At 41.8% G+C, this 72,089-nt stretch overlaps 2 long non-coding RNA genes across 2 annotated transcripts; both read right to left on the reverse strand.

The window, feature by feature from the left end:
- Positions 1-11,812: 11,812 nt before the first annotated feature.
- Positions 11,813-41,454, reverse strand: LOC126259685 (uncharacterized). Its single transcript, XR_007546550.1, has 2 exons — positions 41,320-41,454; positions 11,813-12,388 (listed from the first exon to the last, which is right to left on the reverse strand). It is a non-coding gene; the product is annotated as an uncharacterized LOC126259685 (long non-coding RNA).
- Positions 41,455-61,937: 20,483 nt separating this feature from the next.
- On the reverse strand, positions 61,938-69,885 carry LOC126259690 (uncharacterized). Its single transcript, XR_007546551.1, has 2 exons — positions 69,772-69,885; positions 61,938-62,943 (listed from the first exon to the last, which is right to left on the reverse strand). It is a non-coding gene; the product is annotated as an uncharacterized LOC126259690 (long non-coding RNA).
- Between the last annotated feature and the right edge of the window lie 2,204 nt (positions 69,886-72,089).

The raw sequence follows: 72,089 nt of genomic DNA on the forward strand, positions 1-72,089 counted from the left end.
GAATGGCTGCAATGGGAGAGCGTCGGGCTGCAGCTGCAGCAAAGAAAAAACGTAAACGATCGTTTTCGTGTTGGATAAGAGAGCGGAACAGTCGGTAGGAAGTTTCTGAGCACTCGAGAATCTTATTGTAGAGCATGCGAAGGAAAATCCAAAACAATACGAAAATTTTACGCGAATTTAGATAATATTCTGCCTAAATTCATTAATGTTGAAGACAGACTGCTGGTGACACCGGTATTACTGACACCAGTTACATTTATTCTCTTTAATATTTTACAAACATCAAAAAAAGATTTCCATTACCCTGGGTCCCAGAACTGCTGAAGATAGACGTTGACCGTAGATATTGTATCACAGACACAGTCACTTTGACTGTTCAGAGATGTCACTAAATCTGCCCAAAGATGTAAACAACCATGCATGAGCAGCGCCTATTAGACGGAGGACGTCCGACAGCCTTTCAGTTCCAGTTATTCCACCAGGAAGAAGGTACACGGCTCGTGTTGTCTGTAGTTCAGCCATGCCTAGACGGTCAATACTGCGATTAGATCTCGTCCACATTGTTACTTTGTGCCAGGAAGGGCTCTCAACAAGGGAAGTGTCCAGGTGTTTCGGAGTGAACCAAAGTGATGATGTTCGGGCATGGAGGAGATACAGAGAGACAGGACATGTCGATTACATGCCTGGCTCAGGCCGCCCACAGGCTACTGCTGCAGTGGATGACTGCTACCTACGAATTATGGCTCGGGAGAACCCTGACAGCAACGCCACCATGTTGAATAATGCTTTTCCTGCAGCCACTGGACGTCGTGTTACGACTCAAACAGTGTGCATTAGGCTGCATGATGCGCAACTTCGCTCCCGACGTCCGTGCCAAGGTCCATCTTTGCAAACACGATACCATGGTACAGATGGACCCAACAACATGCCGAATGGACCGCTCAGGATTGGTATCATGTTATCTTCACCGATGAATGTCACATATGCCTTCAACCTGTAGCTGTAACTGGCAAATATAGATGTTGGCATACAGTGGAGATGGATACTGGCAGAATGCGCCGTATTAAAACTTGGCCGTGATATTCAAGTGTTTTATTATTCCCAGCTCCAGTGCCACGATCCTCTCTGTCTGCATCACAGGGTCCCACAATGCCGATGACGCCACTTCGCTGACTGCAGAACAGCTTGGCATGGAAGGGCTACCTCAGCAACCCGTGCAATGTAGTGCAGCGTGCCGGCCCTTTACAGCTGCGGTGTCTTGACGACATCAGGATGTGCCGCAGCCGACTCAGCGGCATTCGTCCCCGTTGCCTCAGCACCACTCGCTGGGAGCAGCAGGGCAGACCGTTGCGTGCTTCTTCGCCGTCATGGTTAAGACCGTGGGCGACAACAAGCGCCTGCAGTCTGACAGCCAAATCTGTGGCCCTCGCCTTGGGATGCATCTGGCGTGTGCTGGGAACCAACAAGGCTGCCCACAGTAGCGAGCTGTCGAGTGGCCTGCTGCTGGCTGGCTACGGACCCAGTGTTTGCCTCAGAGGGTCGAACCAGCGACCTGCCGTGGACTGGAACGCTGGTGCCCCATCTGATGCTGCATGTAGCCGGTGGTGTGACACGCCCCGCCGTCCAGGAGAGCTGCCACAATTGAACCCCCTCGTTAGAAAACCGGCACCTATTTATACCCAGCTGTGCGCCTCTGCTTTGCTAATGTGCCGCTCTGAATCACGTACTCATAACACCTAGTTTGGGCCAGTGGCCCCCTTCTGCCTGTAACTTGCGCCATGCAGACTGCTGTGTTTACTCTTTTCAGTAGTTCTACGGCCCTGTGGCCTCCATTCTACGCTGATACGCGTAACTCACTGTCAACAGGCCTGTTCTTGGCTATAACGTGTGCGCTCAGAAATATAGCACCAAATCTAACTTTTTCATATCTTAAACGGTGGTGCCGCTACATTATTCCCCTCTTCAGAAAGACCCGGTCCCTGGGTCGACCTCTAACAACTCTTAAACTTGTTTGGGTCATCACATACATATGACATATTTACTACTACTATTAGAAAACTTAGATGTGATCTAGTCCTCTTAAAACACATGACATGAGAGAAAACGTAAAAATTCCTTACTGGATGACCACTCCACTTAATGCTCGATCAGCCCCTTACCTACCCATCTTATGCCCCCGGTATCCAATCCACTGGGATTTGGAGTACCGCCAGTTCCCTCTTGGAATCGGCTTCCGCCTGATCAGAACGAAAACAATACAGATCAAAGTTAAGGTTGCAATGACACTTGGCACAGAGGTGCTCAAACCGATCGTTACTTGTCATTGACTATCCCTATAGGGAGAAACATGCTGCAGAAGCTGTTCAGCCGATATGTGCCCCTCTTGCTCTGAAATGAACTGCTTTACGGATATCAACAGACCTGACTTCAGAGTTTAACAAGGTCAGATTCTGCCTTGGCAAAAACTCTAAAGTTGGTTCTGGCCAGTACAGCTGTGGCTGCGTAACATTCAGTTGAATGACTCCTGAAATTGATGATGGCAGATGGAATTTTGGTCCTATTTTGTTACACACAGTTCCATTGATAAAAATTCCCGTTTTCAGTGACCTGAGGACAGGGATCACCATCGCCCTTCCCTCCTTTTCAAAAAGACTGCTGTCCCCAGCAGTCTCACAATACTCGAAAACACATACAACATAAGAAAATACAGTCCCTAATTAATCTAAGCAAACCCAATGATACGTAACAAGAAAAAAAAGAACTACAAATACTATACTACTTTCTGGATCGAAAAGCACATGGTACATCATGCTGTACTCTATCTTCCTGGTTTTCCCTGCACACCTCTCTCCACTGTCTCTTTCTTCCTCTTCCATACCTGTGGCATGCCTGGAACCACATACGGACAACCCTTAAATGGCCGCAACCGCCCAATGTGTACTATTGTTGTTCTAGTTGGCATCTGAAGCTTAAAATTAATGGGGGATGTAGTTCAAACTAGTTGGTATGGCCATTGATACCTCGTGAGGAACTTATTTGTTTTTCCTTTTGCCGTGTAGGGGCTGGATAGCATTACCCATTCCCCTACTCTATACTGCGGTAAACTTCCTTTCCGCTTCGCTGCGTCTTCCTGCCTTTCCAAAGCTTTCGTATTCGCCTTTTGTACCCGTTTCCAAACATTCCAAATTGTCCTCGCGAAATGACATTCAGATTCACCGGTAATTCCTTTCTTTAGCTTCACTAAATCAAACGGTGACGGCATTTTTCACCCATACACTACCTCAAGCGGAAACAAACCGGTATTGGTATGAATTTTTACACTGTTTGTGCATTCAATATGCTTCAAATACTCGTGCCACTGATGGTGATGAGAATCCACATAAAAACTCAGCATCTTCCGTTCGGTCCTTCCATTTGCCTGTGAATGCTACACGCTCGTCCTCAACTTCTTTACATTCAACAATTTACATAGTTCCTTCATTAAATTCGACATGAAGTTGGTCTCTTTGGTCTCTTCGTCAGTAATTATTGTCTCCGGTACACCAGACTTCAAAATCCAGTGTTTACAAACACATGCTTGACCATTGCTGCCTGTTGATTTAGCATAGCCACCATCTCCATATACCTCAAAAAATGGTCTGTTATTGTCAGAACGAATCTGTTCCCCGAAGGTGTTTGACTAAAAGGTCCCAAGACATTAATTCCTAACACGGAAATTAGACATGTCGCTTCCAGCAATCGTTGTAACTGTGTCCGTTTTGTGGGGCGGCTGGTGGAATTTATGTTGCTATATAAATGTAGAATGTAATATAGAAAACATGCATTTCCCGGCCGATTAACCATATGTGGGGCGGCGGGTGGAATTATTATTATTTAAATGTTCCTATTATTTATTTAATGTTGTTTGCCGTTGTCAACACTGGCTCTCTAACTACAATATTGGCAAACAGAAAGTGATTAGCAAAACGTGAAGCCTGTATTCCTAGTGCCCACTTCATCTGAGAAACACACTTATAGCTACAGCTTATAGCTCTGAGGAATTAGGAGATTGTCTGGGATTCATAATCAAAAACGATTTTCTAAAAATTGTTCAGTATATTCTGAAAGTCACAGACCAAAAGAATCCACACAATCCAACTAACAGAGCAGTTCAGAGTGTAATGCGCTGATGCAACTATAACTGTCCAAATTAAGTGTTTAAGGGAATGCTCGCCATAATTTGATGATAATGTTCATCAAACGCCACGATAAATAATGGTAGAATGTCTGTCTCGCGGCGGCACGTGAAAATACGACATACGCAAACTGAAGTAGATCATTAAAGTCATCCCAGAATTAACACTTGACTCGAAAATGATTTCATGGTTACGCGTATCCCGAGTAACTTAATACGGCATCCGAGGCTGTTTATAGCAATGATACCGACGCGACGCGACTCCCGGCACAGGTGGCGTGCTATTCAGCGTCTGGAGAGAACTGGGGCCTTCTTCCTCGCGCAGCGTTCTTACATATAAAGCCGCGGTGCGGACGGCTAAGGGAACGCCTGATCAAATCGGCTCTCCCGACTAGCCGCTGGGCTAGTAATGCACCACTTCAAGTTATTGAATAAATCATTGCTTCCTTTGCTGATGGCCGATGAAGCTCTCAATTTAAATGTGCATTCAGCACACAGGTAAGTAATCATAATAAAAATCTGACGTGGCTAAGTCAATTATTTTGGGCGAGAGAATTAATTTAATTACACTACACGCAGTAGACGAGCTCTGAACTTGCCCTTTGGAGATACGTTATCGCTATAGTTTTACAGTTATTCAATTGAAACTTCTCACATCTTTATGATTAAAGCGGATCTACCTTCTACTTAAATTTTAACATCCTAGCCTTATTTATTTGCCTACTTAATCGATCTTGCTTCCTTAATTTTTAAGACAAAAACCAGAAAATCATGAATTTCAACAAAAATTTTAATTTGTGAGATCCAAAATACTGTTTCTACTAAATTATTATGAAAAAGGAATCTATATATAAATTTTTAAGTTTCTAGCTCTTTTCTGTTGCGTCAATGATTTTTACAGAAAAAACGTCCAAATTTCGAAAATGATGAAAGTTATTGAACTGATATTCAACACATATTAATTTAGTATTACTCCTGACATGCTAGAAACGTTTCAGGTTATTTACTTGATTATTAAAGTATAGTGCAACATTTATGATGTCAGAGCTAGTTACAGCGGACTAGGCTGGCACACAATTGAAAGACTGATGTGAATTTATTACGGCGTGAGTAGGCTGCTTCCCTACAGTTTCCGACTCAAATCTGCTCTCCGCGCACATGGTATACAATTCTTGACTTTCTGATCCGCATCTACTTTCCTACCTCTCCACCAATACCTCTCCGCCGCTCTCCTATTCGTCGCTCTACCCCCACCATGACCAGATAACACGTGATCATGTGCTTCTTTTAAAACCTCATCTCTCAGCTTCGCTGGTACTACTACCCTTGGCCTTAACTTCGTTTCCCTGCACAGAAGACCACTGTACGTATTTAATTGTGGCAGTGTCCGATACAATTTACAGTCGTTGTCAGCGTCCTGTAATTCTTGCCATATTGCTAGGTCATAACCTATGACTTCTACCTTTGCCATCTTCCTACTCAGTGCATCCGCATTACTGTGCTTCTTCCCAGGCTTGTGCACCATATCCTAGGCGAATTCACTGAGCCTCATAGCCCACCTAGCGAGTCTAGTGGACAGATCCTTCAACCCCAACAACCACTTCAATGCAGCATGATCTGTCACTACCCAAAGTCTTCTCACATATAAATAATATTTAAAATATGTGATTCCATACATTACGCTAAGAATCTCCCTCTCTTTTATTGAGTAATTCCTCTCTGCCACATTCAATTGCCTAGACACATAGGCTACAGGATGTTATTTCCCATCAGTTTACTGACTAAGAACACACCCCAATGCTTGCTTTGATGGATCACATTCCAGAATAAATTCCTTTTCAAAATCTGGAAAATCAAGAACTGGACTTGATGTTAACACTTCTTTCACTTTGTCAAACGCTTTCTGACACTCTTATGTCCCATCAAATTTCACACCCTACCGTAACAATCGTGTCAATGGCTGTGCTAAATCTGCAAAACCCTTCACGAATTTTCGATAGAAACTCCAAATTCCGACGAATGGTTACACTTCCTTAACTGTTTGTGGCCCCTGAAAATCTCTTACAGCCTGTACCAACCTCAGATCTGTTCGCACTCCGTCCTTATTGATGATATGACCTAAATATTTCACTTCCTCCAAAGCAAAATTATACTTCTCCAGGCTCAACGTCAAACGAGCTGCTCTTAACCTCGTAAAGACTTCCTTTAACCGCTTTCTATGCTGCTCCATACTACGTGAAAACACTATGACGTCATCGAAATAGACAAGACACTGCCGTGGTTTCAAACCTCTCAACACACTGTCTAGCAACCTCTGAAGCGTTGCCGGAGCGTTTTTCAAACCGAATGGCATTCTGATGTACTGGTAATAACCTCCAGGAGTAGAGAAAGCAGTTTTTGGACGATGCTCTGGAGCCACCTCTAACTGATGAAAATCATCTGTCAAATCCGTCGTAGAAAAGTACTGGCATTGTCCGAAGTGATCCAAAATCTCCGATATGTTTGTAATGGGGTATGTATCCGTTACTGTCTTATTATTGAGGTATCGATAGTCACAAAAGAACCTGCATTTCTTGACTCCATCCTTAGTTTTTTTAGGCACAACGACCCCCAGCAAATATTACTATGCTCTATAATACCGTCTGCAAGCTGCTGATTAATGAAATCCTCCACAATCGCCTGCAAATGCCTCGGTATTCTGTGCGGTTTACTGTAAACAGGTGCTTCGTTCCCTGTTGGCATCGTATGTTGAACTAATGGAGTTGCTGCTAACGGCCCTTGCGGAAAAAACAAAGCCTTAAATGCCCACAACAATTCTTCCATATGCTCTTTCTCTCCTCCTTTCAAATGCTTAACTTTGCCGCGTCTGCGGCAACCGTCAAAATCGGCAGTAGCAGAGCACTGTATTTCATTGGGACATTCAATGGAATACAATGGAACAAAAATCTTAGCTCCGGTTTCCGGATTTTGAGATTCCGTAGTCAAAGAATCAGTGGAAATACGTCTTGCCTATAATCTTATAAATCGTGACAACGGCTTTCAGCTGGATAAAAATTGGAATCCTGTTATTAAAATTATACAATCACAGCGGAATCGACAGCGTCATTCGATACTCAATGACTAGATGATCTTTTATTTTCACCACCGACGGCAGCACGTACAACTCCGTTACGACGCGCATGTCAACACCTGACGCATGCACTTTAGTGTGCCAATACATTTCGCATGCGCGAGATTCGGCATAAATACCACGACTGCACCTGGGTTCTTCAGTGGTTGTGAACTCACCTGATGATGGTCGGACGTCTCTGGGCCGAAATATCGTGGCAGAATGTCGACGGGAACCAGCTGTATACCCGGAAATTATTAGAAGAAGAAATATGCCGGGAAAATTTCAGAAGTCACAGACGCAGTCATAATTACATAATAGGAGCAAAGATTTATACGGCATAACGTACCATTATCGAATTTTTGTAAAATACTTGAAAATGACCTGAAACACCAAACACTGTACAACACCAAATAAAAAACTGCGCTTACAGGTGTACCGGTGGGCACATTTTTGCCTATCGATGTTTGCAAAACGAGAATAATGGAATGTGGTCGAATTAAATCACGTGAGGCTGAGGGAATTAGATTGGGAAATGAGACGACTAAAGCAGTAGATGAATTTCGCTATTTGGGCAGCAAAATAACTGGATGTAAAGAGGATTTAAAATGTAGACAGGCGATGGCAAGGAAAGCGGTTCTGAAGAAGGGAAATACACTCCTGGAAATTGAAATAAGAACACCGTGAATTCATTGTCCCAGGAAGGGGAAACTTTATTGACACATTCCTGGGGTCAGATACATCACATGATCACACTGACAGAACCACAGGAACATAGACACAGGCAACAGAGCATGCACAATGTCGGCACTAGTACAGTGTATATCCACCTTTCGCAGCAATGCAGGCTGCTATTCTCCCATGGAGACGATCGTAGAGATGCTGGATGTAGTCCTGTGGAACGGCTTGCCATGCCATTTCCACCTGGCGCCTCAGTTGGACCAGCGTTCGTGCTGGACGTGCAGACCGCGTGAGACGACGCTTCATCCAGTCCCAAACATGCTCAATGGGGGACAGATCCGGAGATCTTGCTGGCCAGGGTAGTTGACTTACACCTTCTAGAGCACGTTGGGTGGCACGGGATACATGCGGACGTGCATTGTCCTGTTGGAACAGCAAGTTCCCTTGCCGGTCTAGGAATGGTAGAACGATGGATTCGATGACGGTTTGGATGTACCGTGCACTATTCAGTGTCCCCTCGACGATCACCAGTGGTGTACGGCCAGTGTAGGAGATCGCTCCCCACACCATGATGCCGGGTGTTGGCCCTGTGTGCCTCGGTCGTATGCAGTCCTGATTGTGGCGCTCACCTGCACAGCGCCAAACACGCATACGACCATCATTGGCACCAAGGCAGAAGCGACTCTCATCGCTGAAGACGACACGTCTCCATTCGTCCCTCCATTCACGCCTGTCGCGACACCACTGGAGGCGGGCTGCACGATGTTGGGGCGTGAGCGGAAGACGGCCTAACGGTGTGCGGGACCGTAGCCCAGCTTCATGGAGACGGTTGCGAATGGTCCTCGCCGATACCCCAGGAGCAACAGTGTCCCTAATTTGCTGGGAAGTGGCGGTGCGGTCCCCTACGGCACTGCGTAGGATCCTACGGTCTTGGCGTGCATCCGTGCGTCGCTGCGGTCCGGTCCCAGGTCGACGGGCACGTGCACCTTCCGCCGACCACTGGCGACAACATCGATGTACTGTGGAGACCTCACGCCCCACGTGTTGAGCAATTCGGCGGTACGTCCACCCGGCCTCCCGCATGCCCACTATACGCCCTCGCTCAAAGTCCGTCAACTGCACATACGGTTCACGTCCACGCTGTCGCGGCATGCTACCAGTGTTAAAGACTGCGATGGAGCTCCGTATGCCACGGCAAACTGGCTGACACTGACGGCGGCGGTGCACAAATGCTGCGCAGCTAGCGCCATTCGACGGCCAACACCGCGGGTCCTGGTGTGTCCGCTGTGCCGTGCGTGTGATCATTGCTTGTACAGCCCTCTCGCTGTGTCCGGAGCAAGTATGGTGGGTCTGACACACCGGTGTCAATGTGTTCTTTTTTCCATTTCCAGGAGTGTATGTTAACATCGAGTGTAGATTTAAGTATCAGAAAGTCTTTTCTGAAAGTATTCGTATGGATTATAGCCATGTATGGACGTGAAACATCGACGACGAACGCTTTAGGCAAGCAGAGAATAGGATGTGATGATACAGAAGAATGCTGAAAATTAGATGGGTATATCACATAATTAATGAGGAGATAGCGAATAGGACTGGGGCACAACTTGACTAGAAGAAGGGATCGGTTGGTAATACGCGTTGTGTGGCATCAAGTGCTGTGACTGACAATTCGCAATTTTTCACAACACAACTTTTATTGATGTAAAGTCACAAGGTTGATGACTGAACATACAAACGAAAGGTAACAATAACGAAAAAAGTCTCCTAATTTAGGCAAACAAATCTTCACTTCTTATTATCCACAAACGTTCGCGGTAACACACTCATACACTAGTAACAGTCCAATTCCGAGACGAAGGCGTAATCTCCGACGGTGGCAGTACACGAGGTCGGCATCCAGCGCGAAATGAACTTCGGGCCTGGTTCTAGGTGTTTCCAGCCAATCAGATTTCAGCGTAGTGATACTTCCTGCAGGCCGTGGCTCAAGCTCTCCCTGCAGTAAGTAGTGCTCGGAATGTCGTTTCCATTGTTTTTTGTGTAAGTAACCGGTGTTTACCATGGTGCTTTTGGGTACGCCTTTGGGCATAGACAACCTCGTCCTCTGTGGTGTTATATGGGTTGCCGGCACTGAGGGGCTGCCTTGGTTCCGATATAACATCAAGGGACTACTAATTTAACACAGGAGGGAAGTGTGGACTGTATAAATCGTAGCGGCAGACCAAGAGATGAATACACTAAGCAGCTTCAGAGGGATGTAGATGACAGTAGTTACTTGCAGATAAAGGGGCTGGCACAGGATAGAGTAGTCTTCGGAAAATAACAAGAGGTTTGTGGCGGTGGGTGGATTGCGTGTCGCGTTTCGCTGGGAGGGGTAACGATTGTTACATGCGTAGCGCGGAGCGACAAAAAGGAGGTGCGGGCTGTATTCGGGCCAGAACATAATGGGACGTGTGTGAGACAAGTAGAGCTACGGTACACGGTGTTTTATGACTGACGCTGAAACTTGCAGTGATTACTGGGGCAAAGTCTTTGGAGACTTTGAGTCACTGCCTTGAAATAGGAAGGAGGTCCTTATAGCGCGGACATAACGGTATGTTTCGTTTCGTGAAACGTGGCAGATGGGAGCAGCTCCTTATTCTGTAGTCAATGTACTGTTATATGGTAGACCCTTTGAGTAATTCCGTGTGGGAGGGATGGTTCAAACGGCTCTAAGCACAATGGAACTTAACATCTGAGGTCATCAGTCCCCTAGACTTAGAACTACTTAAACCTAACTAACCTAAGGACATCACACATATTCACGCCCGAGGCAGGAGTCGAACCTGCTACCGTAGCAGCAGCGCGGTTCCCGACTGAAGCGCCTAGAAGCGCTCGGCCACAGCGGCAGCTATGAGAGGGAATTTGCTGCTCTGAACTCACATAATTCATTGCTTGTTGTGACCGTGTTTTGCCGTAAACTCATGGGCGGTATAGTTGGTCTTCGCCTTGCGGTATTTCAGGGAATATAGAACTCAGGTAACAGAAAAGACGTTATGGTGGTTGTTTGCCTATCGAAGTTGTGCGTATGCTGTAGTGCGCTGTTTGCAAGTTACATAACTGTTTGCTTTGTATCTAAATGGACATTATGTCCTATATTAATGTACTTTTAAATTTATTAATGAATGAATTAGATTACAGTTTTGGATTTCAGTAATACTATTGTTGCTTTCAGAATTTAGTAATGCTGTTACTCATATTAAGTGAAAGCTTTCAAATAAGAGTTCAGGGAGCCCTCTGTAGGAAATTATAGTATAGAGATGTGAAGATGTAGAACGTTTGGAAGTATGTGATAAGTTCACACTAAAATCTATATTTGAATAATTCTGAGCTGTGCCCGTTTTGCAGCTATGTATGTTCTGTTAGTGTTATGGAGTTGTTATCGCTGTGAAATTTGAGATGACACACATATCTGGAAAAATGGTTCAGATGGCTCTGAGCACTATGGGACTTAACATCTATGGTCATCAGTCCCCTAGAACTTAGAACTACTTAAACCTAACTAACCTAAGGACAGCACACAACACCCAGCCATCACGAGGCAGAGGAAATCCCTGACCCCGCCGGGAATCGAACCCGGGAACCCGAGCACATATCTGGAAATAAAGTATATATATATATGATACGGCTTTCGAATTTAAGTAGAGTTGAAGCATCATGTACTTTGTCTTTCGGTATCGGCTTATTGCTTGTAAGCTGTTCTTTCTCCGTAGCTTAATGGTATTACCTACTCTATGAACATTTTGTTCCTATGAGACTGGTAAGATACAACATAAATGTAATTTTTGTATTTTAATAAATGTCACTCTGAATTGATTTTTCCACTTTAATTGGAGTAGTTGAAGTTCCACAGCACACAGGTAAATCCAGTTCTGCGTTTTTCAGGTACTTGGGGCTCTGTCACATGTGGTTTTAGCAACTCACACGGAGAACGCTGTAACAGTGTCAATAACAAACTGAGTGAGTGATGTTAACACGCCAGTTTTGCTGTGACAGTCCACGTGTTGTTGAAATGTTATCTATTGTCTTGGTTGGTGCTGATGACTATGCTTCTTCTGGCCACTGCGGCAGGGTCCATATCCTCCCAGCCCCATGTAGTAAAAAGGATCTTGCAAGTCCATAGGAGGCGGATAGTAAATGGACCCATCATACAGCACCACGGGGTATACAGACAAGTAAGGTGGCACATCCTGGTACGCCGTCATGTCAGGATATTCCTCGTACCATGGAGCGAGCGCCACACGCTGGTGGGGCTGTTGACCCTGATGCCGACGCTGTAGTGACCCTTGTTGTTGCCTTCTTGTTGGCACCGTGTCACAAACTTTGTCGAACGACAGTATGACAGTTGCCACCACAAGTAACTCCGTTGTCTTCATTACACAGTCATTCTGAAAAGAAAAAGAAAAGAGTGTATATTTTATATAAACAATGAGTGTTTTATATATCTACTCATGTGACAGTCTCTTACCTAAGACGTTAAGTAAGCTTCGGTAATACTCAGTTGTCAGATTGGTCTTGTAAAAATACGAGGGCAGTTCAATAAGTAATGCAACACATTTTTTTTCTGAAACAGGGGTTGTTTTATTCAGCATTGAAACACACCAGGTTATTCCCCAATCTTTTAGCTACGCAACACTATTTTTCAACGTAATCTCCATTCAGTGCTACGGCCTTACGCCACCTTGAAATGAGGGCCTGTATGCCTGCACGGTACCATTCCACTGGTCGATGTCGGAGCCAACGTCGTACTGCATCAATAACTTCTTCATCATCCGCGTAGTGCGTCCCACGGATTGCGTCCTTCATTGGGCCAAACATATGGAAATCCGACGGTGCGAGATCGGGGCTGTAGGGTGCATGAGGAATAACAGTCCACTGAAGTTTTGTGAGCTCCTCTCGGGTGCGAAGACTTGTGTGAGGTCTTGCGTTGTCATGAAGAAGGAGAAGTTCGTTCTGATTTTTGTGCCTACGAACACGCTGAAGTCGTTTCTTCAATTTCTGAAGAGTAGCACAATACACTTCAGAGTTGATCGTTTGACCACGGGGAAGGACATCGAACAGAATAACCCCTTCAGCGTCCCAGAAGACTGTAACCATGACTTTACCGGCTGAGGGTATGGCTTTAAACTTTTTCTTGGTAGGGGAGTGGGTGTGGCGCCACTCCATTGATTGCCGTTTGTTTCAGGTTCGAAGTGATGAACCCATGTTTCATCGCCTGTAACAATCTTTGACAAGAAATTGTCACCCTCAGCCACATGACGAGCAAGCAATTCCGCACAGATTGTTCTCCTTTGCTCTTTATGGTGTTCGGTTAGACAACAAGGGATCCAGTGGGAACAAACCTTTGAATATCCCAACTGATGAACAATTGTGACAGCACTACCAACAGAGATGTCAAGTTGAGCACTGCTGATCCGTCGATCATCTCGAACGAGTGTGTTCGCACGCTCCGCCATTGCAGGAGTCACAGCTGTGCACGGCCGGCCCGCACGCGGGAGATCAGACAGTCTTGCTTGACCTTGCGGCGATGATGACACACGCTTTGCCCAACGACTCACCGTGCTTTTGTCCACTGCCAGATCACCGTAGACATTCTGCAAGCGCCTATGAATATCTGAGATGCCCTGGTTTTCCGCCAAAAGAAACTCGATCACTGCCCATTGGTTGCAACGCACATCCGTTACAGACGCCATTTTAACAGCTCCGTACAGCGCTGCCACCTGTCGGAAGTCAATGAAACTATACGAGACGAAGTGGGAATGTTTGAAAATATTCCACAAGAAATTTCCGGTTTTTTCAACCAACATTGGCCGAGAAAAAAAATGTGTTGCATTACTTATTGAACTGCCGTCATAGTAAGAAATATTAAAGCACCAAGATTCCGGCCGCGCAGGATTAGCCGAGCGGTCTAAGGCGCTGCCGTCATGGACTGTGCGGCTGGTCTCGGCGGAGGTTCGAGTCCTCCCACGGCCATGGGTGTGTGTGTGTGTGTGTGTGTGTGTGTGTGTGTGTGTGTGTGTGTGTGTGTGTGTGTCCTTAGGATAATCTAGGTTAAGTAGTGTGTAAGCTTAGGGACTGATGACCTTAGCAGTTAAGTCCGATAAGATTTAATACACATTAACATTAAGAACCAAGATTCGGAAAATGTTTAGTACACTAATGGGCAGTTATGGTTATTATCTCATTTGCGAGAGGGTTTGAGTTCCTTCTCAGTTAGTGAGATATTATTCTAGGTGGACTGTCGATGGTTCCAAACTGTTTTGGTATGTGTGTGGCCACATTCATCCATACGGCACTGGGACAGATTTGGCTCACGCCACTGTGGGATGTAACAACTCGCGCAAAAGATCTGCCTAGTGTGCTCACTGCAGTTTTTGATGTTGGAGTACTCTAAGGTGATTACACCGAGAATGTCGACACGTCGCATTTGACAAGTGTTAATTTCCTCTTAGTTCTATTTCATTGAAACACAATGCTTGAACTCTGATTTCGAGTAAGCGAACAACGTTCGATAACACAGCAAATTAGACTTCGGGAAATGTGATTGGGAGTACTACATGTGGTAAGATATACAGGGTGAGTCAAAAAGGACTATTACAACTTTGGAATTACATAGAAAGTTGCTGATATAGTATACAAAATTCGTAGACGTGTCGTATTGTTGCAAAAAACTTCAAGTTTCACATAAAAGTATCGAGTGTTACCTGGATCGTTGCGACTGCCATTTCCGATGCTGCAAACATCCCACCGGCAGTGAGTTTCTTCCCACAGTTGTTGCAGCAAATCGGATGTAACTTAGGTAACGACAGCGTATATTCGATTTTTCAGGTCGTTAGAAAAGTTTGGTAGGGGAGGAACATACACGAGGTCTTCAATGAAACCTGAGAGACGGAAATCAAGTGGTGTCAAGTACGGGGAGCGATGTGGCCATGCGATTGTCTCTTCAGACCAATGCGGGAAGCGATTATCGAGGAAACCTTGAACTTCCTTGAGGAAGTGAGGTGGTGCACCGTCTTGCTGGTAGCACATCATCCCATCTTGGTCATATTAATCTATCTGTGGAATCAAAAATTTTCGTGCGACGAAAACACCAGTGTAACCCTAGTGTAAAAATAGGGAACACAAACATTAAACAAGCGATCACTACAGGCTATCTTGAGGTACACTTCGACGAAAAGGAAAATTTCCAAAAACACATGCGCATTGTCAAAAAAGGGAGAAAAAGTACTACACAAATTGGCAATACTGAATTCAGTACAATTTAAACTCCCCTTGTCAGTTACACGGACATACCATTGTGCTCTCTTCTAGTCGAGACTTAACTTCGATGTCAGCACATGGGCTCATAGTTTGAGCCTATCAATAAACTGGATCCTCAACGCATGAAGACAAAGGAGAGGCCTACATAGACTATCGGGAGTTTTCAGCACCACCTCAGTGGAATCACTCTGTGTGGTGCTCCGAATCTATCCGATAAACATTACTATAAGATATATAGCTGCTATAAGCTGTCTTAAGGTGGGCAGGAACTACCGGGTTCGAAAGATCACTGGAACACCAACTGACACAAAATGAATACTATAAAATTGGAGGATGGATACCTGGCAACGTGAGTGAAACACAAGTGATAAGGGCCGCGGGCTACACCAGTTCTTTCCCGATGTAAGGGAGAGACTAAAACTCAAACATACCAATCCCAGCCGTGGTATGCTCACTTCTTAACAGGACACGGCCCTGATCTCTCACACCGCGTGAGCCTCAGGCGGACACCAATATGCACATGTGGGGAAGATGGCTCTTCAGAACACATCGCTTTTTTCTGCGGACGATATACCAACATCAGACACACAATACACTTGAACCACAATAATATTCAAGACACCATACACGCAGTGCTCAGAGACGAAGACCAATGGACCATGTTAAACACACTCACTGACGATGTATCCAAAGCGATCTATAGAGCGTATGTCCGAGCTAGACAACGAGCCTATAAGCATACACAGGAAGAAATCCACAGATTGGAAAACAGCACTGATTCCGACATAGAATCAAGTGATGACATTGATCCAGACATGACCGTAAATGAAAATGAAGGAATACCTTAAATAAGCAACACAACAGCCTAAAAAAAGTAATTAAATAAATTGAGGTTCAGGTTTAGTTATTAGGAAATCAAGAATAGATGTTAGATTTAGATGAAAAGCTGTGATTGGCGGTCGGTGGCTTGATGGACAAGACACTCACCGTCAGGCACACTTGGTGAAGGGACATTCTTCCACTATCATCTTACCTATTATCTGTTTTCATTCTTCCAAAAAGTATCGTTGTGGTTTATAATTAGATTTTCCAAAATTTTGTTAATTTCATGATTGTTTAGTACCTTTTATCTATCCATGTTAAACGTAGGAAAGTTGTTTAGCTTAGAAAAAAATTTTCCGAATTCATAATATGTGTGAAAGTTATAAAATGTCATAACCTCTTCTCTGTCTTCGTAAATTCACATCTTCCATTCATAAATCGCTAATTTTAAAGCTTTCGTTTCTTCATTACTTTTAAGTTTGTAAATATTTAAAGCTGGCATACTATTAATCCTTTTTGAAAGTAAGAAATAACAAATAAGTATCATATTCTGTACTTGTAAAATTTCGTATTGTGAAAGTACAACCTGTCTTAGTAACAAGGTGGCGGGTCACTTGTAAATGGCAGCAAATAAATAAGTAAATATTGACGCCTGTAGTTTTGTTGCGATTTCTTAGCTCATCTATTTTACCACCAGTTGGTTCCTTGGATTGTAGCTGTTGTTTACTTTTCCTCAGCCTGTGCGAGCCGACTCCTGAGCTGGTGCGATAATGTGTTTCTTCTATGCTGTGGACGGACCCCCCCCCCCCCCTCCCTGTCCACCGCCGTTCGTTATGCAGTACCCCCCTGTCAAATGTCTTCGATCACCAGATAGGTACCTTTCTCTTGTTATACGGCCGGGTGCCAGTTTAGACATACCTTTAGGCACTGCAGACGTCATCGTTCTGTTAATTATATTGGCTTACGAGGTGCATGGGTCTCAAACTTTGCAATTGCTGAGGCTACGAATTGGGTTTGGCAGCTTAGTTTTCCTTCGGACGTTTCGCCGTCGTTGTCGAGGCGGCGTCTTGCTGTGACACGGCTATACATTTGGCTAGTTATTGTTGCTTTCCTAATTAAACTTGCTGTATTAATACATCTTCTGCTTGTCTGTACCCAAATAAAAGGGCGTTGGAAGGCCGGTCCTCTCGTTGTAAGCTTTCTTGGTCTTCCTATTTGGCGTAGTCTTGTGCTCCTTGCATGTAAGCCTTCTGGAGAACCCCTTTGTAAAGAGGCAATTCAAACTCTTTGTTACTTAACTGAAGCAGCTACTCAGGAAGGTTTGCTTGTTTTCTATTTGGTATATTCAACTGAAGCTGTTATAAAGAAGGCCTGTTTGTTTTCCATTTGGTAATTTCACTTAACTGAAGCTGTTATTATTTAAGGCCTGCCTGCTTTCTATTTGGTAACTTTACTTAACTGAAACTGTTATTTCTGAAGGCCTGCCTGTTCCCTTTTAATCGATTTAAGAGATATTTCATTATCTGGGTTAGATGAAACTGTTATTAATTACAGCCTGCCTGTTTTAATGCCCTATTAATGAGATCCGATGTCTTAATCTGTGTTACAGTTAACTGAAATTGTGATTGTCAGAGGTCTACCTACTTCATTGGTATTTATGTCAGTAAGGTAGTAACAGGAAATGACACATGATAATACATGAGCCCTAACCTTTTGCCTTATATCCCTTTATCCATAATCGTAGGTTCAAACTGGTGTTCACAGAGCGTGGTTGCTTTCTGATTGCAGGTTTTTTTAAATATTTGTCTACCCTTTCTCTGGGCATTTGTCATTTCCCGTGATCGTTTGCTGGGTGTGTAGAGATCTCTTTCTGTCTGGCTAACACTGGATTAATGCATTCCTTTGTTCACAGGGATATAGCTTTCTATGAATTCATGGGGCTGTCATGGAATCGGGCATTTAAAGAAGGAGTACTTCCAGTACTAAATTAGAATTCGGGAGCTTAAAATCGAGTGTAGTGCTCCAGAGATGGCAGCAACGTTGCATGCGGAGCTGGGCTACCCACTTTTCGTTTCGGCGAGCGCCATTGGGGATGTAGGTGTTTCTCTCGATAATATTTCCGGTGCGTTGGATGACGTGCAGAGGAACTGGTCCTTTCTGCATGACAGTCAACTTACTGTTAGGCAAATTCGTCGAATTCAGACCCACGTAGCACATCTGGGGAATCGTGAGAGGGAAATTACCTCCTTGCAACTTAGCCCCCTGAAGTTACCAGGGTGGGGCAGCTGAATGATAGAGCGAGGGATTTGCAGGTCCAAGCAGCTTCCTTAAGCCTGGAAAGTCAGAAGCAGGAGGAAGTCTATCAGCTTCCCTCTACAAATCAGTTCTTTGATCTGGTTCAAATGGTTCAAATGGCTCTGAGCACTATGGGACTCAACTGCCGAGGTCATTAGTCCCCTAGAACTTAGAACTAGTTAAACTTAACTAACCTAAGGACATCACAAACATCCATGCCCGAGGCAGGATTCGAACCTGCGACCGTAGCGGTCTTGCGGTTCCAGACTGCAGCGCCTTTAACCGGCCACTACGGCCGGCCTTTGATCTGGTGTCTGGGCCAAAGGTTTAGGTAGCCCTCTTGCCAACCATGTTCCTAGACTACTCAACGCAATTATGTGCCTGCTCAACAATATTTCAGAGCTTTCGCTCGATACCTTGGGTAGTGTCCAGCAGTTTTTGTGGCTGCTGGTGCGATGTGAATTTCGTGCAGATGCCTTGGGGATTCCCACCACGTGATATTAGCATTACTTTACCCCTTGGTGAAAGCTACTCATGATGATTTTATATCTGAAGTCCCGAAGCGGGTGGGGTCAATAGGACAACTATAGGGACTGAATGTCGATAGAAAGCTCTCGCCGTGGATGCGAAACGAGCTTGAACGCAAATATGACTGGCAGGTGTGGGTATCATTTGAACTACTGAGCCAGTATGTCGAGCGAGTGCGCCTAGTATGTCGCTTTCGGAACTCAATACTGTATCAACCATTTTGGAGGGCATGTGTCCCGAGGATAGGTCACACTTGGCCTTTTCTTCCAGCCCCACTAACTTACGGGAAATGTAAACATTGGTTGATTCCATTGAATCCTTGTCATTTGCCGATGAGGAGTGGAGGCATGGAGAGCACTTGCAAACTCATCCGTCCGCCTCGAAAGTTATGCGGCTCCTCAAGCACACATTTGCTGGAAAGGTTGTTTTTGGTGCAGCGCACGCGATTACTTGGTGTGCGAGTGTTCCATAACATGAACTCTTTGACTCGGCAAATGACGTCAGGTGATGAAGGGAGCGGGGGATTTTTTCCATCTTAGGCGCGTGCCACGTTGCGCGCGTATTCGAGCTCCCTCCCTTTTATCTGTGGCCGTCTAGGACAAGTACCATTCTGTACGCTGTTGTATTCTGGTAGCTCTGTGTCCTTGTTGAGCTGTAATTGGTATTTGGAGCTTGGGCATTTGTAAATTATCTTCTGTGCGCCCCCGTCCTCAGAGATGTCATGTGGCCAATGGGCAAGAGTTGCCTCTGTTCGGCGAGGTACGCAATAGTTTGTCCATTTTTAATTTCTCATGGTAGATTTTCCTCTTGCTTGTTAATGACCTAGTGCTCAGTTTGTTATTCGGGTGTGATTTTATTTAGAAAAATGGATTAGGTCTCGACTTTGTGAACTGCACCTTTTCTTTCAGGTCTTTGTCCAGTGACAACGTAGCCTTTTTTGCTCTTGCCATTGCGCAAGTGTGGGGGATTTGATAAACTGTAACCCTGGTGAATTTGATATGGCCCATATTGAGCTGGGCCAGGCAGGGCAGTTGTTGAATTTATTAGGGGATTTTCGCGAGGTTTTCTCTACTAAGTTGGGGGTCACTAACGTCATACTGTACTGTACTATATATACCTGACTGACGATATTCCGGTGTTACAGTCTCCTTACCGCATCTCGCCAGCCAAAATGAAAATCTAGAGACAGAAATTGGTGAGTATGTTGAATGAGGGGGTCATTAGGCGTCTACATCTCCCTACGTGTCATCAATTTTTCTCGTTCCTAAAGCTCAGGGTCAGGGCTACAGACTGGCGGTTGCTTATAGACTCATTTAAAACCGTTATCTTAGAATCTCTCTCCCTGTCGGATCTTCACAATTGCTTTACCTGGTTTTTGGGGGCTAAGTGGTTCACGGTGCATGATTCAGCCACGTTTATTATCAGATTCCTCTTACCGAGTGGTCTCAACATGTCACCGTGTTCTGCACTGCACTTTATGAGTTCAACGAGGTGCCGTTCAGCTGGTCCAGTGGGGCGACGGTTTGTGTCGTCTTTTAGATCATATTCCGGGGAACTTGAAGTTTTCTTGTGTCTTTAATTACCTTGATGATGTCATTTATAGTCAGTCGTTCGAGGATTGTTTTTCCCATCTTCGGGAAATCATCTCCACGTTTCGTTATGTGGGGTTTACCGTTAAGTCGTCCAAGATTACACTTGCTAGGAAATAGATGTTCTTTCTGGGCCATTTAATTTCCGGGGACAGCATTATGACTGATCAGGAACGAACTAAGGTGTTGAAGAAATTTCCTCAGCTTCGAAATATGTAGGAGGTAGCCAGAGTTATTGAGATGGCGAATTATTTTCTTCTGTTTGTCCCTGATTTTGCCCAGACGGCCGCTTCCAGGCTCAAATGGTTCAAATGGCTCTGAGCACTATGGGACTTAACAGCTGTGGTCACCAGTCCCCTAGAACTTAGAACTACTCAAACCTAACTAACCTAAGGACATCACACACATCCATGCCCGAGGCAGGATTCGAACCTGCGACCGTAGCAGTCGCGCGGTTCCGGACTGAGCGCCTAGAACCGCTAGACCACCGCGGCCGGCGCCGCTTCCTGTATAAACTACTTAGGAAGGGGAAGAATTTTGTCTAGGGTGAGAGGCAACAAGCGTCTTTTGAAGCTATCAAGACCGTTATCACCAATCCGAGTCTTAGCCGTGCCGGATTTCGGCGAATGATTTATCGTTCAAACTGATGCCTACAGTGCCGGTATTGCTTCAGTGTTGTTGCAGGAGGATCTAGGTATAAGACGCTCATTAGCTTTCGCATCTAGGAGGCTGTCTGGTCCCGAGATGAATTACTCCGTTTACGAGTGCGAGGCGCTATTTGCGCTTTTCGCCTTACAGAAGTTTCAGTTCTATCTTGAGCATAGGGAGTTTGATCTCGAGACGGACAATCAGGCCCTATCTTGGGTGTTCGCTCAACACAGGAAAACTGGCAAGATGGCGAAGTGGGCGGTCTGCATCTCGGAATTTCACTTCAAGGTGTGACACATAAAGGAATCTTGACAACCAAGTCGCCGACGCCCTCTGTCGCATGTTTCAGGGGGATGGGCGTCAGTGAGTCTCACCCAGCTGTGTGTATCGGTTTAGCTGAAGTTACCCAGTTATTTTTTGACCTTAAAACCAAACAATCAAGATCTGTTGTGGGATCTATTGAGAGAGCTACTCATCAGGTGTTGACGTTAGCGACTACTCCATCAGGAATGGCATACTACGTAAACAAGCTAACGAAGCCATGGCTGATGCTTCCCGTTTTACATTATTTTCATAATTCTCTAGTGGGAGGATATCTGGGCCTCCACAAAACCATGGAAAAGGTTAAGTCTCACCTCACTTGGCCCAAATTGTATAAGGATACAGGCGATTACTGGATGAGTGTGAAGCCTGTAAGAAGCTTAAACCCAGTAACAGTTCTCCGAGGGGGTTGTTACAATCGGAGCGCGAGGAGAACCCTATGGACAAACGCTTTGTTTATTGCTTAGGGCCTCTTTCTCGTACCAAGAAGGGGAACAGATATTTTCTAGTGGTTGTTGACGCGTTTTCCAGATTTGTATGCTTAATCCCTAGTCGTGAGTCACGGTGGCCAATATCGTTGCATATCTGACCAACATATTCATCTGGTTTGGACCCTCTAATGTTGTTGTTAGCGATTATCCTCCAGCGTTTGTTTCCGAACAGTTTAAGCAGTTTTGCATTTGTAACTCTGTTAAGCACCTAACTAACGCCGGCCGGGATGGCCGAGCGGTTCTAGGTGCTATAGTCTGGAACCGTGCGACCGCTACGGTCGCAGGTTCGAATCCTGCCTCGGGCACGGATGTGTGTGATGTCCTTAGGTTAGTTAGGTTTAAGTAGTTCTAAGTTCTAGTCCCATAGTGCTCAGAGCCATTCGATTCATTTTGAACCTAACCATCACGCCATATTATTCCTAGGCATCAGGCATCATTTGCCAACGGAGTGAATCGCAACCTTAAGTCAGCTTTGATCATTTATCATCATAACTCTTCGAGTACGTGGGACACCTCCTTGCCTTGGCTCAGTTTCTCATTTACTACTGCGCAGCGCGAAGCATCCAAGACAGTTTCTGTCGCTCTCTTGTTTGAGTATCCCATCAATTCTCCTCCATCCAACTTGTGGTATATCAGTGACCTCATGCCTTCGTCTGTTACACCGGAAGACCTCAGGGAAAATTGGAAATGGGCCAGGAATAACATTATTTTAGCCCATTGCTGCCGGGCGATATAACAGGAACAGACACCCCTTTCAGGGCAAGGTAGAACATGAGCTTTTCTGAAGAACTGTGCTGGTAAGGTGAGGGGTGGTGCCAAGCTCAGGAAGTCCATTCCATGTAACCTAACCCCACGCTCTATCGCGAAAATTCTGGGTCTGGTTATCAGGCATCTGGCCATTGGTATTGTCCTTAGGGTGCACCTTAATCAACCTGTTAATTAACCTTCCCCTTTTTCTACTATAGACTGGACAATGGTCCTTTGGTTTAAGAGGGTAGGTTGAGCCGTGACAGCGTTGCAGGTGTCAACTTTCAAATTCTTGGCGTCACTAACTCGATCTGTCGTGTGAGGTCCCTCTGATTTGAGGCCATTGAGGTTTTCATTCGAGATTGTTGATGAAGGCTTGGCGTGTTGCGGTATGGTGTGTTGGGGAATGGTAAAGCGGTGTGGAGGATGGTGTGAGAAGTCCGCCTGGTGAGTAAGGCGAGCACTTGCGCAATCGTTTTGGGCACAGAGTCCGGCAAGTGGTTGCTGGGCATATTTGTGGGCCAATTTTAACCTGTGGCTGACTTCGAAAGCTTTCTTTGTGTGTAACCTGGCCAGGCAACTCTGGACGTGGCATAGAGATCAGAGAGTTGAAACCAGTTTCCCTGTGCTGAATTCTGGGCCCACTTTGGAACCGGGAAGCTTCAGTTTCGATTCATGAACTACAGTTAAGTTTTGGATTTTAAGGTCTTAACTGTCGTTTTCTTATTGATATCTATAGGTCTGTTGTGATTTCTTAGCTGATCTGTTTCACCACCATCGATTGGTTCCTTGAACTGTGGCTGTTGTTTGCTTTTCCTGAGTCCATACAAGCCTCGAATGTTTGTTAACAGAATATTTAAAATGTGTGAGTCGATGGTGTTTCCTGAGCTGGAGCGATAATGTGTTTCTTCTATGCTGTGGCAAGACCCCCACCCCTCTCCCACCTTTCATTACGCAGTATGTAGATGGTTCGGTTTTAGCCGACCTCCCTGCTAAATGTCTTCGAATACCGGATAGGTACCTTTCTCTTGTTATACGGCCGGGTGCCAGTTTCGTCATACCTTCGAGCGTTGCAGACGTCATCGTTCTGTTAATTATATTGGCTTACGAGTCGCCTGGGTCTCAAACTTTGCAACTGCTGCGGTTACATAATTGGGTTTGGCAGCCTAGTTTTCTTTCTGACATTTCGTTGTCGTTGTAGAGGCGGCACATTGCAGTGACACTGGTATACGATTTGGCTAGTTATTCTTGCTTTCACGTAACTAGGCTCGCTGTGATAATACATCTTTTGCAGTCTGTACCCAACGAAAAGGGCCTTGGAAGGCCAGTCATCGCATTGTAACGTTTCTTGGCCTTCCTATTTGGTGAATCTTGCCGCGGGGATTAGCAGAGCGGTCTGAGGCCCTGCAGTCATGGACTGTGCGGCTGGTCCCGGCGGAGGTTCGAGTCCTCCCTCGGGCATGGGTGTGTGTGTTTTTCCTTAGGATAATTTAGGTTAAGTAGTGAGTAAGCTTAGGGCCTGATGACCTTAGTAGTTAAGTCCCATAAGATTTCACACACATTTGAACATTGTTTTGGTGAATCTTGTGCTCCTTGCGTATAAGCCTTCTCGTGCACCCCCTGTCAAGACGCAATTCAAACTCTTGGTTACTTAACTGAAGCAGTTACTTAGGAAGGCCTGCTTGTTTTCTATTTGGTTGCCTTACTTAACTGAAACTCGTATTACATAAAGCCTGCTTGTTTTCTGTTTGGTAATTTCACTTAACTGAAGCTGTTGTTATTTAAGGCCTGCCTGTTTTCTATTTAGTAATTTTACTTAACTGGAGCTGTTGCTATTGACGGCCTGGCTTATCCCTTTTAATTAAATTAAGTGTTGTTTTATAATTTGGGTTATCTGAAACTCTTATTAATCAAGGCCTACCTGTTTATATTGCTGTATTATTGAGGCCCGAAGTCGTACTCATTCTCTGTTGTAATTAACTGAAATTGTGATTGCCAATGGCCTATCCATTTCAGAGGTGTTTATGTCAATAAGGTAGTAAAAGGAAATGACACGTGATTGTACATGAGCCCTAAGCTTTCTCCTTGCATCCATTTAACCATAATTGTAGATTTCAGACGTGTTTCTCCATTTGAAAGATGACTTCTATTCAAATTTTAACTAGTCTTATAAGCATGGCGCTTGTAGCACCACTGTCAGGACCATATCAGACTTCTTTAAATACACGCTATAACGGTCGTGGGCTTGACTTTCCTTTGAGACTGGATGTGATGAATTGCTGTTAGTCAAGAATGTCTTTAACGCGACAAAGACGTCATTGTCATCACTTCCCTGAGTTTGAATGAGGTCGAGTAATAGGGCTACGAGAAACTGGGTGTTCTTCCAGCGATGTTGCAGAACGACTTGGCAGGAATGGAGCCACTGTGCGTAACTGCTGGGAGCTGTGGCCATGAACCACCGGGCTCTGGACGGCCACGTGACTCTACCAAATGGAAGGCCATCGTGTTCGCTGCATGCGTTGTACTGCATCTGCAGCAGCAGTTTGAGCAGTAGTTGGCACCACAGTGAGTCAACGAACTGCAACAAATCGGTTACTTCAAGAACTGTTCCGAGCCAGGCGCCCTGTAGCCACTGACCCTAAATCGCTACCGTTTGTGACTTCTGTGGTGTCAAGTGAGAGATCATTGGAGGGCAGAGTGGAAGGCTGTTGTGTGTTCTGATGAAAGCTAGAACTGCCTCGGGGCCTGTGATGGTTGTGTATTGTTTAGAAGGAGGCCAGGTGAGGGCCCGCAACCGACCTGTCTGCATGCTAGACACTCTCGACCATCACTTGGATTTGCGATCTGAGGTGAGATTTTCTTCTTCTTCTTCTTCTTGCGTTACGGCCTCTGTAGGACCACGAGTAGCCCCTTCGTGGACTGCATTTTCCTGTTCTTCTCCCCGAACCTCTTCGCTCTTTCTCTTCTTCTCTCCCGCTCTTCTTCCGAGATCTTCAGTTTCCGTTTCTCCTAGCGGCTCCACTGGTGACATTCTAATCTTTTCCTGTATTCTTCTTTGTCATTGATCTCCGGCATATTTGTCGGTGTATATTTGTTCCTCCAATTTTCCTTTCCTTCGACCTTGATCCCCAGTTCCAACCAATCCTTCCAAAGTTCAACAATCCACTTGGTTCCTACCTTTCCCCTTGTCCTTCCTGTTGTTTCCCACACTCTATTCGTCATTCTGTCCGTACTCATCCTAACTACATGCCCAGCAAACCTTGCCCTTTTGAGTCTGATTTCCCCGGATGTTGTTCTCATGTTCCGGTACAATTCTTCCCTAGGTCTTCGCATCCACCTCTCTCCACCTCTTTCTGGACCTAGTATTTTTCTCAATATTTTTCTCTCTCCTTTCTCTAGTTGTTCTGCCCCATTTCTTCCTAGTGTCAGCGTCTCAGCAGCATATAATACTGCATTCCTCATTGTTGCCTTGTAGTGGCTTATATTTGCCTCTGTGGATATATTCTTTTTATTGTATATGTCTCTCGTCATGCAGAAAACTGACCTCATCTTCTTTATCCTCTCTGTTATTCCCTCCTTGCTCCTGTTCCTTCCTGTTATAAATTCTCCCAGGTATTTAAATTTGTCCACCATTTGCACAGTGCCAGTGTGCTGTGGTGTTTAATGTCTTTGTCTTGTCAGAGGCTATCCTCAGTCCCACCTTCCTGGCTACCTTACTTAAGTTGTCGAGTTGTGTCTTTGCGTCTTCTTCCGTCTCACTATTGCTATGTCATCTGCAAAGGCTAGGCAGTCCACTTGAACCCTGTTGTCCTTTTTGTCCCCCACATGGGTCTTTGGTGTTCCCATTTCCTCGCTTATTGCTCTCCACTGCCTGATCGTCCAGTGCTATATTGAACAACAATGGTGACAATCCATCTCCCTGTTTAACAACAGTCTTGATCTCAAATTTTATATGACAACAGAGCTCTCTCGTGGTTATCGCAAGTGCCCTGACTGCAAATTTGTACGTCAGTCGGGTGATTCGATCTGTTGAGCTACCTTTCACGAACAGAATTCCAGGACGTGTTTTCCAATAGGATAACACTCGGCCACACACCGCTGTTGTAAGGCAGCATGCTCTACAGAGTGTCGACATATTGTCTTGGCCTTCTCGTTCACCAGATCTGTCTCCAGTCGAGCACATATGGGACATCATCGGACGACAACTACAGCGTCATCTACAAACAGCATTAATCGTCCCTGTATTGATCGACCCAGTGCAAAATGGTTCAAATGGCTCTGAGCACTATGGGACTCAACTGCTGTGGTCATAAGTCCCCTAGAACTTAGAACTACTTAAACCTAACTAACCTAAGGACATCACACACATCCATGCCCGAGGCAGGATTCGAACCTGCAACCGCAACAGTCGCACGGTTCCGGACTGCGCGCCTAGAACCGCGAGACCACCACGGCCGGCCGACCCAGTGCAAAAAGTATGGAACTCCGTCTCACAAACTGACATCCGGTACCTGTACAACACAGTGCATGCATGTTCACATGTTTGCATTCAGCATTCTGACAGTTACCCTGGTTATTAACGTAACAGCATTTCACATCTGCAATTTCTTATGTTGCGTTTATTAACATGTGGTCTTGCAGTGTTTATCACTTGAATATGTTACCTAGACAAATGTAGTCCCGAAATTCCATTAACCAACATTAATAATTTTTTGGTGTTCCGATTCTTTTCCGTCGGTATATGTAATAGCTACTACGATACTGTAGCGCCTAGACTGTATTATTAGTAATTATGATTATTATTGCTGTTAGTTGGAGGGTCAGACTAAGTGTTGGCAGACTGAGGGCCTCCAATTTCTCTCAGTTCAGAAGTAAGGAGTAGAGTAATCACGTGACATACAAACAATAAGTGCAATGCACGCATTTCAACTTTCTTACTTTCAAATGGCTGTGTGGGGTGTGGATGAAGAAAATGCCACTCATCACTCAGTATGGAAAGATTGTTAGCACCCAGCAGTACACAGCATCTAACTGACTCATTAGTTCGTGGTTTGGTAAAACACATTGACTAATTTGTTCGTGGTTTGTTAAAACACTTACAAAAGCTAAATAATAATTAATCTGTTGTCATTTTGAAATTAGAAGTGCTCAAAGGAAATTATTTTTCATTTTAACGTTTGCTAAGGCGCTGAAGTTGTGGTGGTGGGGTGGGAATGGGGTAGGAGGGTGGGTAGTAACCAGTCTCATTATATGGCCTCAGAAAACCTTGTTCCATGAACTCAGTAAGTTTATCGAGAACAGTAGGAAGTATACGTATTTCTTGTAACTGATAGTCACTTACGCTCTACTTAAAAAACGAATTAAAAACATTTAACTCAAATGTGAACAAACTTTCGTCACAGATAAAACACTTGTCGTCACGTTGTACATAAATGCATACGAACTAAGGCAATTAAGGATGGTAAATTGCTTTAATTGTACCGTCCGGAAATTCTTATAACCAAATTGTTTGTAGTACATTCGCTTAAAGAGAGAAAAGGGGAAACGATTAGAGAAAATTTGTTGGCATCCGTCAGATCTTGGCGAAAGATTCTCCAGTACAGATTAAAATCTTCCATTTAATCATAAATGAATCTGGTGCTGAGAATAACGACATGTACAACTCCACAAGTGACCGTGCCGTGAGTGGCAGATGATACATTACACACGAGTACCATTTTCCGCTCCTATCTGTTCTGTCTGCAGATTATTCGCGGAAACATAGACTCTCTGTTTCTTCAAGTATGAACCAGAATTTCCGTAACTGTTGAGTGGTCAGTACATTAGAGATACGTCGGAAGAAATAATATTTACCGTGGCTCGTTATGGAACATAGGATTTCAGAATTTCGTGAGTAATTCTCGTAGCGTTTCGCACCATTGCTGGTTGAACATCTCTGTGACACTCTCAACAGACATTTGAAGCTTCCAACCCTTCTTTGAATCCATTTCCTTTCTTAATCCAGCTTACGGTCCTAGACGGTCGAACAGTAGTCAAGAAATGGCCGAACGAGGATTTCGTAACCGTCTACTTACTTGCTTAGTATTCTTCCAATAACGCTGACCTGCCATGGGTGTTCACCACGCCTAAATTTATGTGGTCGTATATCTTAAATTATCCTGGATATATACCTTTAGAGGCCTGGAATTTACAACTGCAGTAACTGATCTCCGACATCCCAGTCAAACTACGTTTGATCATTTCGTCTATTCACGAGCATTATATTCATTTAATAATGCTTCGTATCTTTGCACCTGGCGATGATCATGTACAAGTGTTTGGCTGTAGCAATAACTCACAAAGGGGTGTAATTGAAATAAGCACTCACACTATCGAAAGACGACTGCGACTTTGTAATACGTTTGTAAGGATGTCACTTCCATGTACACTCATGCTCAAAAGTATTCGAACGACCTGAATTGCATTTCACCTGGTTCACATGCAACCCACATAACGCAGCTCTGTAGCAGGTCCTCTACTCGCCCCTTGGTACAGTCGTTTGACTATTGAAAATGGTTACAAGTCACCATTAGAAAACACTGCTCTGTATCGCAATAACTCAAGATGTAAAGTTATACCACGATACTAGAAATACCAGGGAACACCTTATCACAGATAAGACTGTCCTTAAGGCTTGTAAGCTCACATTTATTGCAATAAATGACATACCTGAAATGTTACCACTCTCATTATTACGTCAGATAGGCAATGCACGTAGTAAGTTCGTCGTATTCACGATTTCCTCTTCAAAGTAACATATCGTACTTGTTATTTAACACAAAATGACATTAAAAATTTAAGTTATTCATGAGCAGCTAGCTGAGAATATGTATGAGCTTCAAATGACACGACGAACCGTCTCGTTCTGCATGTGGATTCAAACCCAGGTCATGCAGACTAAGATTTCGCGACTGACGGAAACTAACAATCATTCCTATCTACGCATACAGAGATTGATATACCTCGATTTTAGACAGTATCAGTTAGCAAATATCAACTTTAAATTACATAACGTAAAAATTTTTAATGGACGCGAATTCCTATTCAGCATCTATTGTTCCTGTTAACGAACTACGAGAGATGTCAAATATTGCTTATTCACAAGTAACTTATTTGAAAAGCCGTGAGATAAAGCTTTGTGTTGGACAGGGATTCGAACCCAGAACCTAAAGGATTGTTATCGAAGCACAATCAACTGTGACATATCCGATTTTCTCGGCAGTAGGTAAAAGTTTTAACTGAAATAACGAGACGAAACATTAATTTTTTCCTTCCCAGAAATCCAACCCGGCTCCTATCGCTGTTATATTCGAGAGAAAACGAACGTTAAATATGGGTTTGTTACACCAGAAGCGATATCTGAGCATGTTTGAACTAGAAATAATATGACGAAGAGTTCAGTGCTGACTGGGAATCGAATCACACATATCGTTGTTGACTACACACAAAGAGACGTCAGAAACCGAATTTTTCTCCGCCAGCAGCTCGGAATAACATCCTTGAACTTTCCGTTATCTCTCAAATAGTTCAGTGTCCCACTGGGCGTGAAAAACGACAGATTACGTTAGTGTTGACAGCGAATGAATATGCACAAAAAATCAAAATTATTATCCACCATCAGATAAGTGTTCTCATGCTAGACCTTGATAATACATAATGAAAACTTAAGTGCTGGGCCAGGATTCGCACCCATTCACACCCAATATGTGCAGATCTGCAGTTTTGACCAAACAACAAATAGTAGTCGAGCGGTATTGTCACGAAGGAATCAAATTCCGCGTTAAGGGCGGTCTGAGTTGCATTCCAAGTTCAGAACCAATTTAATCGACACACAAAAGCGCAAATAAAAGATGGAATTAGCGTCCTCTGACCCTACATAGCGATTGATTCGTCGCTAGAAATAAATAACTAATATAAGAAAGGTTACCAGTGATAGAGTTCCCACATTTCGCCACTCCTGATTTAATTGTGGTTCAACCTAACGTCTACTCGGTACAGATGGATATCATGTTGTTGACTTCTGAAGCTGCTGTAGCTATATGATAGGTAGTAGTGTAACGGTAAGCGTTGCGCACCCCAGATCAGATTTACAAGTTCTATTACATTCGCTCCTACATTTTTTAAAACGCAATTCTGCTGAAGTTACCAACTTAATGGAACTATGAACATAATTCCCTTCACTTCTCAACCCAAAATAGCCGCATATGGAAAAAGGGCTAACTTCTGCTACATTTTGTTCTTTTTAGGTTTAACAGACGGCCAGGCAGCAGATGCATCTCGAAGCTTTTGTATTATGAACGGGGAGAACGCATCGAGCCATAATAGAACAGTATTTTCTACAGTAACTGTCGTCTGGTAGTGGCATTTCATTCTTTTTCAAACCTTGCGTAACAGCCTTAACTCGCAATAAGTTTTCTACATGGATGTAATCTATAAACTGCATGTGCATTGTGAGACTGTTATATATAACATCAGAGACTTCGAATATATCGTTGATGATTAATATCTCTCTCATTTTTAGTATTGTTTTAACAACATGAAAGAAAGTTACGTATTCCCAGAAATGCAAAATTTTCTTGTCAGCAGCGGAAAGAGGCGTCACCTGTTGTGCAGCATTGTAAGTTTTTCACAATTTCACAATGAGTTGAAAGTATTTTCTTGCGATTTCCTTATCGATGTTTGATCTGACTGCTTGTACCTCTTTTGCAGAAGGGATAAAATCGTTACAGTCTGCGAGACAGGAACCGCGAACCATATCAGACGCTTTTTTACAGCTCAACACGTCACCACACAGCTAGCGAAGAGGTACGCATTCTGACTTCCTCTTACGAGGCGAATATGTGGTAGAACTTGTAAAGCGCTCTTTAAAGGACGAGATTAGTAGCGATTTCCACGTGCAATGGCTTTCCTGGGCTGAAAAACCGTAAATTTAAAATCTTTTATTACGCCTCAAGCGATTACAAGTCAGATTATTCAATAAAAATGACAGGAAATATCAAGTGAACTTTGAGGCTTAATTCCGTGCACACCAGGAAGTAACTCGTCGATCACAGAGTTGCCAACCATACCTTGCCTTGTTGCCAAATCTCAGTTACAGTACCAGCGGGAAGAAGACGAACCGATGTGATCCTACAGCGGTCTGGGAAGTGACCATAGCTGGCGTCTCAAAGACGCGGCTGCTATGGCCTGGAATACGTAATGCATCTGATTCGCATTTCTGTAACTAGGTTTAGGGACTGGAGCGTAGTTACCAATAATACTCAGAACTTACTGCAAACCAAGCATCATAAATCAGTCCCTCTCATAGTTGTTTTATATTTCTTTCGTAACTGTACTCAAAACTAAGAAACTCATTCACGGACGTCTTCGTGCCTCGCCGATAGTCGAGCACACCAAACAAATAAAAACAAAAAAAAGAATGTGTGTGTGTGTGAGAGAGAGAGAGAGAGAGAGAGAGAGAGAGAGAGAGATCAAAGTAAAAAAGAATGAGAGAGAGGGTAAAAAATTGTTGTAAAGAAATTGAATACCGCTATGTACAGAAATCTTTCTTTAAAATGACATGTTCCACATCTTTACGAAATGTCGTATTCGTGATCTATGGAACAAGTATTAATCTGACCTTATCTCATCATATCATATTGCTGTCTAGCCGTGAACAGTCATGAATTACCGAAAATTTCGACAGTGTCAGTAACCAAATCTAAACTTGAAAATAAAAGACGACAGTTTTTGTAATAAACCGGGACTCCTATCACGAAAGAAGTGTGATATGCCTCCATTCAGAAGTAACAAAGTGTGTATGTAGTTAAAGATGAATCACAGGATGTGAAGTTCTGTGACGGAGATACAAACCCAACACATAATCGGATTGTTAACTAAGTAAAAACCAATGTAACGTATCGGTTCTTCTTACCAGCTGCTAGGTGTTTGAATCTAAAATAAGGATACAAATTTTTGTGCCTGAGCGACAATCGAACCGCACTCCTGTCGTTCTTCTTTATCATCCACGAATATAGCTTAAGTATCAATTGCTTACTTACCATCAATAAGATATGTGCGTGTTTGACCAGAAATTTCTGGCAACACATGAACAGACATTAAAAATGCACGTTAATTTTCACTAGCAAGCCGATGTGCACGTGATAAGACTTGAAATGAAATTATGAATATTTTTGTACTGGATCAGAAATCGGACCCACATATTTAGCTTTGGAGGAGACCTAGAGAAGATTGCAGTCTTGGAAAAAGGAACCAAATGATTGAACTATACTGTTCCGAGAGATTCAGATCCTCGAAAGAGGAGGTACGAATTCGAATCACAGTCCAGTACCAAATTTGTCAACGTCTCTAGTTCAATCAAGTAAAAGAAGAGCCCTGTTCCTTTAAATGGCTATCGGTTCATCAAATAAAATAAAATTTTCTAATGTAAGTAGGTTTACTGGTGACAGTATTTCTGTGTACCATGACCTCCACCAATGTCATTTCCCAAAGTAAAGCGGCTCTGTCCAGTTGGGAATGAAGGAACGTGATGTTTAATGCGTATTCTGGATTGTAACGTCTTTCTCTTGAGCGTATCAGAGGTAAAGTAAATCTGTTTGTGCCTCTTAAAAGTAAATGCCTGAACCCACGCATTGCACTTGTGATAGTTCGTTCCACCAGACCATTGTGGCCACATTTCCCAGCCCCAGGAGTGTGCTGTAACAGATGATGTGCTTAGCTTACAAAATTAGTCACGGTGGAAAAATGCGAATCTATGAAATGGTTAAGTAGAAGTAAGCTTCTGACGTGGAGATTATGCTATTCTCACGCCAGCAGGATGTAAAGACTCTTCTAGGCATCATAGCCTCCATGTGAAGCCATTATGAAATTTTCACTAATGAAAGAAATTTCTTAGTCCGTGAATATCCACTATGAAGTGTGAAGTTACCGGATAATTCGATTATTACAGTCATTATTACTATCATTTTCTTCATACCGCTGCTGGAACACATGTGCTTGAAGATCATTTAAGGCCTTTTGGGTCATTACAGAAGTAGTTGCCGAAGAACAGGTTCTTTCCCTGTCTACGGAATCCTTTTCATGTTAATATCAAACATCAGTAATAACTCGTAAATTACATTAAAACTAAAGTAATTGATGAAGACGTTACTTGATAACAAAATCGCGCTGCCTGTCTTCATTTACTTGCGCCTCGAAATGGCTGTCGAATACTGCCAAACCAAAAGCCAAGGGATCACACTGCCTTCCGATATACGTCACTGTGAGTTCTTTCATATGATTTGGTCGACGTGACCTGTTTCGAGTTGTGTATGACAGAGAATGTTTTAGAAAATCAATTGTTTTCCTTTGCAATAAACAGAAAGATTTTCATTCTAAGCTACCCAAGTTGAAAATTTTCGCAATATTAGTTCAATTTTAATATTCGCTTCTATAATGTAGGAAAGTATTTCACTGTTGCCAAACCCACATCCGACTAATTGTCCTTACACTTAGTCGTTGACCATAAATTCTAGCTCAGAGTGACACCAGTTTAAGTAACCTAATGTAGCGAAGACTGTTTGCCAGTACTCTTTCACACGGGAAAATATGCAATTCAATCATTGGGCTCCATAAGTACACTGTAACAGTAATATCTGTGTGTATGCAATGCATACGGATTGTAGAATTTAGTGGTGCTCTCTCTTCCACGTCTGTATACAATATGCCTGACCTAAAAGGCCCTTTATCATTACAGGCCCTGGGCGGTGGAACATCATACTGTCAACAGTAATGTGCTTATACTGACAACCTCAATGTTCGTTTTACCCGATTTTGTAATCATTTAAATAAAACAATATGACCTTCCAGTGGGAGACATTTCGTCCCCCTTTTGCTTGAGTGAAATTTGTCAGTAATCTTTTTGCCTTCCAACCAGCGAAATGCGGTAGAGTACGGCCTGTACACGATTCACAAACCACGAGCTAGTACCGTTAAGACGATTTCATTAAACATTGGCGTAGCTGAAGGAATTTAATTTCTTCTTAAATCGTCTTATGCAGCAATGTTCACAGATATTTCAAATAGGATAAGCTCTTTATCCAGGTACGAAGGTTGTAAAACAAACTTCCCACAGTTTGTGTCAGGTTGATCTTTCCGTCTGATAGCACTGCACAAGCATTTTGTCTAAGAGGTATCACAAACAGTGTCCCTGTAGCTGTGGGAGTCATTGGTTGAAAACGAGTTTAACAACAGTGGGTACAGCTCTGCTAAATATTCAAAATGACTATCAACCTGAGATCATCCACAAACTGAGGTGCATTTATAATATTGAAGCTAGACTGTGTATCGTTGTCTTCCTTGAGTGGGCATTGGAATGCGTTGACACACACGTATACAATACAATGAATACTTCGAATGCTATAGTTAACGTTGCTCTCATAAACTAATTTCTTTTTTTTTAATTCTTCTGGTTCTTAAGCATGCAATATGTGTTGTAGACACAGTCTTAGAAAAAAAAGAAACTGACCGCCGACACACACACACACACACATTCTTTTTTTTATTTTTATTTGTTTGGTGTGCTCGACTATCGGCGAGGCACGAAGACGTCCGTGAATAAGTTTCTTAGTTTTGAGCACAGTTACGAAAGAAATATAAAAACAACTATGATAGGTACTGATTTATGATGCTTAGTTTGCAGTAAGTTCTGAGTATTATTAGTAACTACGCTCCAGTCCCTAAACCTAGTTACAGAAATGCGAATCAGATGCATTACATATTCCAGGCCATAGCAGCCGCGTCTTTGAGACGCCAGCTATGGTCACTTCCCAGACCGCTGTAGGATCACATCGGTTCGTCTTCTTCCCGCTGGTACTGTAACTGAGATTTGGCAACAAGGCAAGGTATGGTTGGCAACTCTGTGATCGACGAGTTACTTCCTGGTGTGCACGGAATTAAGCGTCAAAGTTCACTTGATATTTCCTGTCATTTCCATTGAATAATCTGACTTGTAATCGCTTGAGGTGTAATAAAAGATTGTAAATTTACGGTTTTTCAGCCCAGGAAAGCCGTTGTACGTGGAAATCGCTACTAATCTCGTCCTTTAAATAGCGCTTTACAAGTTCTAGCACATATTCGCCTCATAAGAGGATGTCAGAATGCGTACCTTTTCGTTAGCTGTGTGGTGACGTGTTGAGCCGTAGAAAAGCGTCTGACATGGTTCGCGGTTCCTGTCTCGCAGACTGTAATGTTTTTATCCCTTCTGCGAAAGAGGTACAAGCACTCAGATCAAACATCGATAAGAAAATCGCAAGAAAATATTTTCAACTCATAGTGCAATGGTGAAAAACTTACAGTGCTGCACAACAGGTGACGCCTCTTTCCGCTGTTGACAAGCAAATTTTGCATTTCTAGGAAGACATAACTTTATTTATGAAATGCCACATTTGCATAATTGTTGAGTATGACACAGCATACCAATTAAACACAGACCCAATCGAAGTCTAAGTGAGTAGTATTTTACTATTTCGTGCCGATTGAGGCACGTTTGTTTACAGATACCCAGCTTTATTAAAACAGACTTTCGTCTTATGGCTATCGTGGGTAGTTTTATTTCATTTCTTATAATACAGTGCACAATTTTCGTAAGGTTTCTTTCATGTTGTTGAAACAATACTAAAAATGAGAGAGAAAGTAATCATCAACGACATATGCGAATTCTCTGATGTTATCTATAATAGCCTGACAATGCACATGCAGTTTATTGATTACATCCATGTAGAAAACTTGATCTGAGTTAAAGCTGTTACACGAGGTTTGAAGAAAAATAAAATGCCACTATCAGAAGACAGCTAATGTAGAAAATACTTTTCTATTTTGGCACGATGCGCTCTCCCCGTACATACTACAAAAGCTTCGAGATGCATGTGCTACCTGGCCGTCTATTAAACCTGAAAAGAACAAAATGTCGCAGAAGTTAGCCCTTTTTCCACATGCGGCTATTTTGGGTTGAGAAGTGAAGGGAATTATGTTCAAAGTTCCATTAAGTTGGTAACTTCAGCAGACAGCAGAATTGCGTTTTAAAAAATGTAGCAGCGAATGTAACAGAACTAGTTAATCTGATCTAGGGTGCGCAACGCTTACCGTTACACTACTACCTATCATATAGCTACAGGAGCGTCAGAAGTCAACAACAGGTCCTCCAGAACTTCCGAATTCCACAGTGCTGTGAGATAATGTGTATGGCCGGAACTAGACTTCTGAGAGACAGACAGTTACAGCTTTTCTTTTCCAATGCACGACGTTTTCAACAAACAGATAGCCCAATAGAGTAGCTCAAATGGAAAGGAACGCTTCCTATTTAAATTTCTTCATCCTACACTCTTGGCAGTTCTGTGTAGGTGGCAGTTACGTGATTTTATTCCGGCAATTGTAAGATAGATTCGAATGTATGCACTGGGTAGCCGAGGCAGCTAGTTCATGACGATTCGGTCAACCAAGTAAATGAATGTACTGAACATGCTGCAAACCACTACAGGGAGCTTGTATGTCAGAATTCTTATTAAGTGTGCCGCAACGGTGTTATGATAGAAAAATGTGTCACACAGAAGATTCTAATCTCTTCTGGCAACGCCAAGTGAATAAGGTATAACGTCATTGTGGTCTGAAATTCACATTAAACATGATACTCCTTCTGTACCGAGTAGACGTTAGGTTGAACCACAATAAAGTCAACAGTGGCGAAATGCGGGAACTCTGTCACCAGTAACCTTTCTTATACCAGTTATTTATTTCTAGCGACGAAACAAACGCTATGTAGGGTAACAGGAGACTAATTCCATCTTTTATTTGAGCTTCTGTATGTCGATTAAATTGGTTCTCAACTTGGAATGCAACTCAGACCGCCCTTAACGTGGAATTTGATCCCTTCGTGACAATACAGCTCGACTACTATTTGTTGTGTGTTAACAACTGCAGATTACTCAACATCTCCACGTATTGCGCATGAATGGGTTCGAATCCTGGCCCGGCACTAAAGTTTTCATTATGTATTATCAAGCTCTAGCATGAGAACACTTATCTGCTGGTGGATAATAATTTTGATTTTAATGCACTTTCATTCGCTGTCAACACTAACAAAATCTGTCGTTTTTGACTCCCAGTGCGACACATAACTATTTGAGAGATAACTGAAAGTTCAAGGAAGTTATTCCGAGCTGCTGGCGGAGAAAAATTCGGTTTCTGTCGTCTCTTTGTTTGTAGTCAACAACGATATGTGTGGGGTTCGATTCCCAGTGAACACTGAATTCTTTGTCATATTATTTCTAGTTCAAACATGCTCACATATCGCTTCTGGTGTAACAAACCCATATCTAACGTTCGTTTTCTCTAGAATATAACAGCGATAGGGCCGTGTTGGAGTTCAGTTAAAACTTCTACCTAATGCCGAGAAAATCGGATATGTCACAGTTGATTGTGCTTCGATAACAATTCGATTAGGTTCTGGGTTCGAATCCCTGCCCAACACAAAGCTTTACCTCACGGCTTTTCAAATAAGTTACTTGTGAATAAGCAATATTTGACATCTCTCACAGTTCGTTAACAGGAACAATTGATGCTGGATAGGAATTCGCGTCCATTAAAAATGTTTACGTTATGTAATTTAAAGTTGATATTTGCTAACTGATACTGTCTAAAATCGAGGTATATCACTCTCTGCATGCCTAGTCAGGAATGATTGTTAGTTTCCGTCAGTCGCGAAATCTTAGTCTGCATGACCTGGGTTTGAATCCATATGCATAACGAGACGGTTCGTCGTGTCATTTGAAGTTCATACATACGTATTCTCAGCTAGCTGCTCATGAATAACTTAAATTTTTAATGTCATTTTGTGTTAAATAACAAGTACGATATGTTACTTTGAAGAGGAAATCATGAATACGACGAACTTACTACGTGCATTAACTATCTGACGTAATACTGAGAGTGGTAACATTTCAGGTATGTCATTTATTTCAATAAATGTGAGCTTACAAGCCTTAAGGACAGTCTTATCTGTGATAAGGTGTTCCCTGATATTTCTAGTATCGTGGTATAACTTTACACCTTGAATTATTGCGATACAGAGCAGTGTTTTCTAGTGGTGGCTTGTTGGAACCATTTTCAATAGTCGAACGACTGTACCAAGGAGCGATTAAAGGAGATGCTAGACATCTGCGTTATGCGGGTTGCATGCGAATCAGGTGAAATGCAATTCCGGTCGTTCGGATACTTTTGAGCTCTACAGTACATAAATGCGTCGTCTTAGAATAGTCTCATAGGACTACAGACTTTGTCCATCCGCACATCTGTATCCAGGACAAACAGCACGGGCCCTTGAGGTACGCCCGATGCTACCTCTCCCCTGGCTGTGCCTTCCTAATACGTTCCGTTTGAAAGGAATGTAACCCAATCGTACTTGTTTTCGGATATTCCGTATACACATGCGACGGTGCGGAACTGTGTCGAAGGCGTCCTGAAGTGTATTAACGGGGCCTCATTTATCGTTTCAATTCTGAATCTTATGATCCAACAGATAAAGCCGATTTGCACGATTTGGTACTCGCAGAAACTGCGTTGATTCCCATATGGGAGTTATTCAGCTTTTAAAAGAGAGATGTATGAGTACAGTTAACGTTCCATAATTCAAGAAATTGACGTCAGTGAGATGGGTCTATTGTTTTCGGAATTGTTGTTAGTACCTTCCTTACAGTCTGGAGGAACCTGCACCTTCTTCCTCTCACGTGGCACGGTCCGAAATCCCGAAGGCCAAAGCTAAACTAATGCTAAAAGAGGGCCAGTTAGCATATTTAGTAGAGAATCTATGTCTACGGGTATCTTGTCCTGGGATCTCTATCGAGCGATCTGTGCTGTCACCCAATTATGTCCTCACCTATTTTTGTATCCATTATTGCATCTGTACGACAGTTGAACGTACGAATTGCAATTTTCGTACTTGGGTAGCCCAGTGAGTAGAGCCCTTGCCCGCGAAAGGCAAAGGTTCCGAGTTCGAGTCTCGGGCCAGAACACAGTTTTAATCTGCCAGGAAGTTTAATATTTCTCCTGGTTTTCTGAAATCATTGTAGAACTGCCAAGTGAACGGCTATTAAAGCTGGTGTGCGGATTCCAGGAGGCTGGAGACGTATCATTAGACTTTTGGAAAAATATCAACCACACAATCCCGAATACAGAAACAGTAGTTACCTGATAGGAGTATCACATAATCAGCTTAGCGACTCAGGCATACGTGTTCTTGACAAGAACAGTATTCAGAAGAATGGAAAAGAAAACTGAGTATCTGCTAGGTGACGATAACTCTGCAGTTCGGACAGATAAGCGCACCAGAGAGGCCGTTCTTAAGTTGCGAGTGATAACGAAATCAAATCAAGACACGTTCATAGGATTTTTCGACCTGAAAAATTCGTTTTACAATATAAAATTGTTGCAAGATGCTCGAAATTCTGAGAAAAGTAGGAGTAAGCTCTGGCGAAAGACAAATAATATACAATATCGACAAAAACAAAGACGGAATAAAAAGAATGGAAGACCAAGAACGAAGTGTTATGAATAAGATGGAAGTAAGACAGGCATGTAGACTTTCAGCCCTGCTGTCTAGTTGTCGAAGAATAAATGACACAAATGAAGGAAACGTTCAAGACGGAACGTTCAGGATGGAACCGTATAAATGATAAGATTCGCTGATGACGTCGCTATCCTCAGTGACGGTGAAGACGAATTACAGGTTTGACGGAACACTTTGAGAACCCTGGTACGTAGATGCAACAACTTATTAAAAAAAAAATAAGGAAAAGTTGTTTTATTCCGCCATGACTTCAGGAATTTTGAAATCATAACTAATAAAACAGAAATAAAAATAAAATTTTTAAGAACTACCTGGGACAACGAAAATATCGGAAAAACGCCATATTGTTAATATAAACAAATGAGTGTTATGGTACTGCTATGTGGATTCAAATGGTAATCACTAGAGAGAAGAAGTTTATGGGACTGATGACCTTCGCTGTTTAGTCCCCCTTAAACATCCCAACAACCACCACCACTTGTTTATGCGAAGCGTTATTGAGGAAGTTTAGAGAACCGAATCTATTATCACGTAATGACCCTGAAGACAAGATAAATACGGCTCTCAAGGTAGTATGTAAAGAGTTGTCCCGCCCCCCCCCCCTTCCTTCATTTATGAGCAGAATAAGAAAGGAAATGGTTCCACCATGGACACTTCTTGGTGGCGTATGGAGTATGTATTTAGATGTAAAAGTCAAATCTTCCTCTCCGGATGTCAGAACGGTTTCCTGAAATAATCATACTTTCCAGCTTACTTCACTTCATTGACTCATTGTGAAAAAAAATGCGTGACTGCTAGAGCTCTCAATTCCATAGCTTTGCGTCACGCAGAGTGCTTTCAGTGGGAAGTTCTGAGGCTTCCGGAGAACGATTAAATACAATATGTTAATTGTTATTAATTTCGGTGTGTTTTAATGGATGAGACAACATGCAGACTTATGGGAAAAAAGATGAACTGTTTATATTTGGAACGAAACTCACCACTTTAGCGGAAATGTTGCTTTCGAGTCTTCTGGAGCAGTGAAGAGAGACATGAAACAGGTCGTCTTTTGTACTGACTCGAGAATAGTTACGACGTCATTTTTAAAACAGCTTCGAAGTAAGTGACTCAGATGCCACAGTTATCAATGGAGGAAAATTTTCTCGTCGCTGAGTGGTGGCTTTAAAATATGTCCCTCGCCTTGTCCTGCGTTGGAACGCGGTTGTTTACTGTTTGCTCAGAATATTTTCCGTGCACTCAGCGCGTGACCGCGAACTAGATACGATAACACCTCCTACTGTTTGTTATTTTACCGAAACTTGTTCTCATCTGAATTTCCATTATTATCTTAAAAATGCAAGGCCTTTGTTTAGCTTTTACGTAGCTCACCTTCATCTTCCACAAAAATATCATTCATAATTTCTGAACATTCTTTTGAAATGAAGTTTTTCGTTCAGAAAGATGATCAGGACACAAAAGTCGAGGCAGTTGACAATGAGACTATTGCAAGGGATTGAACTCTCTAGCGTCTCGTATCAGTAATAAATTAAGAATGCCAATATGTAAATGACGGAATAATGGTATACATCTTTCTGTGTTATAAAAGTAATTATCTCGATGTATAAATGCCATTGGACAGTATTTCTTTCAAGTATCAGTGTACGTCGATTATTTTTTTTAACTCGACCATTGCTTCCTATCGCTATAATTTCACTGTAGTCTATTACACGTTTCTTAAACTCCGCCTGTCGCCCCACTGTTGCCCCTTTACTGACTTGTACGGCACCCAATTAACCTGTCCTCTACTTTGATATGAACGACTGTTTTCCTATCTCTTTATTTCGTATTTGGTATGTGCAATCTGTATGCTTTATATGCTATAGCTACCATTAGGCTGGCGAGAACAGTAGGAAATTTCGAATCGAAAGAGGAGTTAGGCGAGGAGATTCTGTGCCACCATAGCCTGGAGGTAGTCTTCAGAGCCACCAACTGCTATAATAAATCTAAAACAATGTACAATAAACACATCAAAATGATAATTCACCTCATTAAAAATGAAGATATAGAACCAACGAGCTGATGAGTTTTGCATTTAGGGCAGTTATATTCAACGAATTCATGTATAGCAAAATACGAGGGCGTGCTGAAAAGCAATGCCTTTGAAATTTTTTATTCTGTACTCATAATTGCTTGAGGTATAAATCGTCATGCATATTACTCTGTCGACCTTCCCGCTCCGTTGATACAAGTAGCAACCCCCTGCCACTACAGGGCTCAGGCACCCTCTCCTTCACCATGACAATGTCAGACCACACACGTACGCTGCTACATCTGCAACAGTCCGACGCCTTAGGTTCGCTGTCGTCGATCGTCCTCCACACAATCTCGGCATGGCCCATATGATTTTTACATATTTCCAAAACTTAAAGAACGCATTCGAGGACTTCACAATGATAGTGAAGAGCGTTGCATGAGTAGATGGGGTTGTGGCTCCATCAACAATGTCAAACATTCTACAGTGGCGGTATCAACAAAGTGGTCTCTCGTTGGGAGAAATGTGTTCGTCGCCAGGGTGACTATGTTGAGAAATAAATGTGTACATATGAAGAAGAAAGATGTAGAATGTTAATAACGATTGTATTATTTAAAAAGGTGCACGAGTTTTCTCATAACGAATTCGGGGACGTTACTTTCCAACATTCCCTCGTAATATCATGAACCGGGAAGATTGGAATTGCTTCGAAAAGTCTAATATTGCGACCTTTATGCAACAGTGGATGCCACATGGCTGATGCTAATGGTGATGGAATGTAAATGATTTCTCTCGTTTTTAATGAAATCTGTTAGCGTAGAGGAACTGCATGTCTAAAACAACCGCACAAGATGTAGAATATGAACCCATATTTTCCAGGTTTCGAGATGGAGACGTGATTGTGAACCAAAAAAGCTGCCAGAGGCTTTGGCCAGAAAAACTGAGGATATGAAGCTAAGCGGAGGCAGTTCAATAACTTTCGTGCTACCTCCAATAACTCTCCACTGAAAATAGTTTTGAAATAAAAAATGGAACACATTTCAATGGACAGTTATTGGAGGTATCACGAAAATCATCTATATCTCATAACGCTAGAAGGTAGTTTCGTTTAGCACAGATGAACATTCACTGACTTAGCATCAATGACGAAGGCTATGCAACACTATCACTCTACAAGTGTAGTCAATGTTGTTGCTGTCATTTTCGGTCCTAAGGCTGGTTGGGTGCAGGTTTTCATGCTAGTCTATAGTGTGCATTCCTCTCCGTCTTTAAATAAATACTATAACCTAAACCTATTTGAACCTACTTTCTGTATTCATGCCTTGGTCTCCTCCTACAATTTTTATCCCCCCTTCTCCCCATCACACACACATCAATTCATTATGAAACTGACAATTTCTTGATGCCTCAAGATGTGACCTATCAATTTAATCTTTCTTTTAGCCACGTTGGGTCACAAATTTCTTTTTCCCACAGTTCGATTTAGTATCTCCTCATTAATTATTCGGTGTACCCATCTAATTTCAGCATTATTCTTTGCACCATATGTCAAGAGATTCTAGTCTCTTCTTGCCTGAGCTGTTTCTCGTCAATGTTTCACTTTGACACAAGACTACAAACTAGACACTTCAGAAAAGGCTTCCTAATTTTTAAATTTATGTTTGATTTTAACAGATTTATCATTTCGAAAACCCCTTTCTTTTTACTGTCTTCGTTTACATTTCATATCCAGTTTTCTTCGGCCATCATCCATTATTTTGCTACTCAAATACCAAAGCTCATCCACTGCCTTTTGTGTCTCATTTCGTAATCGAATTTCCTCATCACCGCCTAATTTAACTATAATATATTCCATTACCCTTTTTTCACTTTTGTTGGTGCTCATATTCTAATTTATTATGAAAGCCTTATGAATCACATTGAACTGCTTTTCCAAATCGCTTCCTGTCCCTAACAAAATTACAAAGGCAATGGCAAACCGCGTAGTCTTATTTCTTCTCCCTAAATTTTAATTCCCTTTCCAAATTTCTCTTTTGTTTTCTTTATTGCTTCCTTGACGTACAGACTGAATAACACTGTGAACTGGTAGCAACCTTGTTTCACTTTCCCCTTCTTTGCCCATCTTTCATTACCTTGGGCACTAGTAACTGCAGTCTGGTTTCTATACAAGTTATAAATAACTTCTCGTTCCTTGTATTTTATCACTGCTACCTCGAGAATTTTATAGAGTGTACTCCAGTCAACATTATTAAAAGCTTTCTCTAAATATAGTAATGCTATAAAGGTGCTTTTGCTAATTTTCAATCTATCGTTTACGACGAATCGGAGGTTCAGTAATACCTCGCGTGTTCCCACATTTCTAGGGAATACAAACTGCTCTTCCCTTAGGTCGGCTTCTACCAGTTGTTCCATTCTTCTGTAAATAAACAGTATCAGTATTTTGCAATCAGAGTTTATTAAACTGATGGTACTGTAGTACCCCCTCGTTAATACATGCTTTCTCTGGAACTAAAATAAATTTCTTCTTGAAGTCTAACAAGGAACCCCTTGAGTGCAGCGTCACAAAAGGCCAATAACGTTTACGGCGTTCAACTGCCCATATATTGTCTACCATGCGACCACAATATTGGGCGCTAGTGGCGATAGGGGGCCGGACTGGAGGTATCCACTGCATGAGGCTACGAAGCGTGGTCGAACTGCTTAGTCGACGAGTACTCACAACAATGCTACAATGCTTGTGGTGTTTAAACAAAGCAGAGCAATGACAGCGATAAACAAGGCAAACGTTGTATTATACCTACAACAACAGTTGCTGAAAGCCCAAAGGAATTTCACACAGTGAGGAGGAAGTGGCAGATGAAATGTTAGCGTTTCTGCAAGATGAGATAGATGGTTAACAGGTGAAAGTGATATTATAGCATGTATCAAGACAAATAGTTCATCATACTTGTCGGACAGGGAGTCTCAAATCCCGCCTCCAGTGAAACGTAGTATAGGAAAACCGTTGTCCACGAGTGGGTACCAAACATAATTACATGGAAGAACATCCGTTGCAGAGTAAAAAGACCACTTATGGACAGATTTAGAATAAGTGCACAGCAATATTACAGTGTAGCACATGTTTTTTTTTGTTACCTCTTCATCTCAGAATAGTACTTGCAACATACGTCCTCAATTATTGGCTGGATGTATTCTAGTCTCTGTCTTCCTCTACAGTTTCGCCCTGTACAGAACCTTCTAGTACCATGGAAGTCATTCCCTGGCGTCTTAACAGATGTCCTATCGTCCTGTCCCTTCTCCTTGTCAGTGTTTTCCACATATACCTTTCCTCCCCGATTTTTTTATTTGTTTAATTTACATGTCTCGCTCCGTAGGACCAAACTGAGGAGCAAATCTCCAAGGTCATGGAATGTGTCAGTACATGAAATTTTGAACATAAAAGTAATAACAGATATAATAAAATGTTTATGAACCCAAAAAAAATCAAGCCATAACTTTAAGGTAACGCAATCAACAGTATAACATAGGAATGACCTTAATTTTGGAAGAAACTCCTCGACAAAATAGAAGGAGTGACCTATGACGAAACTCTTCAGTCACGATTTGAAAGCGCGTGGATTACTGCTAAAATTTTTGAATTCTGGTGGTAGCTTACTGAAAATGGCTGCAGCAATATACTGCACACCTTTCTGCACATGAGTCAAGGACGTGCGATCCAAACGCAGATTGGATTTCTGGCTAGTATTAACAGAGTGAAAACTGCTAATTCTTGGGAATAAGCCGATACAGTTAACAAGTAACGACGGTAAAGAATATATATATATATATATATATATATATATATATATATATATATATATATATATATATATATATATATATATTGAGAGGCCGAGGAATGCCCATACTAGTGAACGGGGGTCAAGAGGTTCGCGAACTTATACCACTTATTGTCCGAATCACCCGTTTCTGAGCCAAAAATATCCTTAGAGAATGGGAACAGTTAAACCAAAATATAATACCATACGAAATAAGCGAAGGAAAATAATCAAAGTAGAATGATTTTCGCGTCGTACGATCACCTACTTCAGATACAGTTAAAATAGCAAAAATGGCAGCATTAAGTCTTTCAACAAGATCCTGAACGTGGACTTGCCACAACTGTTTACTATCTATCTGAACACCTAGAAATTTGAACTGTTCAGTTTTACTAATCATATACTCATTTTGTGAAATTAAAACGTGGGCTTTTGTTGAATTGTGTGTTAGAATCTGTAAATCTGACTCTTGCTGTTTGGCCATTTTCTACAAGCCATGAACCTATGACATGAAGTGCAGTATTTGAAACAGAGTCAGTGTTGCATACAAAATCATTTACTACCAAGCTAGTGTCATCAGGAAAATGAAATATTTTAGAATCACCTGAGATACTAGAAGGCATGTCATTCATACAAAGAAGGAACAGGAATGGCTCCAACACTGGTCACTGGGTCATCTCCCCCCCTCCCCCCCATTTGACTATGCCCCACTGAGACCCCACATCACAGCCTTTCGCTATCTGTTGTTAAAGTGAGAGGTGAACCAATTGTGAGCTGCTCCCCGTCTTCCATAAAGGTCCAACTTTATGGAAATATTTTGCGACCAACACAATCAAACAATTTAGTTAAATAAAAAAAAAGTGCCTAGCGTTAGAAACCTTTTGTTAAATCCATCCAGTGCCTCACAGAGAAAAGAGAATATAGCATTTTCAGTTGTTAAACCACTTCTAAAGCCGAACTATACATTTGATAGCAAATTATGTGACATAAAATGATCAATTATCGTTTTACACACAGCCTTTTCAATAACTTTAGCAAACAGAGATGTCATAGAAATAGGTCTAAAATTGTCTACATTATCCCTTTCTCCCTTTTTATAAAGCTGCTTTACTACTGAGTACTTTAATCGTTCAGGAAACTGGCTATTCTTCAAGGAAAATAATAAATATGGCTAAGTACTGGACTAACATGCGCAAGATAGTATTTTAATATTCTGCTAGGCACTCCATCATATCCACGAGAGTCCTTAGTGTTAAGGGATTTAATTATTGCTCAATCTTCCCCTTGTCAGTATCACGGAGGAGTATTTCAGTTGTCAATCTCGGGGAGGTATTTTCCAAAAGAATGATATATGATTCCCTGTCGAAACTAAGTTTCTATTTAATTCACCAACAATGCTCATAAATTGATTTTTGAACACTGTACATATATCTGACTTAGAAGTAACAGAAATAATTTTACTACGAACACACTTTATATCGTCGACCTTGTGCTGTTGACCAGACACTTCCTTCACAACTGACCGTTTGGATTTAATTTTATCCTGTGAATTTGCTGTTCTATTTTCGTACCACATAGTCTTTGCCTTCCTAATAACATTTTTAAGCACCTTACAATATTGTTTGTAATGGGTTACTGAAGCTTGATTATGAGTACTTCTAACATTTTGATATATTTCTCACTTTGTTCTACATGATATCCTTATCCCACTAGTCAGCCACCCACTAGTACCCTGTTTAGAATGTTCTAAGAAAAACGACTCGCAAGAAGCAAGTGAAATGAATTAAGGAAAGCATTATATTTGTCGTCTATGTTATCTACACTATGAACGTCCTGCCACTGCTGTTCCTTCACGAGATTTAAAATATTATTGCCGTTGGATTAGCTTTCCTACATAGTTTGTAATTGTACAGGGTGGTCGGAAATTCCCGTTACAGACTTGTAGGACTTGCATAGGGGAGTGAGTACATCGTATTTTGAATAGGAACCCACGTCCGGAAACGTCATTCAACGAGACTACAGAGCGTCAAAGTTATAGGTGCGGGAGTCTGTAAATGTACGTATACACGGGGTGATTCCGTGGTGATGTTACAAACTTTCTAGGATGATGGAGAACGATAAATGTATCAATTTGAATTAAGGATCCCTGTACCGGAAACGAAAGAGTCGAAAGTTATAAACGAAAACCGTTCTGATACCTTTGACAGTTGAATACCTGTACCGGTTCTTGTGTTGCGAAGAGTGTAGGGCTGGTGAGTTTCAGTGGTGGTAGTGTGGACAAAAACGAGAAAAAATGTCCAAAAAACGTGGGCTCTAAATTGCATATCATCCCATATCTAATGAAACCCGATCTATTGACAGACTCAGCTGACACCACTGCAAGTATGTGTCATGTCCTCCGCCATCAGTGCCTTCTCCAGCCCCATGTTCACACGCCTAACCAACATTAAGATGAGGACGATTATGACGTTGAAACAGTTGCACGAAGTGCACATTACTTCCACCAGTTTGATCAGCTATCTTCACCAGGTCACCTCCTACATCATTTCCTCGTCCCTATCAAGACTACTCCCTTTTCGACCCACAATCACTACCTGACCCTCTTTCGTTAAATTCCTACGTAACTCCCCTATGCTGTAAGTCACCTGGGTCGAGGCTTCACAATGCTGGTGACCTGGTACTCACTCCCCAACACTTCCTGCAACTGCTGTCCCACACCTGTACTGTGCAAACTACTTAGCAGTGGAACCTTCTTCTTTCTGTTAGAATTTGCAACTGACTTAGGCTTCCTAACTGCATGTTCCTAAACCTAATCTCTCCATTCAACTCTAACAGTTCGTCAAATCTATTGCATATACACAAAGTGCAACTTTCGTAAAATCTCCTCCTCCTTGCTGCCCTCTTACGAACTGCCAGTTCCCATTAACCAGCACCCTTCAACCTCCTCAACGTATCTAGTTCCTCCTTTATGTCTTGTAACTGCATCTGAAGGGCACAGATCTTAGACTGCTGCTCCTCTATCAATTTATTTCTATTACAGATTTTGCATTCCCAGGAGAGAATCTCGCAAGAATACTGGCTTCCCCTCTGCATTCCCCCCAATGAAAATACTTAGAACAAATCTCAGACAGTAACCCACTACTTACAAACCTACAACAACGACCACACTTCTCACTCATGGTAAGATTTTAACATTTACTGAAAAAACTAAACGTCTACGTAACCTAAGTTCAATTAAAACAGTAAAACTAGTGGTTTCTAAATTATCTCTCTACTAAGAAAACAACAACTTTTATTAATACTACTAAACCACAACTAATACCAATATCACCAAAACTTCACTCAATTTCTGAGCTAAAACCAAAAGTTCAACCAGCCGCTATAACACTAAACGAAATTAAAACAGAGAATGAAAAGTTTACTGAAATATTTCACTAGATACAAAAAGGAACGTCAGCTGAAAACTATCGCGCGAAATTTACTTCAACGCACAGACAGCTCTAAAAAACACAGGGGTCGAACATTTCCAAAAGTTTATTAAACCGTTATTTCGCCATAAACAGCACGAGACACCATTGAAAACTACTAAATTTAATAACTGTGTAACTGCACAAACAACTTTGTCAGAACTTAGGAACTGCTACCACTGCGACTGCTCGCTGTCGGCTTTAAATAGCTGGATGAACGATTGACAACTGCTTAATTTAACACATTTGACAGTATTTATCTTTAGAGACATTACAGTTGCAACCGCATGTCGCAAAATGTAAACACACTGCTCAGGCCTGAGAACTGCGTGATTCTGAGCAGATCCTACTCATTCCTTACTTTTAAGTCCACCTAATTTGCAACATTCGTCTATAGCACCACTTCTCAAATGCTTTGATTCTTTTCTGTTCCGGTTTTGCCACAGTCCAAGTTTCACTACCACACGATGCTGTGCTCCAAACTTACATTCACAGAAATTTCTGCTTCGTGTTAAGACCTATGTTTGATACTAGTAGAACTCTTTTCGCCAGGAATGCCGTTTTTGTCAGTGCCAGTCTGCTTTTGATGTCCTCTTGCTCCGTCCGCCGTTGGTTATTTTACTGCCTAGGCAGTAGAATTCCTTAACTTCATCTATTTTGTGACCTTCTGTCCTGATGTTATATTTCGCACTGTTCTCATTTCTGTTACTTCTCATTACTTTCGTCTTTCTTCGATGTACTCTCAATCCATACTATGTGTTCATTATACTTTTTATTCCATTCAGCAGGTCATGTAACTCTTCTTCACTTTCACTCAGCATAACAATGTCACCAGCGAATCGTATCATTTATATTTTTCGTCTAGAATTTTAATTCCACTTCTAAACCTTTCTTTTGGTTCCATAATTGTTTCTTCGATGCAGAGATTGAACAGTAGGGGTGAAAGACTACATCCATGTCTTACACCCTTTTTGATCCGAGCACTTCGTTCTTGGACGTCCACTCCTATTATTCCCTCTTGGTTCTTGTACATATTGTATATTACGTTTCTCTCCCTATAGCTTAACCCTATTTTTCTCAGAATTTCGAACATCTTGCACTATTTTACGTTGCCAAACACTTTTTCCATATCGACAAATCCTATGAACGTATCTTGATTTTTCTTTAGTCTTGCTTTTGCTATCAACCGCAACGTCAGTGTTGCTCCTCTGGTGCCTTTACCTTTTCTAAAGCCAAACCCATCGTCATCTAACACATCCTCAATTTTCTTTTCCGTTCTTCTGTATATTATTCTTGTCAGCGACTTGGATGCATGATCTGTTAAGCTGATTGTGCGACAATTTACGCACTTTTCAGTCTTCGGATTTGTGCGAATGATATTTTTCCGAAAGTCAGATGGTAAGTCGCCAGACTGATATAGTCTACACACCAGCGTGAATAGTCGTTTTGTTGCCACTTCTCCCAATGACTTTAGGAAAGCTATTGGTATTCAAGGGAGGACAAGGCGTACGTGATAGAAAAACTGGTGTTTTTTTTTCTAGGATGCTCGATAGGATAGCGCCCTATTACGTTCTGCACATCGAACTGCACGTGGCGTAGATTACAGAGATTTTAAGATAACCAGTCGATGGTTGTATAATGTATAACTTCAAACAATGCTACAGAATTGGAAGACATGAGATAAGGAAATTTCAAACAAAGCGTCACCTTGGCGATGCACAGCAAACTGCGCAATAGTCCCGAAAATTTGTGGGTGAGATAAACTTACCCCGTCGTTCAGTAAGCAATTTGTTTTCGTCTCTGGCCAATCGGGATTTTCTAATGAAAGGCATATGAAAAGTATCCTGGAAATTAAAGATACTAAGAGAGTTGTATCAAGATTAACTAACATCAATGCCTTAACGTATTCGTATACAATCATGACGACAGTATGCATGGTAAATTGGCTGAAAAGATATTTATTGTCCTGCGAGAAGTTGGAGGTGCTCCGTCCGCCTAAGATTCTTTCACTTGGAGTGATATTGCGAGTACATTAGGGAATATTTACGTCACAGGAAGCAAAAGTGGGAAAATGGGCGTAAAAGAATTACATCAATGATATGAACGCTGCATTTGGCTGCAATTCATAGCACCTGGAACAGCTAGAGAAATTTTGTCTCTGGTGTTTGTTTCTTCCGTGCCTATGAAACATATTAACGCGGTGTCTGCAGCTACGCCTTAAATAATAGCCAGTTTCACGATAATCTCCAAGACAGATTGATTCGCATTCGCTTGCACGCAACCACATTTCATCAGCTCCCATCATCCCGTTACACCAATATGATATTGTACACATTCTTTAAGAGTGAGTACGTAGCTAAACGTCCTGGACTGTTGTAACTCCCAAGGAGTTTTATTTCGAGAGTGATGGTGCGAACCGTTTTGGTCACTGCGGCGCGTCATGGTGCAAGATATTGGTTTGTTCTGAACATTTCTTGAATGTCGACGATGTCCATTTTGTGAAGTGTAATACATACATCCCATAGAAGGTTGATATCTGCCCCTCCCGGACACTCAGATTCTGTCTGCGTCCTGATGCACGTGATGAGTCATTAGCAGCTAATATTTTTCTCTTCATAATTCCTAAAACAACGCCTTCAAATGAACGTTACTAAAAACTGAACTTGCGACGTCGCATTCCAAGGGTTCCTTGTAAGGTTATTTCTCGTGCCTCGTATACATTTGAGTAATGTACGCAATTATTAGGAAGAACGATATTAGTTTTTTACAGTGCTGAGAGCTGGAAATCTCAGTGTAAGCAAATAGATATTAAAATTTAGCGTTAAAATTTATGTGAAACCTTTGAAAGTATAGACAAATGATCAAATCACATTTTACTGTATCTAGCGATGTTGATTGCTCCCCTTCCTGACAGAAATAATTTTCTAACAGTTTGATGCTTTTTATTGAATGGGTGTGTGTCTTTCTTTACAGTGTATAGTATTTCAGAACACCTGTCGGTCAGTACACAATGCTACTGCCCGGCGTGATCTAGAGCACGTCCCAGCAGGGGCTTCCACTTCCTCGCAGGAAGTCACCCCATGGGGTCCCGTGCAACCCACGGCGGGTCTCCACCATTTGTGTGCATTGTCTGTCCCGTTAAACCTCCCATGTGTTACAGCGCACGTGCCGAAACTCGATGCGACAACGCCTATTCGTAGAGCGAACTTCCACACCGGATTTCCGAAAAATCAGCTGTTAGTATTTTGTAGGCTGCCAAAATCTTGTCGTCAATAGCAGTCTTTTATTTTTTAAACTAAAGATAGTGAAGAATGTTTACGTTTGCACGAAACAACGATTTTGTTTCCTGTGTTCAACACCTTTCCCTTCGTCCTTCTATTCACTGGGATTTTATTAGATATTCAGTATTTTGTACGGACTCCTGATGAACGGCTTCAGCCATTTGAACTGGGTGTCATTGCGGGCCTGCAAAAATCTGGATATTGTACCGACGGATTGTCGCATATGTTACGTACAGTGTATCGGTGGCGTGACGCAGTCTTTTAGGAGTTATCAATGGAACATTCCCATACCTGTAGACTGTCTCTGGAGGTCCACGTGGTAACGACGCACGTCAAGATCGATAGAATTTTCGAGCACCGGTGGCCGACCGAACATTATCCAGGGACGAAATCATGGCATTTGTTACACTTCGCGTCATCAGAGTCCAATGGGAACAGTCTGCTTGCAGCTGGGATAATATCACATGTGCCACTGCCAGGCTTCCACTGGCACCACGACATCGCCAGTCACAGCTATCCTGGTATCATGAAAGAGTTGACTGGAGAATTCAATGCACTCTTCTGTCTTTGAGAGAAGGTTCTGTGTGTATGCGAGTGATGGAAGTACACGAGTGTGCGATGAGCTGCCTACTCCAGAATGCATTCGCCCACGACACACACGCCCCGTCCCAAGCTTCATGTTGTGGGTCGGGGAGAGGCGGTCACATTTGATGATCTGGTGTTACTGCAAGATAAAGTAACCAGTGCGCGCTATATTGCACAGCCTATTATCCCATTAATAGCACCGTGTCTTCGACAGGAAGTCGATGCATTTTTACGGCAGGACAGTGCACGTCTACGTATGGCTTTTGCGATGCAATTTGCTCTTCGTCATGTACAACAACTGCCCTGATCAGCAAGGTAACCAGATCTCTCGCCGATTGAACACGTATGGGATGTAATGGAGCGAGAACATACATGTTCTCCAGAGCCTGGAAGAACCGTTGCCACATTGTGAGAAAAAGCGCAAGATGTATGGGACAATATACTGCAGGATTCTATTCGGCACCTCTATGATGGACTGAAGCAAGGATACACTCCTGCGTTGCCGCCAGAGTGTTTACACTATGGTTTGGTGTGACTGTCTGGTTACCTTTCGCTGTGATACGTGTGTTTCATTTGGTCTGAATTTTTACTCAAATATTCATACAATGATTAAGTACCTGCCACCTCACTTGTCAATAAAAAGACTTCGTTATAAGGTACTTTATACGCCGTTTGAAGTGGTATTTTACTGGTCAGAATTCGTCCAGCTTATGTAGACAGATGTGCTACTTTGTACTGTGTTTTTTTTATTTAACAAGCATCTTTGAGCGATATATATATATATATATATATATATATATATATATATATATATATATCACCACTAAAGACAGAAGAGTACATTGAATGCTCCAGTCAACTCTTTCATGGTACCAGGATAGCTGTGATATATATATATATATATATATATATATATATATATATATATATATATATATATATATATGTTCTTTTATAATGCGCTGATTTTTATCCACATGACAACTTGCCGTGAGGTTCAACATAAAACGAAAACGTTTCACAACTACAAGTTTTTTTAAGATCTAAAGATGACCGCAAAGTCTGTTGAAACTAGTTGTCCTCAATAAAGAAATATTTTTTCATTTGTCTTAGGACTTGTTTCAAAAGGAATCTCTCCATCGTGTCCTGTTCTTAGCATCCCCCTTCATATGTTTCTAAGTACACCCACTTCTAGTGACGTCCGTATGTCCCTCCATTTCTCTTTCCACGTTTTCTGATTTTCATTTCTCATTCATTGTCTTCATATTCCAAGCAGCATGTTTCCCTTTCTCTCTTCTTATCTAGATTTAATTCAGTGTGCCGTTGTCCAATTTTGGGCGTATCCTGGAATATTTCTTCTCAGGAACAACCGCACTTAAGAGCACAGTCCAGTGGAAATAGTGACACTACATGGGCCCTTAATACGGTGGCTTCCCGTTGTTTACCGTATGAAGGAGGCTGTTGGCACTTGGTAGAAGAGGTCACCTTATCCCGGGAAAGATTTAGTCCCTGCGTCGTTAGCCGCTTATGACAAAGGCGTTGTCCTTTCCCCACCACGTGGAAATGATGGACAGGAAAAATTTCTGTTCATTGAGTCTTATATGAAATGGCTTTTCTTAGCCTCTCCAGTACTTCCAGACAAGTACTCTGCTTACTCATCACATACTGCTTTGCTTGGCAATATGTTAATACAATATGTTAATATAGTTTATTGTGAAATGCTTTATGAACTAGAGTGCCATGTTTCTTACGTTGCTGTGTGTATTTTTATGTTATTACTGTGGTCATATTACCGTTATATATATTTCAAGCGATTATGAATTTATTATGTTGAAATATGTGGTAGGCCTGTAATATTATAAAGAGTAAGTTGTCTTTGTAAGTTTGTCATTTGGTACACCTTATGGTGTGTAGTGACCACTAATGACTTTCTCTTACCGGATTGTGGTTCTCGAGGCCTAAATATGTGCTATTTTCATGAAAGAGGTAATTTCTCGATATTTTTTATCACCTATGGTAAATTGGAGCCCTTTTACCACGTACATGTGTAGGATACGACGCAGCATCTGGAGGCTAGTTTTCATGGTTCTGCACATTAATATGTAAAAACGGAACCCATGAGGGGTCACCTTGTGGTCCGTCTCTTTGTTTGTCCAAATATTAAAAACACATTTTTTCCGGAACGGCTAGACGTATCTAGTCCAAACAGTGTCATATAACACGGTAAAAATTTTAAGCTTCAATGTTAAGGCAGTCAAAAGATACGGCCATTTATGTCACGCATTTTGATACTCGCAGACTCACTCGTCGAAACCTATAAGATGCTTCCAGTTGACCTAAAATCATGAAATAGGGAAGTAGTAACGTCTCACTGCACAAGCAAAGGAAAAATTCTCAAAATTGTTAATTTGTAGTTATATAACACCTATCTTGTCAGTATCGATATAACTAACAGGCAAAAATGGCGCAGATTCTCGATTCTCGGGAAGGAAGAACTAGCTGTATAAATAATTAAGTCGATATGAAACTCTCGGTGTGCGAGTCCTACTCGCAATTACTTGGATTTTTTGGAGTTATCTATCTCTCAAACGTCATATAATTTCTTATGTTATTCATTCTACTTCTGAATACATTCCTTAAATAAAAACAGTTGTAGATCAATCTTTTTATAGATACTGTTCTCTTCCATTGCGATTAAATAGTCAGTTACAGTCAGAGGCTTTATAAACTTCGCTGTTAATCAGTTCCACTTAAATCATCAATTTCAATCACGAAAATAAATAGTTGTCATACCAAATGATACAATAACCAATTCGGTTTGTGGCATATTTTTATTTGGCTACATTCCCTTTCTTCCTCTTGCTTTCATTGACGTCATATGTATCGTATAAGTAAATTTTTGTATAAAATACGTTACACGTACACTTTCAGACATATGAGTGCTACGCCAAGAGGAATTAATTGCTGTGTCTTGAGGAATCAATTGCTGTGTAAACTAAGAGGAAGAGGGAGATGAAAACAGTGAAAGAGGGTCAAGTAATGGCACTTGTTGGCCTGGTGGCTGCACGATAGACAAGTGGCACGAAAGATTACAGTAGAGGACACTAACAATTAATTATCGATGTGGAAGGTGTTGCAAAGTGAGCGCAGGCTGTCGGAAGACAAGTGCTGAGATTTGAAAGGAAGTGCATCACAGAGTGCGTATGGCGTTCTACACATGTTCAGAGAAAGACTTTACGATTTGGAAGGTCCTTCATAGAATGGGGAAGGAAGAATATACAAATAGCAGCATTGTGAGGACATACTTACTTACTTACTCACTGGTCATACCGAACTCGAGAGTCCATTACCGCAGCAACGTATTTTCGCCGTCTGTCCCTGTCTTGGACTATTTCCTTCCATTCACCTTCAATACCTAGGCTCCTCAAACCAGCCTTCACATTGTCCCCCGATCTACACCTCGGTCTCCCCACACGACGTTTTCCCTCTAAGTGCCCTACCAGTACTCAGCGCTGCCCTGCCCTCATCCATTCGAGCTACGTTACCCGGCCATCGCAACCTACATGATTTAATAATACTGATTATGTCAGGGCTTGAATAGAGTTCGTGAACCTCTTCGTTATACAGTTTTCGCCACTTACCACTAATGTCATCCCTTTTTGTTCCGAAAATTTTCCTCAAAATTTTGTTTTCAAATACTCGAAACGGCTTTTCATTTTGCATAGTGAGAGACCAAGTCTCACACCCGTACAGCATAACTGGTAGAGTAATAGTTTTGTATATTCTAATCTTTAAATTCCTAGACAATATCCGTGATGAAAGTAATCTATTCAGTGAGAAGTAGCACGCATTTCCCGCCCGTAATCTCTTCTTCAGTTCGGATTCAATCTCATTTCTCGAAGTGATGTCCATGCCTAGATACTTAAATGTGTTCACTTTTTCAAACTGCATGTCTCCAACTCTTAACATTTCCTGATCTACTGCTGTTGGCATTCTAGGAGTAACCAGGTATTTAGTTTTGTCTTCACTTATCCTTAGACCTACAACTTCACTAGCCTTGTTTAACGCATTCGCTGTTACAGATTCTTTCCTATCGCTAATGATGTTTAGATCATGTGCATACCCTAATATCTTAATATTTCCATTTAACTCCACACCCTCTGAATTATCTGCTGCCATTCGTACGATATGTTCTAGGACTAAATTAAAAAGTAGCGGAGACAGGGCATCTCCCTGCTGAAGTCCGTTCTTTATTACAAATTCTTCTGACTCCAATTTCCCCACGCGTACTCTACTTTTGTGTTTTTCAAACTCGCTTCTATATGTCTAACATACTTCTTTGGTATTCCAAGTACCAAAAGAATTCTGTACAATTTTGATTGCAATACTGAATCATATGCTTTTGTAAAATCTATGAAAATGATTGTATTCCAATTTCTTTGACAAAATTTGACGCAGGGTGAATATTTGGTCTATAGTTGATCTGTTCCTCCGAAAGCCGGCTTGATAACTCCCCAGAATTTCATCTGCATATCGTGTAAGCCTGCTTAGCAGAATATTCGAGAAAATTGTGAGGACGTACCACGTCTAATTGCTGGTGGCAATAATCAGTAAATGATGGCCCTTTTGTTCAAATATAAACTGTGTGTGCGATCTTACACGAATTAAATCAGCGTTTGTGTTCATTTAGCATCATTCCTTCCACAAAATGCTCTGCACATATTTGACAGAAAGGGCTGTACTGCAGCAGCTTATCATCTGATAGTATAATCAATAGTTACAACTGCAATATTTCTCTAAATTCAAGAAACAGAGCTACAGCTAAGACAGAGATTGCGGCACCAGGTACTATTCCAGTTTGCTGTTAGGAGCAGTGTCTTTTCACACATCTTTGATCAGCGAAAAATAGCAACAGCAATCAGAGTTGTTAACAAAGGAATTTGTGAGAGTTATATCGGTTCAGAGCACAGCAAGCAGTTATATTTTAAGATGACCCGTTAGTAGAAAGAGTTTTTCCTTTTACCCAGCGAAATAAATTATTTATGTAGAAGCATTCTCACAGACGAAATTAAACAAATATATTTCGCGCGTGCGTTGATAAACCTGAAAGCTAAGAACAGTACAAGAGTTACTAAGTGGTGAAAGTCAACGATATATTTCCAGTAACGAACAGTAAGTACTTCGATGTGAGGGAATATCTTCAACGATACGTGGCTTTAATGACTTTACATGTAGAGCTCTTTGCGAATACTCGCTCAGCTTTGACAGTGCTTTCCCCCTCCCTCCCTCCCCCGCCCCCGTCGTCCACCCTCCCCAACCCCCCTTCTGCTGTACAATCTGCTTATCGAAGAAGCGAAGAAGGACTGACGGGAATAAAGGGAAGGTTCACAGGAATGGGGTTAAAATTAGATGCGAAAGCATATGAATGTATGATGGTGTGAACAATCTAGTGATCAGAGAATATGGATAGACAATAAACGAAGGAGAAGGGAATACAGGGATGAGAAGCGTAAATGAGATTAATGGTGAGCTTAACATCAAAGCAGGGGACCCTGTAGCAGAAGAAATAAAAGAATTTTGTTACCTTGGAAGCAAAATAACACGTGACGGACTAAACATGGAGGGGAGGATATAGAAACAGACTAGCACTAGCAAAGAGAACATTACTCGCTAAAATAAGTTTTGAGTGTCAACTGTAAGCCTTAAAACGTGGAAGAAACTTCTGATAATGAAATCTGGCTGGGAGAATTATTGGATGTCAGACGTAGACTATAGGAAAGCTGGAAAATAAGACAACTGAAGCACTTAAAATATGTTGTCAAAAAACGAGGATGAAAGAAATAAGATCGTCCGCAGGGTCTGTGAGATCAGAGATATGTGGAAAATATTGAGTAGAAGAAGGGATAGAATGATAGGACACATGGTAAGATATCAGGGAATAAGTTTCATGCTACTGGTGGGAGCCCTAGAGGGGAAATAATGTAAGTGAAGACAGAGATTGGAAAATATCCATCAAGTAATTGAGGATGCAGCGTGTAAGAACTGCTCTGAGATGATGAGTTTCGCACAGGAGAGGAACTCATCACAGTCCGCATGAAACGAATCAGAAGAGTGACGAAGAAGTTCCAATTATATGTTTATAGCTATTTATTTACATCTGCAGAAACTAACGGAACATTAAAATAAATAAACCAAACTTTTCACCTCTCTAGACATAACTATCAGTGCAAGAAGATGGAATATTTTCGAACAATTATTTCTTTGCGACTGGGCCATTGTGGAGAAGAGGAGGGGGTTAAGGAATAAGGCCGGTGAGGTTTCAGCATTATATTTTATGCGTTACACTATCAGATCTAACGTAAAAATTGATGAATCTTGAGTGCATAAAGAGATAAATGGAAAGATGTGTGTGGAGCACAACTCCGTGCGGGTACGAAATGTGGACAGTGAGGAATGTAAGAACGAAACCCTTAGAACCTTTTCATGATGTTATACGGCCTGTTGATGATCAGATGGATTTATCATACAAGGAATAAGAATGTTCTATAACGAGTTTAGGAGAAAAAATGGCTAATGAAGAGTGTAATGAATCTAAGACATGGAATGGCTGAAAACATAGCTGTGGGGATACTGAAGGTAAACAGTCGCAGGTGCAAGTCTATGTATAAGGAGTAGCCAAATAAAAACGAGACAAATCTAGAAAAGGTACGTAAACTGTTCATTATTTTACAAGTGATAGCCACATCTGCTAATAAATTTATCCCACTGTTAGACAAGTCGGTCAGTGTCGTCATGGTAAAATGTTTGCGGTTGCCTACGGTAGTATAATTGTACTGAGGAATTCTACTCTTAGTCTGAGGCAAATCGACGGCCACTAATGTCTTTCTCCAGAGCTACAAAAACATGGAAATCGCGTGGAGAGAGGTGGGGACTATACGGAGGATGATGTGTAAGGGTTCCCCAGCGAAATTGCTGCAGTGTATCCAGAACAAACTTGCTAACATGTTGGTGGGCATTATCCTGCAACCAAATGACGCTGTTTCGATTACGGTGCTGAACTTTCGGCGTCGATTTGCTTTAGACGAAGAGGTGCATCTCCGGGTACAACGACGGTTTCGTAGGTAGCCGCAAACATTTTCCCATGGAGGCACTGACCGTCTTGCCTCACAGTGGGATAAATATTTTAACATCTAAAAATATCAGTTGATAATGAACAGTTTACTTCCTTTTTTACCATTTCGTTTCCATTTAACAGCCCGTTATACACAGAAGCACCAAAAAAGCATCCTGTCTGATCACCTGCATCCATTCATGTCCATCGTGCACTCTGGCGGACTTGGGCAGTTCCAGCAGAACAATGTGACACCCCACACATCCATAATTGCTACACATTGGCTCCAGGAACACTCTTCTGAGTTTAAAAACTTCCACCGGCCACCAAACTCCCCAGACATGAACATTATTGAGCATATGTGGGATGCCTTGCAACGTGCTGTTCAGAAGAGATCTCCGCCCCCTCGTACTCTTACGGATTTATGGACAGCCCTGCAGAATTCATGGTTTCAGTTCCCTCCAGCAGTACTTCACACATTAGCCGACTCCATGCCACGTCGTGTTGCGGTAGTTCTTCGTGCTAGCGGGGGCACTACACGATATTAGACAGGTGTACTAGTTTCTTTGGCTCTTCAATGTATATAGGAACACAAGGCTGATCACAGATGTAGCAGTTACGCTGAAATGGTGAGGATTCCTGAAAAGTGAAGGATTCTGAGTGCTCAGAATCAAAGCAACTTTAGAATTGATCGTTGAAACAGATATTTCAGTTCACGGTTTTCATCGGTCATGGTCCATCACTCTTCAGGTACTGATGGTGAAATCGAAACACGGAAAGCTAAGAATGCAACGTAATCAGCCGAACATTCAAACAATAATTATGCATTGTTGACCGTTTCGCTCGTTTACTTACCTGTACGTAATAGCTGTGTAGCAATGATATCTTGCATGATGTTTGTTGGTTTGTGAGAGATCAAGATGCGTTATTTCGTTATCTTTTTAAAGGTTAACTTCCTCTAGAGTTCAGATTTCGTCTTAACCGGAGTTGCGGAGACATAGTTATATTTAGGCTTCAGTACAAGAAATAATATGATGTGACGTCGAATGATCTGAATGAGAATCCAACACACTTAGAATTCTGATCCTCCTGAATTTTCTTAGCCAACGCGCCAAAGTTCTGTGTAATAAAACGAGATAGTCTTTTTTTGGGTAATTGTAATTAAGGTACGGATAAGATACATAACGGGCAAGATAGGCCTATAGAAACAAGACGGTAAAACTTTTTGAGCCATGAAAGACAAGGAAAGACGCAACAGATGTCATGATTATTCATTTCTAGCGTTATTGATAGTCTGATACATGTGTGAGAATGTATAGACTCTGTCTCGAAATATTTAAAATACGAGAAGTTTTATTGTACATAAAAGTATATTTACAAAAACTTAATTAATTTCTAAAAATATTTGTATTCATTCATTTGCAAGTAACTCTTCCTGGATTACACGTCCACAGTACAGGGAAAGGATCATCATCATCAAATGTAAACATAGAATACAAAAGTTATATATGAGAGAATTACAGTTTGTAAACAAAGATAAAAATTAGTTATTTATAATGAGTCAATAATACAAAAGATTTCACCCATTACTTGAAAACAATGAATGTGGTTGCCAGGACTTTAGCACTACAGATACGAGAAATGAATACTGCACTTACACACATACTGAAAGTTACGCTATATCTAAGTAAATGTATATACAACATCTGAACTTAAAAAAAGTACCTCTTTCTACAATTTAAACATCAGCCTGAAATAACTTTATTTAAAATAATACTGTGCATCCAGCTTCATTTTTGTAACGACAACAAAACCTTTGATGAAAGTAAACAAATTATTGGATAACACGATAAATCTTCATATTATTTGTGAGATCACACATTGTTATTCGAGTAACAGAAACAAAGTTTTTCGGTACGCTTACGCAGAGATACTTATTAATATACGAACTATTTATGTGAAAGGTTACAGACGTTTTTAGTACCATGGAGACAGGTTTCTCAGATGGGAAACAGGTCTAAAAATTTATTGATTGGATGTGTGCTGGATTGTGCGGGATGGTCGAACCTGCCGAGGTCGAGTGGTGTAGGGCACAGCCCCTATACCGTTGCCATGGGAGCCGTAGGAGCCCGGCGGGCGGATGAGAGACGGGTCCTGCCCCACGTTATACCCGCCACCTTGTTGTTGGGTGTACAGCGGGTTGGCGGCTGCCCCTGGATTGTATCCCTGGTAACCCGGGCGCTGCCTACCCAGTGATGCGGCCTGGGTGCCTTGGTGGAGCAGCAGAAAAACTGCAGCCAGAAGCAGCATCTGCGGTGCCCTCATTGTTCTCTGAAAATCAAAGGAAAGGTGCTGCTTAGCCAAACAGCTGCGCGTATGTTTGTATGCGATCTTGGAAATGGTAATGATACATTTCGAAAATCATGGTTCTGTAGACAGCACTCATTTGTTCTGTGTTAAGCAAAAGAAGACAAGTGCAAAATGAAAACAGACGATAATCACCAACACAGAAAATGTGAATTGTGGCCTGGTTCTGAATACATGCCGCTGGGATGAGGCCTCACGACAGTCATTGTAAAATCTGCTCTAGAGATATGTGATGCCACGTTTAAAGTGTGTATCTCAAACAGACCGAAACGGTCAAAAACAAATTTCGACGAACTTTAGTATTCAATGCGATTATTTTACTGTGTGGTTCACAGTAGTAATTTATCTGCCTTGATAAACAGGTGTCTGTTTAATATTTTCAACATTTCGCTGCCCTGTCAGCAACTGTATAAATATGAATTTTAAATTAACAACAGCCTCAGTTGCAAGATTACATGTAGCAGATGCCCGAAATTTTACATCGGCCAAACAGGAAGAGCCTTACTAACAAGCTACAAGGAACATATCCCTACTACAGTTGGCAATGGCACACGTGGTTCGACATTCGCTGAACACTTAGTGCAAACGGCTCACGCACCCAACCCTCCGGATAATACCCAGCTCTTGCATTGCGAAGTGAAGGGTGCGAGGTTCGGTATTTTGGAAGAAATGCAACTTTTTAACCACTTACTATATGACAAAAATATCCTTCTTAACGATCAGCTGCAGCTGCGAAGCAAAAACGTTTTCATCGGCCATAATTTTAGGGAGTAATCATTATACCCTTTGCCAACATGTTTTTAGCACTCCCATTAGCTGAATAGCTGGGATTATCTGGTATTTCAAACCCGTAGTTATACTCATGCGGTCAAGTTCGATGATTAGCCCGAATACGCTAGGTTGGCTTAAAACAGTAAACGCATTGCTCCCTTCACTTTTGACGTCCAACAAATTATTACAAATGTTAAGACAGTCGATATATCTTTGTTCCTTACAGGATAACGTAAACGTCAATTTCGTTAGCCACACCTGGTTATTCATAAAATTTTAAGTTCAGGAGTACCAGTGTTAACAAGTGCACATGACACACTATCGCGCATGCGCTCTCGAGCCAGTTCCAGTACAACATCCGTTGCTGCCGTACTTCGGTCGCGAAGTGGGGCCGAGGCTGTTTCCCAGATAAGTTATTGCAATATGACGATGTATTAATATATTATAATTTGTAGTTTTTGACGTTGTCCATTATGGACAAATCGTAGTTCCTTTTATTCTGAAGAAGGTTGGGTTATCTCAACTGAAACCTAGGTAAATCTAGGAAAACATTGCAACTGAGGCTGTTGTTAATTTAAAATTAAGATGTCTGTTTATTGTGAAGGGCATTCGTTAGGTCATGTAAAAAGAAACACGTGAATACCAAATTTCGGATATTAGGCGGCCCAGTACTAAAAATAAAGTTCACTATCGAGTAAAGACCGCACGATATACAATTTCGTCTCGCGGTTACCATATACCTCATGCTTTCCGGCAAAGTGTCTGCCCGTTTTCGTAGCTACGTCGGTAATGTCTGGCTGTGCGATGACGTTCGACTCGGAAGAAAGCTGGTTCGAAACCCGATGGAGGATGAAATTTTCACTGTCAATATTTAGCAGGCAAGAGGTGAAATGATTGTGGCATAAAGTTCCTGGATTAAATTCCAGCCCTGCTTGACATACGAATAATTATTGGAACATACAGCCATTTGAACCTGCCTACTGCATTCACCTTTTGGTGTCCCTCTACTCGGTCTACTATTTCTACCTCGCCCCCCTCTCCTCCTCCCCCCCCCCCCCCCACACACACACACACTTTCCTCCAGTACTAAACTGATATTCCCTTTACTTCTCAAAATGCGGCCTGTCAGCCGCCACCTTCTTTTAGTCACAAATTCCTTTATTCCCCCAGTTGTGTCTGTTCGGTACCACCTCGTTAGCTTCATGGTGCATCCATCTGATGTTCAACATTTTTCTGTAGCACCACATTTCAAAAGCTGCTATTCTCTTCTTGTCTGAATTGTTTATCGTCACGTTTCACATCCATACAAGGCTACATTCAAGACAAATATCTTCAGAAAAGATTTCCTAACACTTATATCTGTATTCAGTTTTAATAAATTTCTCTTCTTTAGAAAGGCTTTTCTTCCCATTGTCGGTCTACATTTTATATCTTTTCTACTTTGAGCATCGTCAGTTATTTTACTGCCCAGAAAAACTCATCTACTATTTTTACTGTCTCATTTCCTAACCTAATTCTAATTTGACTACATTCCATTACCACTGTATATCTTTTTATTTCTTCGCCATGAACTTTATTTCCTTCTTCACATTTCTCCTTGTTCTGCTCCACAGCGTGCTCAGTGTGAAGACTGAGTAACATTGGGGGTAGGCTGCAACGTTTTCTCAATCCTTTCTCAACCATTGCTTCTCTTTGATGCCCTTCCACTCTAATTTCCCTCTGCTTTCTGTAAAACCTGTAAATAACCTTTCCCCATATTTTATGCTTCCTGCCTTCAGAATTTCAGAGTGTATTCCAGTTAAGACTGTTAAATGCTTTTTCTAAGTTTACAAATGGTGTAAACGTAGCTTTGGCTTTCCCTAACCTGTATTCTAAGAAAACGCGTAGGGTTAGTATTGCCTCGTATGTTTCTACATTTTTCCAGAATCCAAACTGATCATTTCCCAGGTCGACCTCTACTAGTTTTTTTTTTCATTCTTCTGTAAATAATTCGTGTCAGTACTTCGCATTGTGGCTTATTGTACTAACAGTTCGGTAGTATTCACACACGTCAGCATATACGTTGTTTGGAATGTGAATTATTCCATTCTCTGAAGGTATTTAGCCTCTCTCATACATCTTGCACACCAGATGGAATATTTTTGTCCTGGCTGGCTCTCACAAAGATATAAGTGGTTCTGACGGAATGTCATCTACTCCAGGGGCCTTGTTCCGACTAGGTCTCTCAGTGCTGTGTCAAAGTCCCATCGTACATCTCCCTGCGCGTCTACATGTACGTCTTCTTCCCTTTCTAGAATATTGCCTTCAAGTTCATTTCCCTTGTATAGTCTTCCTTCCACACTTGAGCATTTCGTTCTTTGCTTAGTACTGATTGTCGTAGCAAACTCTTTTTATTTCATAGTAGTGCTTCTGTTTTCTCCAACAATCTCTTAAACTTTGGTGGAGGTGGTATCTATCTTTTCCCTAGTTGCCCTGCATTTGTTTTTTAGCCGTTCTTAGCATTCCTGCTTGGCTATTTTGCTCTTTCTGCCAGCCTAATCTTCTTTTGGCATCTGTATTGCCTTTTGGTCACTTCATTTGTTGCATTTTTGTATGCTCTCACTTCATCAGTTGACCTCAATATCACCTGTGACACCCGAGAATTTCTGTACGCCTTGCTTCTTACCTATTTGATTCTCTGATGCTTTCAGTATTTCATCTCTCAAAGCTACCCATTCGTCTTCTACTGTATTCCTTTCGCCTGCTCCATTCAATCGTTATCTAACGCTTCCTCTGACACTCTCAACAAGCTCTGGTTCATTAAAGTTATCCAGGTCCCATCTCTTTAATTTCTACCTTTTTTGCAATTTATTCCGTTTTAATCTACACTAAATAACCAATTAAATAACTATCTGCTCCTGGAAATATTTTGCTGTTTTAGATCTGTTTCGGAAATCTTAGCTTATCATTATGTAATCAACCTGAAATATTCCGTGTCTCCAGGTCTGTTCCACGTATACCAAGTGTACAACATTCATTCGTGGTCTTAAACCAATTTTCATCTATGCTCTGTGCAATTCTACAAAGCGGCTTCGTATTTCATTTCTTTCCCCTATTCCATATCCTCTTATTATTTTTCCTTCCCTTCCTTTTCCTTCTGTCGAATTCCAGTTCCCAAATTTTCCTCTCCCTTTACGATGTGACTAATTTCTTATATCTCATCATATATTCTATCTCTACATCTACGAGGCTAGTTGACTTGTAAACGTGTACTACTCTGGTGAGTGTTGGCTTTGTGTCTACCTTGGCTATAATAATGGGTTCAGTATGCTATGCATAGTATCTTACTAACGCTCCTATTTCCTTATTCGTTTTCGACCTACTCACTACATCTTTTTGATTTTGTAATCTCAACTCTATTCGCATATGAACAGAAGTCTTGGTTTTCCTGCCACTAAACTTCACTAATTTCCATTACATCTCACTTCGACGAATCCATTTCTCTTTTCAAATTTTCTTACCTAACTGCCCGGTTAAGGCATTAACATTCCAAACTCTGGCCTGTAAAACGTTTGTCTTGTTTTTCCTAATGATAGCAGTCTCCCGAGTAGCCCCCGGCCGGATATTCGTATGAGAAACTACATTGTCTCGGAATATTTTACTCGAGAGGGTGCAATTATTTAATAATACAGGAGAACTACATGCCCTCGGGAAAAATAACGGCTGTAGTCACCGCTGCTTTCAGCCGTTCGCAGTGCCAGCACAGTAAGGCCATGTTGGCTGGTCTTACAAAGGTAAATCAGTCAATCCTCCAGACAGTTGCCCCTGAAACTACTGAAAAGCTTGCTGTTTATCTTCACAACAGATACCCATCCATTGTAATAGAACCTACTGTACTTCTACCACCATCTCGTCACATTAATATCCAGAGTTCATAGGGAAGGAACTCTCAGGTGTGTGCAAGGAAAAGGACCAACGTGCTCAGAGGAAGGGCACCCATTCTTCTAGGCGGTTGCACCTACCACTTGGAGTTTCCCAGGCGACAATGCCATAAAACATTTGATTTTAATTACCTTCTTAATTAAGTATCTTTTCTTATTCATTTATTGAATCTTATGTACTTTTAAAAACTAGAGTATTACTACAGTTTTTTCTCCGTAGCTTCTGGAATCTTCTATCTAAATGTGAAATCCAACCAATTTAAACATCTGCTTTGTTCTCGTCATACTGTTCTTGTTTTCAATTGTTTCTGCTACAAGATTTCTGCTATTTTTTGTATCAAGTCCTTTTATCGTTTCAAACTCTTGCCATTTCTGTAATAGCTGCCTGAATATTTTTTTAAAAATCTTTTGAACATGTGTCTTCCTGATACATTCTACATCTTCTGCTGACTCCTTCCGTCTATATCTGTGCCCTCTTCATTTTCAATTGCTTGTTTTAAACTGCCAAATATTCCTACATAAGTACAATAGTAAAAGCATAAATAAGAAATTATCTCTATAATGTGAATGATTTCTACTAACATTATATTCGACCACACATAAGCTACGTTGGAGTGTAATCAAATAAAGTAATAAGCTGGCTTAGAAGTGAATAGAGCAAAATAGTCAATTTCCGAGCATTGAGCCAACTTACAGAAAGGAGAAAACAGTTGTTCATAAACTGATAAAACGCTCTCATACAGCATCAACAAAAATCCATGCTAACAGTGGATGACAAACAAGTCATTAACGCAGTGTATGTTAGTATTCTGAAGGATATATTCACCAACGCATTAGCTCACATGAGACTACAACCGAATAGTGAGATATGGGGGGTTAAAACAAGGAGGGCCATTCCATATCACCAAACACTTCTCAGCAGTTTTTAAGGAATTACTAGTTTCGGTCGTCACTGGCCATATTAGTATCATAGGGAGGAAGCAGTAGGTCATTCCCAAGCACTTTGAGAAAACTACGTTGTCAGTAGATCTACATGGTATCCAAACCCTGGAATTAAATAGAAAGAAGACACAACCGTGTATCATCAGCCATTTAATGAAAGTATTTGATTAATAGTGGCTTGTTGCTTTCTGTTGCTGGTTCCTGGGTTACGGCGAGAAATTAGGAAAGGAAAAAAGAGTTTAAACACAGCTCTTCCCAAACATGAGGCCAGTTTGCTAAACATTGTGCTACTTTCTCGTGAAAAGATCACTATAATTCGCAGAAGACCTAATAAATCTGATGCCATTAATCAAAAAGCTCATGATTATTTTGGTTAACCTTTCCTTTATTATACAAATCAAGCTTCGCGTGTAATACATTTAGGAATAATCCAACATGAAATTTTCTTCTATCGTTAAGATTCCTAATTATCATAAAGTGACCTGTGTGTGTTACTGGTATTTGCAAAAACCGAGCTTTGGTACCGCGTTTCATGCGTTACTCAGACAGCGGAGATTTAGCCGAGATAATCGTCCGGTAAACGAAAATCTTAGTAATGTGTTTTAGGCGCTATCATGGTCGCCTTTTTGACAAAAAGTTGTACCCAGTGGTTTTATGCTGGTATAATTTACGATCAGTATTTCACCCAACCTCCTGATAGCCGTGCATGTTAAAGGGCCGTTTCCGGTACTGGAGAACGAATCTCCCCGGCTGATTAACGACGAGGGTCGGTGTGCTGAGCAGCCTATACGTGGTTTTTAGGCGGGTTTCCACATCCAGTTAGTCGAATACCAGGCTGGTTCCAAAGTCCCGCCTGAGTTGGAGATTCGGAAAGACTTAGAAAACGTTCGCACACTCTCACATGAACAACACTACATGCAGATAGACGGGGAACACACATCCCGTCCCATTAGGGGTGTCAGAAGGAAGGGCATGCGGCCATCCATTAATTAATCATGCCACATCCGTTAACAACAACGCCGACCCTGGGCAGATGCGGGACAAAAGGCACAAGAAAAAGAAGAGGATGCCTAGACAATATTCAAGACCGTCAGCGCAAGGAGAGAGGCTAGCAAGTGATTTCAAAAGATATGTGGCGTTGCTTACACGCGTTGCTTACCTGAAAGTGTAGTGCGTAGCAAGTCGATGTGTGAGCAAAGTAGCGCAAATTCAGCTCTCAGCGACGACTGTCTTCCGGAAGTCTGATACAATGCACACATCTTAGACACATTTATACCCATCTAGGTATCAGACACCTGCGACGCAGTAACGAGGATGAAACAGGTTTAGTTGTTGTGATAACCGAGCACTGTACTTACCGGATATACGCAGCAGTTAGAACAAGTCGTGGAGACTCGCGCAAATTCCAAAGAATTAGGTGGTAGTCATTCCCCTTGCTGCGCGGATAAGCAAGGAATGTGTTTACTGTTCTTATCCCGAAAATATTCCATTCTTCTTTTGCGCAGACTGACCGTAAGGCATAACAGAGAGATGACTGTCGAGCTTGTTGTTTTATCAACTTAAGTCGTTATCTCCTGTCCTCTCTGGGTGATTCGCAGTCACGATGTTTTCCGTCGCTTGCTTTGTCTCCGTGGAATTAGCAGTGAAGGTTACTGTTTCGTAAAACGCTTGCCTTGCCGACAGAGAGTATTGACTAAGCTCAATACATGTGTGAAATAACAAGAAATACCGAAAGTCTCGAATATGTTGTTGGTGCAGCATTGCTGGAGATGCAATACTATATTTAAATAACAATAAATATTCTTCTAAATGTCATTCAATTTGCTGGGCTACACCCATTGGCCTGGAGATTTAAATTTAATTGTACGACAGTTCTTCGAAGTTCGAAGACATTTCGTTAAATTGCAGTGTGATATGTTGTCGAAGCAGCAAGATCCGCACGTAGGTTTATCTTTGGAATGGGATTTGGGTTAAACCTGTGCAGGTGCAGACTTATTTTATAAAACCGTTTTTACCGGCCGGAGTGGCCGAGCGGTTCTAGGCGCTACAGCCTGGAATCGCGCGTCCGCTACGGTCGCAGTTTCGAATCCTGTCTCGGGTGTGGATGTGTGTGATGTCCTTAGGTTAGTTAGGTTTAAGTAGTTCTAAGTTCTAACGGACTGATGACCTCAGCAGTTAAGACCTATATTGCTCAGAGCCATTTTTGAAAACCGTTTTTTGACAACACAAGTATATTCACACCAGTACTATGACGTCAATAGAATAACTGGAAATTAATAATAAATCAACAATTTCTACCCTTAGCTAACCGTTATGTAAAAACGGGCGTAGCACAATAATAAAACAGATAAAAAATTGTGTAAGATATACAGTACACATACGTAACACAAATGCGTGTCAACCTCTGTGACACCCAAGCGGGTACCAAACAAGAACAACAAAAACAGAAAGCACAGTATTCACCCTCTTCGCCCTTAGTATGTTCCAACTGGGAACCATATAAATACAATCCAATAACAGAATAAAATCACAACAAATCTACCTCTAGGTACCAAGGAGCTCAGCCAGTTTACTGTTGCCAAAAATCCTCAGGGCTACCAAGGCTATGTAGTCTACAGACAACAGCAACGTTAAATTCTAAAAACTTATAATTACGTACAAATGCTATCCCATTTTATGTGACCTGTTTTCCACTATATTTAATTTCGTGCTTTGTTCTGTGTATAAGAAAACTATGAACTCCGTTGAAAATATGAAAACATTTAGCTTTTCGTAAAGATACGCTGCGATACAGCGCAAAACCAGAGATAACATACCACATACTCTTGCAACCATGATTGCAACAGAGCGTTACTCTCTCTGGACAACGGAGAAGAATTAGCTATTTTGAATTTGTTCATATTAGGAGAGAGAGAATTGTAATGAATTGGAACTAATATGGCCCGAGATTTTGTGGAGATAATGAATGTAATTGTAACGATATATTATTTGGGCGGCCATATTGATAAATTTGTGACCGACAGAAATACGTCCGATAGAGAACGAGTTTTGAACTGTGATTGTGACTAACAAATATTAGGCATTGTTAAGACTGATTTTAAGAATAAATGGTATTATCAGGTACGTGTCCAACGTTTTCCTTGCAGGTTTCTGAATCTCAGTTGTCATGTTTAATGATTTATTTCTAGGCACGTTGTGGGGATTTGTGAAGGTTCACGGTTTAATTAGAGCCTGCAGAGCGGTCGTTGCCTTTTGAGAAATTCATTGGGTTTACGTAAGTTCATAAATACAACTAGTTAATTACCCGTTAATTCTCCACGCAGAGCGCCGCAGTGGCACAAATGCGGACCATGTTTCTAATTGTAGTCACAACGCAGAACGAAGAGTAAACGCTTTTGTTGATGTACTATGATTAGCGCATTTCATCACTGATGCAGCATATCTTCCCTCACTGTATGAAATCACATTCACGTTGAA

The sequence above is a fragment of the Schistocerca nitens genome, chromosome 5, assembly GCF_023898315.1.
Source record: "Schistocerca nitens isolate TAMUIC-IGC-003100 chromosome 5, iqSchNite1.1, whole genome shotgun sequence".
Lineage (NCBI taxonomy): Eukaryota > Metazoa > Arthropoda > Insecta > Orthoptera > Acrididae > Schistocerca > Schistocerca nitens.